At 36.4% G+C, this 72089-nt stretch overlaps 4 protein-coding genes and 1 long non-coding RNA gene across 9 annotated transcripts in view; 2 read left to right on the forward strand and 3 right to left on the reverse strand.

Annotated features, from left to right (window-relative positions):
• Positions 1-235: 235 nt before the first annotated feature.
• LOC149939304 (uncharacterized) lies at positions 236-11985 on the reverse strand. Its single transcript, XM_090177928.1, has 4 exons — positions 11362-11985; positions 8570-8755; positions 1359-1728; positions 236-513 (listed from the first exon to the last, which is right to left on the reverse strand). Exons 1-4 carry the CDS (start codon positions 11560-11562, stop codon positions 251-253), a joined length of 1020 nt encoding a protein of 339 aa, XP_090034054.1. The 5' UTR covers positions 11563-11985; the 3' UTR covers positions 236-250.
• A 6075-nt stretch (positions 11986-18060) lies between these two features.
• LOC149939305 (vacuole membrane protein 1-like) lies at positions 18061-55870 on the reverse strand. Its single transcript, XM_090180188.1, has 14 exons — positions 55729-55870; positions 54777-54874; positions 54416-54564; positions 27331-27662; positions 23264-23354; positions 22951-23061; positions 22168-22247; positions 21436-21523; positions 21319-21370; positions 20698-20765; positions 20551-20631; positions 19778-19956; positions 19261-19363; positions 18061-19075 (listed from the first exon to the last, which is right to left on the reverse strand). Exons 3-14 carry the CDS (start codon positions 54542-54544, stop codon positions 18926-18928), a joined length of 1464 nt encoding a protein of 487 aa, XP_090036314.1. The 5' UTR covers positions 54545-54564; positions 54777-54874; positions 55729-55870; the 3' UTR covers positions 18061-18925.
• Positions 23663-24175, forward strand: LOC149939306 (uncharacterized). Its single transcript, XR_016481430.1, has 3 exons — positions 23663-23732; positions 23800-23952; positions 24012-24175. It is a non-coding gene; the product is annotated as an uncharacterized LOC149939306 (long non-coding RNA).
• Positions 24555-26561, reverse strand: LOC149939307 (uncharacterized). Of its 3 annotated transcripts, none has more exons than XM_090180189.1 (4): positions 25978-26561; positions 25787-25918; positions 24874-25713; positions 24555-24812 (listed from the first exon to the last, which is right to left on the reverse strand). In XM_090180189.1, the coding sequence occupies exons 3-4, from the start codon at positions 24989-24991 to the stop codon at positions 24733-24735; spliced, it is 198 nt and encodes a 65-aa protein (XP_090036315.1). In that variant the 5' UTR covers positions 24992-25713; positions 25787-25918; positions 25978-26561; the 3' UTR covers positions 24555-24732. The 3 variants fall into 2 exon arrangements, 2 of the variants coding, with proteins under 2 accessions (XP_090036315.1, XP_090036316.1); XM_090180190.1 differs by lacking the exon at positions 25787-25918 and having other exon boundaries at positions 24874-25245; positions 26092-26106.
• An 11559-nt stretch (positions 55871-67429) lies between the features above and the next one.
• The window catches only part of LOC149939308 (uncharacterized), a 13259-nt gene continuing 8599 nt past the window's right edge, over positions 67430-72089 (forward strand). For all 3 annotated transcript variants that reach the window (XM_090177867.1, XM_090177868.1, XM_090177869.1), the window contains exons 1-3: positions 67430-67633; positions 68870-69022; positions 69095-69355. In XM_090177867.1, the coding sequence (XP_090033993.1) occupies positions 67447-67633; positions 68870-69022; positions 69095-69355 (601 nt within the window). In that variant the 5' untranslated portion in view covers positions 67430-67446. The remainder of the gene's footprint in view (positions 67634-68869; positions 69023-69094; positions 69356-72089) is intronic.

Here is a 72089-nt window from a genome sequence, read left to right on the forward strand (position 1 = left end):
ACCTGTTTAAAGGCATTATAAGTCGCTAGATGACTTGGGCCTAAGGTGGTGCCTTGAGTATTAGCATAGCTGATTATTTATTTATTCTCTTAAACTCACGTTTTCCGGCGTGGGTGACATTTTTCCTTCCCCCACGGATCGCCTCAACAGTATCAATTTATCCAAATTACATGCTTGGTAAGAATGTGGTTGAAGTGCCGCATCATAAAGCAAAAATGGGTTTATTCTAAAGAAAGACGACAGTGTTGTTTTAATTATTATTTTTATTTTGCTGTCTGTTGAGGTAGTTGAATGCCATTGAGACTAGATTTTGCAAAGAGGTGGCTTTGGCCTGTTCGGCGATGACCAGGTCCCGGTAAGTGGCCGCTTTGGACTCTTCGGCGTCGGCGATGCGGTGCAGGGCGTTGCTGATGGCGTCCAGGGCGTTCACCTTGTCCCGCTCCAAACAGCTCTCTTCCTGGTACTCGCCACCGTTCTCGCCTTCTTGGTACACTGCTTCGGCTCGTCTCCTTTCTACAACCAGAATAATCCAACAGTCAAATAAACTTCGTTTAATCACTTACCATTTCAAACGTAATAACAATACAGACTATACAACTTTTCAAGGCCAATTAGTTTGGCCCTGGAATTTGTACAACTAATTGGCTGCGAATTAAGCAGAGGGAGAAGCCTACGTTGGTACACTTTTTGGGGGAGCAGCACGCAACGTTTTCGGGTAGGGAACCGATTTTGGCTCACAATTTATTTAAGACCTTCAACTATTTGAAATTCAACCCCGAAATTAAGCTATTCCTTAACGTCACGCGGGAGCTGTGAAACCTTTGACCCGTCGTCTGCTTCCTATATAATATTCCTATTATCCTTTTGAAACGCTAAAGCTAATTCCTAAATTTCATACAAGAAACGGTATAGCAGACGATAGTAAAAAATACTAATAATCCCATTGGAGGAACCCAAATCGTTAGTCCGGCTCCAGAGTCCCCCCTGGCATATTATCGTTGTTGCTCGTAGCATATTTCACCTTGGTCCCCTTTAGACACTAGGGGCTCTGTAATGAACTACACCTTGATTGGGCAATAGCTCTGAAAATCCGTTCAGTAGAGACAATTCTAACTTTTTAGCCAATCCCCCTCGAGCTCTAAAGGTCCTTAATCCAAAAAAATCAAATGAGCTAAGTATCACATGGGTTCCAAAAGATTAAGTCTTCCGACGCGATTGAAGCGCATGCCAGTGACAATTTTTCTCCCCCCCCCCAATCCTTGAGCTGGGCGAAACTGTGACCATGATTCCCACTGATCACCTCAACAAACTCATTCTGGATCTCAGTTTGTTATACTAAAGAAAATGAAAACTATTACTATTGGAGTCATTCGTCGTGTGGTTCGTCCTTGTGTCCGAGTGTTGCGTCCTTAGGTCCGTGTGTTGCGGGACGTAATCCTGCTGGACGTACGTCGCCACCCTCCTAATTTGCTTGGCCTTGCTGTCGGAAGAGTTGGCCCTTTTAACACCCTTCAGAGAATAGGCGGGACCCAGGCTCAGCGGCCTCGAGTACAAGATCGCTTCGCAAGTGGCGCCATCTTCCTGGGAGTTGCTCATTCCGCTGGCCGAGGCGGCGCTGTCCTCGACTTCGATGTTGGCGTCATCCTCCAGAACGACGTATTCCTCCGTCGAGGTCTTCAGAATTAGTTCTCGGTTGTCGTTGTTCGCTTCACTCTGATATTGCGTGTTCTAGAATTAAAGAAATAGTTTAACACCATTCAATAGGCAGCGTGAGTTTATAATTATATTTCGCATAGGTGTGCCATTTCCCTGGCCTGGTAAATATTTACTGAGAGCCATATCTACAAGAACACACATTCTGCCTTTGGCGTTTTACTTAATTACTTCAGCCAATCAAGAGACAGCTGTTTGTCGTTGTTCCGATTTTAATCGGTGAAGGAAATTACTAACTAGAAGATTATTATCATAAAAAATGATGGGCACCGCTCATCTCATTTTAGAGGTTTTTCTAACTTTGAGCGAAATTAAGCGGTTAAATATATTTTCAGCTCTCAAAATTGAGCGGAAACCCGCCTATTCCGGCTCCCAAAATTTTGAGAGCATGAGCGGTTAACACGTGAGAGATCACGAGCTATCGTGCCCATCACTGCTCTTGGCCCGTCAAACAATTTTTGAGTGGCGGAGCGTGACCAACGTCATAATAAAGAAGCCATCCAATCCCCACGGTCGATAGCATGCTAGAAATGAATAAATTGTTGATAACACGTTTGCATAGTTTTTGTTTCGCGCCAAATGTAGGAGCCACCATTTTGTACAGGCTATGGCTAGTATGGTTGTTTATATTTATGCAGTGGCTGCGGTTTCTTACTGAACGATTTTTTTAGTTTACGTTGCTCAAAGAAGTCGTCAGCTGGAAGAGCTAATTTTTTCGTTGCTCAACGGTATAGTTACGAAGAATGGCGCGCACATTAAATTAATGTCCGTTAATCTTAAATGGATTTATTGATAAATCTTTTATCTTACGTATAAAAATACAAAATAATTACGAAAAAATATTTTATCTAAAACATTTGCATGCGTGGGAACTTCAGATAAGCCTTTGTACAATCGCGGTAACCCCGGGTAGGCGGCATTTCCCAAAATCGGTAATGGCTAAAAACAGTGTTCAACACGATTCAACGTGACGTTGAGCAACGTCTCAACGAAAATATCCTTTCAGAAGACGATTTTTTTCTCCGTTGAATAAAATTTATTTGCTTCTACTTAGGGCTAGGAAAGAACCATTTAATTTGGGCATTTTCTAAATGGCGAGGTAGAAGGTCGATTTCTTGTATGTAATAGAGTATGAATTGAAATATATAAATTTTATAAATGCGATATTAACTAGAATCCTTTTTAAAATATGGCCAATGGGGATCTCGATCTTCAAAACGGTCATCTTAACCTTGAAAATGTGAGAAGGCACAGTGATAGGCCACCGGCCGGTTTGTGAATCGGTGGTGAACTGCCAAAGCTACGCAGCCAGGCGGTGAACTGTCAAGGTTACAGCGCTGGGTGGTGAATTTAAAAACCTGTTCAAGGCAACAGTCTTTCTCTGTATTCATGATAGAAAGTCAGCTCTTTACCCAGCTGCAGAAAAGAAGGGTTATGATCCTGATTGATAGTCCCCGCTTTTACCACCACCCAAATGAAGCGCGTACTTTTATCCGATACTATTGTACGAAGACCGTGTTAATTATGAATTAAGAAATAAACAACATTTTAATATGTAAATTAGATTTACATTTGAACCACTGATTTCCCCGGTATTATTAAAGTGGCGAATGGGGTGGTGAATGTTACAGCGGTGGTGCAAAAACCCTGCGTTTACCCTGTTTATACGTACAATACAATGACGCAATAACTGAGTACATAAAGTATAGAGCTTTGGGAAACAGATAAATTAACCGCCAAGATTTCAATTAATCATAAAAAATCGATTAATTGTTTATTTAGGGATACTATTCACGACTATTATACGACCTAATATGCAACCAATAAGTTTCGGATATGGATATAAAAGAAATGAACGGAATATTTCCTATCCGAACGCCGAGCCCTGAATAAAGTCGATCGATTAGTGGATGACCATTCCAATTCGAAGAAGTTTCAAGTCAAGAAGAATAACCCGACCGAGGGGCTAACCACTCTTAGAAAATCTGTACACCGGATTACGGTTTGATTACTGCTGCCAAAGGCAGGGACTTCAAAGATTACGCGTAATCCCATTAGTACAGTGAAAGGTACGGCTCTGTACACCGATTACGCGGAGTGATCAGCCCCTCGAACCCGACTAGAACTATGTAAGTAAAAACTGTATGTATATATTTAACTTTAGAACTACAGGTATAAGAAATCGATAGTCGTTGATTTGGAATTTTTTGACGGGCGGACCAAAGATGAGAGACCGGAGAAAATAGTCAAGGAAGTGGCAGCCTGTTCAGCCGAGGGTTTCTACGCCACCGTACTCCCGAGTCGATATACCCTCCCGCACTCAACGTCAGAACACCCGCGTTGAGAAACACGTATCGCTGGGTGCTATGGATTTACGCCATACTACCAACTGAAAGCATGCCTACGAAAGAGTTTTATGCGAGGGGTAAGACACTCAAGAACTCAGGTGTACATTTGCTATTGGAACTCTCGAGAACTCTCCCGAACTCTCGAGAACTCTCCCGAACTCTCGAGAACTCTCCCGAACTCACCAATGAACTCTCTGGAACTCACCAATGAACTCTCTGGAACTCACCAATGAACTCTTTGGAACTCACCAATGAACTCTCCCGAACTCTCGAGAACTCACCAATGAACTCTCCCGAACTCTCGAGAACTCACCAATGAACTCTCCCGAACTCTCTGGAACTCACCAATGAACTCTCTGGAACTCACCAATGAACTCTCTGGAACTCACCAATGAACTCTCTGGAACTCACCAATGAACTCTCTGGAACTCACCAATGAACTCTCTGGAACTCACCAATGAACTCTCTGGAACTCACCAATGAACTCTCTGGAACTCACCAATGAACTCTCTGGAACTCACCAATGAACTCTCTGGAACTCACCAATGAACTCTCTGGAACAAACCCTTGAACTCTCTGGAACAAACCCTTGAACTCTCTGGAACAAACCCTTGAACTCTCTGGAACAAACCCTTGAACTCTCTGGAACAAACCCTTGAACTATCAAGAACTCTCACGAACTCTCCCGAACTCTCGAGAACTCTCCCGAACTCTCCCGAACTCTCGTGAACTCTTCCGAACTCTCGTGAACTCTTCCGAACTCTCGTGAACTCTTCCGAACTCTCGTGAACTCTTCCGAACTCTCGTGAACTCTTCCGAACTCTCGTGAACTCACCAATGAACTCTCGTGAACTCACCAATGAACTCTCGTGAACTCACCAATGAACTCTCTGGAACTCACCAATGAACTCTCTGGAACTCACCAATGAACTCTCTGGAACTCACCAATGAACTCTCTGGAACTCACCAATGAACTCTCTGGAACTCACCAATGAACTCTCAAGAACTCTCGAGAACTCTCGAGAACTCACCAATGAACTCTCTGGAACTCAGGCTACGGAGAGGGTCCAGGCAAACTGGCCGCCTCGGCGGATTGGGCAGCCTGCTGTGGGGCGGCGGGTCTCCGTATGAGTCGCAGTGGTCCCGGTTCCCGGCCTTTTGGAGTCCACCGGGATCTCCGGTGCCAGCTGTGCCGGGTTATGCGAACCGCTGTGTGCCCGTCGTTCCCCTTTAGGCACTCTTTCTGAAGGGTATGACGCTCTACCTACGTAGGTAGGGTGTCGGCTGGAGTTGCTATAGCATCCGCTCTTAATCCCACTGTTGTGTGCGAAGTGGGAATAGTTGATTTTATAAAATAAAAAGTGGTCTTGCCCAACTTGTTGAAATGTTGCTCTTACGTCACAAGACACAGCTTAATTAGTATATTTTGCACACGAGCGATTTGCACACGCGCTAAAAAAACCTATATTCCTCGCGACTGTAGCTCGCGCTAGTACGCTTGTGAAAGTAAGAGACTGTGACGTAAGAGCTACATTTCAACAATAAGGCCACGTTAGTTTATAAAAAGAACTATTGGTACACCCATTGCTGCATCTTCTGCTGGGTTGAGTGTCTTGCGTCAAAGGTGGGAATAACAGTAGTAGGGTACTACTACCCATGCTGGATTTGTCACCTGTCCGGGCTATGGACGCTGGCGTTGGGCACTATGATGATAGGCCTCCAGTGGTGTGGTTTTAATCTTACCGGTACACCGGGCTATAAATTCTGACTTAACGAAAATAGGTAAGAATATTAAATATAAATTCCTTTATGATAATCAAGTAATTTTGTTAAAGTACAGGTATTTTTCTAAGAATCACGAGTCCTTTTCTTTGGCGGTTAAATCGCGCAATCCCGGAAACATGTTGCGGATCGATTCAACGACAAATGCCTGTATCCTGATTGGCTCAAATGATGACGTAAAACGCGGAGACGAACCGCCCATCTTAGCCCCAGATGGTAGAAAAGGTAATGACATAGTTCGATATTCATGGTTGAAATGAGCACATTCATGATATAAATTCACAGTCTGATAATGAATGATAATAACATTAATTACTTTTAACATATTTAATATAATGTCAATTAAGAAAAATTATCACCGAACTGATTTTCAGAGCTAATGCGCAATCAAGGTTTAGTGCTCAACACAGAGCCCCCTAGAGTCTAAATATGCCCAAGCCGAAATACACTATTAACAAGGACGCTAATACGCCACTCAGTTCGGTGGCGAGTCCAAGTCAGACCTTGGAAAAAAAAAGGGCTAGGGGTTCGGATAGCCGGATAGGAAATTTTCCGTTCATTTCTTTTATGTCCATATCCGATTATCCGAATAAAAACTTATTTGTTGCATATTAAATCGTATAATAGTCGCGAATAATATCATGGTAACGGAGTTGTCCTGGAGAGAAGAAAATTAACGTATGAGGATAGGGCAAAATTTCTACATCTAAAATATTATCTTACTTGGTAGAGCAGCCACGCTCGGGTTGATAAATGCCACACAAAACGCTTCTAAACCTCAAATTTGAAAAATAAATACCTTCAGTGACACAACTCTTATTTCTAATAGACAGTTTTAGGTTCTAATGAAACATTTTGCAAAGATAAGTGTTAATTTCAAGTTTTGAAGCGATAAAATTGCGCATAAGCCTTGGCTACGGTGCTACGGGTTCGCGGCGGAGATTTATCTCGCGTGGTTATCAGTTTAAAAACGTTCGCGCACGGCTTGCGCGCATTCATCATGCATTTCGCGAAATTTATTTCAGAAATGCATAGTTGAGAACGTAGCCACTAGGAGGGGCAGATTTTGAATACCTACCTCTTAATAACGGGTATGTGATCGTCAAAAATTTGCCTAAGCCTTTGCTTATGTGGACCTTACGATAATACCCATAAATAAACAGTTAATCGAATTTTTTATGATTAATTGAAATTTTGGCAGTTAATTTATCCCCGAGCTCTAGTTGGCATTAAAACAATAGGAAGTGTCATACTTATGGTTAATACGTTACTTTGTTATTAAAAATAATGAATTGATAAAAGATGAAGGCAACTAAACAGCAGCATACAGAGATCGGCGGGCTCTGGGCACTAAAGAGTCCGAGAGCTATTTTTGGGCGCGAGCTCGACTCTTCGGGAAAAAGAGAAGAGCGCGAGCGCGAGCGCGAGCTCAGCCGCTAATAATAAAAGAGAAGAGCGCGAGCGCGAAATCAGCCTCTGAAAAAAAAGAGAAGACCACGAGCTTCAGCTTCTGAGATAAAAGAGAAGAGCTCGAGCGCGAGCTTCAGCGCCGCCCTTGAGAGGAGAACGAAATTTAAAACAATTGATTCCCGCCTTTCTTCACGAATCACATCACGTGGTGCTTTTTCTGAATGTGAATTTCCCAGAATCTATTGGCCTCTGAGAGAGGGCGCTTCTCATTACGAGCAGACCGCGAGCTCTAGCTCTTCCTCTTAAAAGAGCGCGAGCGCGGGCTACCCCTCTTGTACTAAAAGAGAAGAGCGCGAGCGTGGGCTCGAACTACTCACTGCGAAAGAGAAGAGCGCGAGCTCGGAAATTTGGTTTTTGCCTATCTCTGGCTAGTGTTCGTACGGGGACCCCGACCCCGACCCCGACTGTCGCAAATCAAGTCGGGGTTTTCCATTTTTCGGGGTTATGTTTTCGTAGTGTAATTTTAAATTTTCGCGCCGACCCACCCCGCTAAAATCCTAAAAATAGATAGGTTCCTTTTCTACCTTTTTTCGTGGGCGACAATAGAATGATCCGAATGACCTTCGGCTGATGCCGCTGACGTAGCTCTCGCTTGACGCTTGATTCCGACTTGAATCGCTTTTTTAAGTTTTAGTTTCATATCTGCCGTTGTTTCGGACTCTCTCAATCTCAGCTAAGGAGTGTGGAGTTACAACGTTTGGAAATAACTTGTGAATTTATAAAACAACTTATTTAAACAATTACAATGCCTAAGCTATAGACCTCTATTTTAAAATCTACCTATCTTATCTATTTATAGTCCTAGTCGATAATTCAAAATAACAGTCAAAAATGCCGCCGATCAGTTTTGTAAAATATTTTCGGCGCTGTAATCGTCGGCCATTTTCGGTATGGAGCGCAGCCTCCGTTATTAATAACGGAGGCTACGTATGGAGATACAGGCCGGAAGGCAGGCAAGGCTGCCAGATTTCGATAGATTGAAAACGGTCAACTCTCTCAAATGTTTTCGTTTTCAAAACGAAAATTTTGCGGCGTAGCTATCGACTAAGACTATTACTAATAGGTTGGCTTACACAAGATACATTATCTAATCTTAACCAGTAAAATTGGGGTATTTTTCTAATTTTTCTATTCTTAATAAATACAAAGAATTTTCCATCCCCGACCCCAACTTTATTTTGACCCCGTACGAACACTATCTCTGGCAGCATATGCGAAAAAACAGACTGGGCGGACATTGCATCGGCGGTACGTACTTCATCGGAGAGGGACACCACGGTCAGTTCAGAGTCCAGCGGAGTCGGGTTGAGCCAATCGACCACGCTCAGGAGCCTTTCTTCGAGGACTGACAACGCTTCTTTGGGGATTATGCTCTCGACCAGAGAATTGCGTTGAATTCTCGCTGCTTTTGCTTTTACTAAACATTTCCAGTCTGTCCAAGTCTGGCAAAATAAAAATTAAATGGTTAAGACCCTGTTTATATCATAAGTAACGTACGTTTAATAGTCATAAGTATGGCGCGTTGTATTCTCTGTTTCGCCAATGACCAAATAAATTGTAAAGACAAACCACTGTAAGATGGCCTGTACACCGATTACGCGTACTCAACTCTGATAAAGGTACAGACACTAATCTCATTAGTACAGTCAAAGGTACAGGCTTGTACACTATGGCTGTGCGAGTACTCGAACATCATCAAGTACTTGGCCTTTTTTGAGGTCCAGTACTCGAACTCTACCTCGAATAAATCATTGGAGAATACTCGTCGATTACCAAGTACCAAAAAATTGCATATTCGGGTACCCGATAACTCGAATAAGCTGCTCTCTAAACTCATCGAGTATTTGTTTTTTCTACCCTCGTTCATTCAAAGAGGGTTTTTACCACTTTTTGGGGGGCAATAAACGGTACCTACAAAGTTGTGGAAACTGTGGTTCATTTAAATTTAAGGAATATTTTTCAGCATCGAAAGTTACTTTTTACTCCCTTTAAATTTCAATTCATAATTATACTTGAATAAAACCAGCTCCTAATCAAGTACTCGATAACCCGACCCGTTAATAATATTACTCGAGGTTTTTTTTAGTTACTCGACTCGAATAAGAGAGTTTTTCCTTAATCAACTACTCGATTACTCGACTCGAATACTAGTATAAAAAAAATTGATACTCGATAACCGGCTCGATTTCCTAAAACCACTTATCGCACAGCCCTATTGTACACCGATTACGCGTAGTGTCAAGCCCCTCGAGGCAAACAGAGGATGCGCTATTATTTTTCCGAAATAAGAAAAAAAAAGGTTTTAATTCCATGATCAGTGGCGTAGCTAGCATGGGTGACACTCGGGGCTGTTATCATGGTCTGCTACTAACTAGTCTCTAGTTTGTGTAAGTTTTACTTTTATCACGGTCGGGTGTGACCCCCAAATCATGCCCAAACGGGTGGCACTCGGGGCGGGCCACCCCCCTAGCTACGCCACTTTCCATGATTAGCCTAATATTATTCGCAAATTTAAGTTTAAAAACCCTTAAAAAGTAATATATTCCCAAAAATTAACAACTCTATTTTAAGACTTTCAGCTAACGATTCCCAAGAAATACTTATTTACGGAGCAGCAAAGATCCATTGCAAATTGAACATTATTTAAAAAAATTAAAATAAAGCTATAGCTTTGCCGAAACAATTAATCATCGAACACGCACGTAAAACTGATTGAACAGAAGTTAGTTTTGCCATGAGAAGAGAACGGTTTTTTTTTTATAAACTTATCAAAATATAAGAAAAAGATACAAAAAATATATTAAAATGCAAGTATCATTATTTATAAAGTCATATTTACAAATAACGATGAGCAAAAACTAATAGCGTCTGCATTAGCTCAAGGGGTCGGACATTTGGTCAAATCCCGTACCAAATTTTTAATAAAAATCCACAAATCCAAAATTCAAGAATTTGGCTCCCATAGACTTTGTATGACAAATCCACAAAAAAATCCTGGATTTTTCAAAAATTCAAAATCCCATACACAAAAGAGGCAAATGTCGGACCCCTCGCTTTAGCCGCTACCTATCTAGGTTTCAATGTCGAACCAAAGGGGGCGTAGCGATAGTTTTCGGTCGCGAATAGGATCAAGTATACCCAAGGTGACTAGAGAAATTAACTATGATGTATACCAACATCTGGCTCGTTAATTCGAAACCAGTGTCACTTGAAATCTTGACTAATGAGGTAATAGTACCGTAAGAAATTTCAAATTAATAAAGTGATCCAAGCAAATAGTTGACTGGTCTTTCAGCAGCAAGTCGAATTTTCGCAAAAGACGCTAAAGGGCTAAGGACGTCACCGGTCTCTGTTCAATCGCTGGCGAAACTTTCATTTCAAACTTCAAATTATTTACCAGCAGAGCAAAAATTAACCAACTGTCATTCGGAATCGATTTATTTCAGAGATACGCCAATACGCCGTATAATCAGTACAAATTCGATAATCTCACATTCAGTCAATAAAATCAAAGGTACAGAAAAGTGCCCATGTAAATCAAAAGCCTGTACCATCGCAGGCTCGATAAAGTTATCACGGCTGATAACTTTTTCGTTTATTACTCGGCTTAGTGCTTACCAACTTAAAGGGACTTTCAAGGGAGAGCTGTGTGGGGGTTGAAGTCCATTTAAAATTCGTCATTCGGTCGCCGTTCGTCACATTTACAAAGTTCCACACTGATGACGTTTCAGTGACTTTTTTGGATCAATTTCCGACCCCTCACACCTATTTGAAAGTCTCTTTAAGATGTCATAATAGCAGTCTAAAAATATTAACCTCATTATAAACACAATTTTTCCGATGAAATGGTTTTATAAAAATTAACTTGAGCCTGCGAAGGTCCATGTTTCAAGCGAATATTATCGGAAAAATGAATAGCTCGCTCTCATATACTTCTGATAAAATGTAATTATTTATGGCATCAGTAACATTATTTTCATACTAAAATAGCGATACATAAATTTCGTAGCTGTGTAGTATTATATACGTGGGTTCGAATGTGTCTCACCTTTTTCCATTTCTCAACGTCTTTAGCTGGACCAAATCCACACGAGTTTAACTTTTTTGTCAGTTCCTTCCATAAATTTTCGCTCATAGTTTTTGTAAAATGAGAATTGAATTTACCCTGCACAAAATCTGGACGCTCACTCATAAAGTCTAAAAATATTTCGTGTTGTTTATCGGTAACTCGGCCCTGTCTCTTTTTCATGATTCGCGCCGTTAAATGTTTTACGAAATTCCTCTTGTTTGGTTATATCGACACTATCACTAACTTTGACGTGATAAAATAAATAAGCCTTTGAAATTATCAGTCACCTAACGCGTACCTCGTTAGCTCGGCGGCACGCGAATTGAACGGCCTGGGGAAAGCGTAACGACTACGACGAAAAATGGCCGCCTCTCTCGAGTAGTGGCGGCCAAGGTCCTTATATGAAACGTACGCTTAGTTGCCGGGCGGCAGCGTGAGTGCGTGACGAGGAAAGGGAACCGCGTATCGCTAAATTCGCATTCCTCTTTCCCTTTATTGTGCACTTTACTCGCTATGCTATCGATTCGAGGCGAGCGTTCGGGACCGAGGGAGACTGGGAGAGTTGCTGCTCGTGATTACTATCTCTATAGAGTCCAGTTCTGTTCAGTTCAATAGTCGCTATTACATTTTAATACAGGGAGGATCATATCTTTGAAATGTGGGAGAATATAACGAACATGTGGAAAATGTTTTTAATATACATCTATAATAATAATAATAATAATCTAATAACGGAAAATGGTTATATTTTGAGAAGATTATTCAAGAAAAAACGTTCTTATGACTTTTTATTAGGCTAGATCATACGCGCAGGCTCCCGCTGATTTTTAGAAAAACGTTTCGAGATGATTATTCAAGAAAAAACGTTCTTATGACTTTTTATTTGTCGAAATCATAGGCGCAGGCTCCCGCTGATTTTTAGAAAAACGTTTTGAACGAAAAAAGGAGGCAGAGTGAAATACATCATATACATCGAGGAAATGTGATTTTCATAAATAAATACACATGAAGTAACTTGTGATGCGTTGTTTACATTTCGACGGGAAATTCGCGCTCAATGTATTCTACCTCGAGTGATGTTTCATTTTAATGGCCTAGATCAGCGGTTCTCAATTTTGTTTTGCTATGGAACCCTAAATTATCCACCTAATTCTGGTGGAAACCCAACTAATTTTTGTTAATTATCTTAAAAGACTCTTGACAGAAACAAAGATGGATGGCCGCGCTGTGAATTCTCGGAACCCCTGTGACCATAGATAAAATAACTTCGTATATAGATAGGAAACTTCATGTTGTAGAAGTGACGCCAGAATTTTGGCCGACATCTCGTGGCGGCACCCGAATAATATTATTTGGTGAAGTTCGCACTACTCGAAGTCCGTACTAGAACCTTGGTGTAACGCAATCCCAATTGCAAAGGCTTAAGGGAGCTAGATGTATTAAAAGTACTTTTTCTTGAACTGAGAGCAAATTTTAAAAAATTGCACTAAAGAAATAGCATTCAGTAAAGATTTCAAGTTTGTTTTAAACGCTATTTCTGGTATATTTGAAGACATTTACCTTGCAAAATACGTTTATTCCCAAAACTCCGACCTCAAATTCCTCAATACGTTCTACGCTCTTGAGAACACAGCCAACTGGCGTAGTCACTAGATGTCAGGGCAATCTCGTGAGAGTCAGTTTGCCCCATTGGTTTCCTATCTATATACGAAGTTATTTTATCTATGCCTGTGACCCTTCCACAGAACCTCTGGCCTAGATCGTTACTTAACTTCTGACTTTATACAAATAAAAAACCATGAACCATTTAGGCAATAAGTCAACCTAATTTCTTCCCAAAGTCACTTATCTCGTCTTGCTAAGCTATTGCTCTTAGGCAGCGAAGAATCGATTTCTCTGATTGGTCGCGTCTACTAGCGGCAAAAAAATTTTAAATTCTTCCCATAGTAAGCTCCGCGATAGCGACCTAATTGAATCTCCCCTTAAGGCCGTTCACAAATTGCGTTACGCGCAAAGGGGGCTGTCAGACCAGCGTTACTAAATGGGTTAGTGGGAATGTCTCAAGGTGGGAATGTCTAAGGAAGATAAGGATGATTATCATAGAAATAGCAGAGATTTTCGCTCGTGACGGCGGCCAGCCAATGATTTTGAAAATACGTGCGTCACGGATTTAAGCCTCACCATAAGTCTTCAGTATTGTTCCATGGGTGCGTCTCTTTTGGAAATATTTTACTGAGTGGCGTTATCAAGTGAAGGAAATAGCCCCTATTGAGACGCGAGAACAAGAGGTCGCAAAAGAAAAGAAACCCGCTGTAGAGTCTGAGTTGTGGAAAGCTTTTGTTAAATATGTCGTTTGTGAAGAAATGGAAGGATTATATACTTATGGTCTCCTCTACTGAAAATGAGCAATCAACAAAGAAGATTTCGATATTAACCATGCATGGATCTTATAGTTGCCCATCAAGTGGTTGTCTTTTCGCGACCGAATCGAGTCTAGGTGGCGTAACGGCGCTAGCTTCTACGAGGTAGCGCATAAAATCTAGCGTCTGTTACAGACAAATTAAAAAGTCAGAAGAACGTTTTTTTTTTAAATAAACTTATCAAAATATATGCAAACGATACAAAAATTATATTAAAATGCAAGTATCATTTTTTATAAAGTCATATTTACAAATAACGATGAGGAAAACCCATATTATACGCAGTTTTACGAACCTTGAGGAAAACCTAATAGCGTCTGCTTTATCTCGAGGGGTCGGACATTCGGCCAAATCCCGTACCAAATTTTGAGAAATCTACAAAAAAATCGTGGAGTTTTAAAAAATCCAAAATCCATACACAAAAGAGGCAAATGTCCGACCTCTCGCTTTAGCCGCTACCTATATTATTATTATTTATAAAGTCAAATTTAGGAATAACGATGAAGAAAAACTAATAGCGTCGGGTTTAGCCACTACCTATCTAGCTTTCAATGGCGAACCAAAGGGGTCGCAGCTATAGTTTTCGGTTGCGAATAGCCAAAGCTGATCGTTTACTCTCTCAGCATAAACACGATCACGCACAAAACCCAACTTAAAGGGACTTTCAAGGGAGAGCTGTGTGGGCCTGGGGGTTGAAGTCCATTTAAAATACGTCATTCGGTCACCGTTCGTCGCATTTACAAAATTACACCCACACACCTCCCTTCAAAGTCCCTTTCAGTCAGTTTGAATTGCCAGTTTTCACCAATAAAATTGAGATAAACTTATCCGGATTTCCAGTGATAGTATAACCCGGCTTCATAATCGATTTTATTTCGGAAATAGGGTTTAAGAAAGGCCAAATTACAATTAGTCGGATCTGCGAGTCCTGATATACGGAAGGAGAGGAGCTATCTTAAATCCGGGCTGAATTTTTCAAAAGTTTCCGTGGCCCTTTAAAATTCTACCGACAGCCTGCTCCCTGATTGCCATGGAAATCTAACTAAAAGTCATGTTAGAAATAAACTGCTATTAAAGCAGTAGGCTTAATCAGGGCAGTGTCACCCGGTGCGTAGCTCGAGAAGCACCTCCTGGAGCATAAAACAACATTAATAAAACAACAGAGAAGTAATAAAATTAATTTATAACGCGAGTAACACGTACCCCTTCAGGAAGGGACACCCGATATGGTCTGCACACACAGCAGCCCCTACTAACGCTACTGTCTATACCACATGCAGTGGCGTAGGGCAAGGGGCTCCGGTGCAAAAAAACAAATGGGCCCCCTAGCCAATATTTTTCGAAAACAAATTGATAATGAAAAATATTTTATTTTTCTATTTAAAATTTTTTAAATGAAAACTTACAATCTTTTGCGCGCTTTAATGTTTGAAAAATTATCAATAACTTCGTTCAAATTTAATTTTGATGCAGCCTTGTTCTCGATTGCTATCAATGATAAATGGCAAAGCCGATTTTGTCCCAGACTATTCCGCAAATATCTTTTAATTATTTTTAGTTTGCTGAAAGATCTTTCAGCGGTTGCAGAAGTTACAGGTATAGTGTGAAATAATAAAATTGCAGTAAACACTTCTGTATCGTCACATTCAAGAACTCCGAATTTCCTTATAATTGTTGAACAGTCCACGGTTCGGTTAATTCAGGTAGAAGCAAATGGTAAACATTGAGAAATTGAAGCGAAAAATTTGGTCCTATTATATCAGAATATTTTAACTGAAATTGATCACATTTTTGTAATAAAACTGTTTCGTCGATATCTACTAAATCTTTTCGCGTTATAAAATCAAACGTGTAATATATTTCTCTCATACCAGTAAAAGTAAACGCCGCTCTACTAATTGAGATATCAAAATGTCTAACACATTATGGAAAATGGTCACTTTAAAAATATCTTCCATTTTTTCGAATCGGTGGTCAGAAGCTAATTCGTCAAAATGTTTTTTAAATCTTCTCTACCGTTTTACTTGAAATTGGGGATCAATATCATATTTTGCTGCAGTTTAAGTTAGCGGCGTGACGATGCGTCGAAGTATTCACTTTACATAAATACGTGCATTTCCCTAATTTTTCCACAGTATAGCCTAGGCTTAGGGGCCCCCTGCGCTATGGGGCCCCGGTGCACCGCACCGCCCAGCCCTATGATAGCTACGCCACTGACCACACGCTTCTACAGTCAAGTTTATAACTTCATGTATAAATTGATTTCTTCCATTGGCCCCCGTAGTGTAAAGAGTAATGATGCAATTCAGATATTCAAGGTAGAATCAGTTATTTGTAATGATGTACATGTCCATAGTTACCTCAAAAAGAGATTTTATGTTAGTAAAGAAATAAAGATAAGCCAGACAGTCCAATACAGAAAGCGTAGAACAATGTTGTGACGTTTAAATTAGCTATACGACAAAGCTTTTCAGTCAAAAGGCTGGTGGCGGTGATTTACCGCGCACTGTTACTTTACAGTTAGCCAAATTACTATTTGTTTTAGTCTTCTTCTTCCTAGATCAGACTATAAATCAAAAATAGCGTTGGAAGAATCGTAAGTGTCATTTTTATAAACACAGAACATCTACCCCAAAAAGGACCTGCATCCACGGGTCGTGCATCCACCTCGAAAAAAAGGTGCCTCAAAAGTAATTCGGCCTTTTTTTTTTTACAGAAAACAGAAAAAAACGCGTGAAAATTCTTTATTTTACTATATTAAAAAAAGTCTTGCGCAAGCCAGCTTTTACGATAGATTTTTTATTATCGCACGTGCTCGTTTTTGTAAATTCAAAACTGCTGTAACTAACAAAGTGTATTGCATGTTGGCGAAACAGTGGCGCATACAGAAATAAACTCAAGACATCTTGAGCTATGGGTGTAATAACAAATCATCAAGTCACAACTGTCACATGCAAAGCTTTAACGTCCGTGGGGGGGGGGGGGGGGCGCATGTATCCGCCACTGTGACAAAATCGATGAAAATAAAGTTAACCTGCAAGTTACTGTTTGTATAGGGCTTGTTAAATTAATGGCAACTTTTCACCTGTAACAAGTGTTCCCTTTTGTACAGGTAAAAAAAACGCTACCTGTTAAGTATTAGCAGAAGTAAATGAACCAAAGTTATTGAAATAGTGAAAATGATGAGAAAATCGATTCAAATAAAAGGTAATTTCCATCCCAGTCTTTTGAAGCGATAAATTGCACTTGATAATTATGGGTATAACTATTTATATGTTTAAAACATGGTTTCATAAAAACCAAAACGTATTTTTTCGGACTAGGAGCGCGCAAAATTTAAAATTCGAGGTGGAAATGTAACTTCATAAGAAAAACGTCTACAACATATGGGGAGTGTAGCATTCTGATAACTACTATTTATTTACTTCTGGTATTAGCAAAAGCACGACGTTCTGTTTATACGTGAAAAGTTTCCATTATTTCAACAAGTACTATACAAACACTAACTTGCAGGTTCTGGCTCTCGGAAATACTTCTGTGGCGATTTCCTTCTACCTTGAAGATGTTTTATTGAAGCTTCTATTAAATTAATAATTATTATCAAGAGTCGTCATTTCGTACTAGTTTTTCACATTTATAAATGCATGATTAGTTTTCAAGAGGTGAAAAATAGATAAACCTGGCTTAATTTTGAAAGAAATTTATCAATTTTAGAGTTTATTCATTGAGTTAGGAATATAGTACACAATTTTTATCTGCTGTGGCTGCAGTCTCATGGAACACTTTCTTGAAACCATTTATCGACGCTCAACATCTATCATTAGGTGGTGGTGTCACCTATTTTAAAAATAAAGCTAATGGTAGATAACGGTACTAGCTAAAATTATTCTTACACCATTGTCTAATGATAACTGTTTCGGTTCGTAGTGATTTCAAGAAAGTGCTCCTAGCCATCAAATACAAATTTGGGCTCTAGAAGTACTATATTCCCAACTCAATGGGTTTATTGTGCTATTATAAGTAGGAGGGTTAGAGTATTTGTCAGGTAATTTAGGGGTGGGGTCTGTCCAATTTTTACTATGCTAACAAGGGGTTGGGAGTGGTGAATAAGTAAATTTTTGGCATTACATTATTTGTAAACAGCCCCTATTTTAAAAATGTTCCAACAATAACAAATGCGTAGTCACTAGAAGTAATTAAAAATAACTCCATGAGTCTATCCAAACAAGAAAATCTTTCTATATAATCCAACATGTTACAAATTTATTAGAACTAAATGATGTACGGTACAAAAGAAAGTTGAACAATTCCTACTAATATTTGGACTGGTATGAAACTCCTTATAAATGTGTTAGAAAACATGTGGAAAAGAAGGGAGGGGATTTCTTGGAATGCAAAGGGCAGGAAAAATGGAATGTTGTTATTGTGTTAACGTAGGTTTTTAACTTGAACTATTTAAAACTTTTACAAAATCAACAGTAATTTAAAAAATCTTATTTGACATATTTTCATAGTGGAAAAGTGGTAAAATTGGCCACTAAACTTATAGATTTAAAGAATTACGGAACTCATTATTATTTAACTTCTAACTTACACAATTTATATAATACGTCTATGTTTAGCCTTGACTAGATTGGTTTTGTAGGAGCTTTAGAAATACTCCAAACAAAATTACCAAGAAAGTCTACAAATCATGATCAGATCATACAATAGGTTCCTGTTTGAAAGAATATTGTACAAAGTCTTAGCTTAATATAGTAATGTCCCACTCTGATGTTACAAATATACAAACCATATAGGCAAGGTATTGTAATGTCACTGGTAAGCTAGCTTTATTGAGATTTGCGGCAATTGCACCACGTTCACCCCAGTGGCTAGTTTTTCTGAAAGTTTTCTGAGCAAATATTTTGCACCATTATTGTTAATTTAGTTAAACAATTCACGTAATAGTCGAGTTACACACGCGAATCTTTATCGAACTCTTAAATACAAGTACAAAACTTATAAAGGCGCTAAATTAAGTTCTCAATTTTCCGGTCTAATAAACATTAAATATTAATATATTTCCTCTATCATTGTACACTTTTTCTTTCAGACACCACACACACAAGCGCGCACAAACATTAATCCTCAGCTGTTTTGTAAGAGTCACGACGTCTTTTCTTCATGCGTTTGTAGTAATTCTGGGCCATAGAGTTTACGATTGACAACACAAAATACGCAATCATTGCAATGACTACTTTCTCAAAAATCCAAGCTAACCAGCTACTCTCCTGAATTTAAAAAAAATTAATGATTAAATTAAACCATTTAAACAATAATAAGGCTATAGGTATTTTAAATTAGTTTTCTGTTAGACTATAAGAATTATTATTGTTAAAATCATAAAAATAGGGCGACTATATCTTAGGTATTTCAACATTTTAAATCTTAAATGGTACGTAAAAAATTATATTACTTGTTGCACAGAGTTTCCAGCTCGTCGATGCAGTTTAGCTTTTTGTTTGGCAAAAAATTCTTTGAATGGAACTTGAAGATATTTCCCAAAATAAGGAATATGACTGAAAAAATATAAATTAAAAAAATTGTTGAAAACATTTGTGGCACGAAATAATTTAAAAAAAAAGTTATATTTGAGTATATTTAATACCTTATAGCTCACTAGCATATAACAAAACAAGCTATAAGTAGGAAAATTTAAAACCTTAGTTGGAAAACTTTGTTTCAGAAGTAACTAGAGAAACTACAGACAAGTAGAACATAAAGCACTATCATGGATTACGGAAACGCTGTTATTCACCAGAATTTACATGACATGTAATTTGAAACAAAGTTTTGCCTACCTATGAGTCACATATGCCAGAATAGTAAATGGTATACTTGCTGACACGTTACTAGATTAGACCCTCATTCAAAAGCCAACGAATTTTATAGACTTAAAAAATTAACAACAGTAACATCATTTCATTGCTTACCCTATAATATGGACGAGATGGTTAAGGTGGTTCTCGTTAAATGCTACAATGACGAAAACCATTTGTATATGCATCTTAATGACTGCTTTACCAATCACAGTTGCACCAAAAAAGGTCCAAAAAGGAACCAAGAAATGACCACAAGTTATACCCGCTAAATCAAAAAGTGGGTTTGGAATCTAGTGGAAACGAAAAATAAGTTTCAGAATTGTTTTGAGATAAGAGTGTAAAAAACAGTAAGTCCTATTTTGCGAAAGAATTTTTTGCATACTTTTGCAAAACTAGTGCGAACTGGCCATTTAAAGACCTATTTTGCGTTATTTTGCAAAACTAGTGCGAACCGGCAATTTTAATAATAGCGCCCGATTGTGCTATAATAGTATTTTTCGCAAGGAATCTATTGCCATTAAAATTTTTTTTTGGAAATGAATACTTAAGAATTATCCAAAGACTATACATTGGCACCTGACAGCGCCGCACACTCGCTTCGCTTGATCCATCTATAACGCGACCTAGAGGACAGTACGCATCAAGTATATAATTATAAATTAACTATATCTCCTTAAGTGTTCATTTAAAATTAAAATAATTTTAAAGGCAATAGATTCCTTGCAAAAAATACTATATTATAGCACAATCAAAACAAATATATAGGAGGGGGCGCTTTTCTTGAAAATAGCCGAATTATCTACCATCGCACTAGTTTTGCAAAAGTATGCAAAATATTCTTTCCGCAAAATAGGACTTTCTTAAAAAGTTAAAAAAAAACTTACAGATGCACAGAGCAGAATTCCAAAAAACCCCACTCTTTCCACAAGGTTTTGGATCACAGCTTTGGCTTTATGAAGAAAAGGCTTTTGGGAAAATCGTACAAAATAACAGTTAGTATGTCAAGGCATTAATATTCCAGGGCAACCAACCTTCTCTTCATCTTCGTCCTCTGACTCTGAAATTACTTCTTCAACATTGTCTTGACCAGATAATCGAGCTGTTAAAAACAAGCCAATTAATTGAATTGGGTTTATCATTTAAGAAACCATAAACCAAATTACAAGTTATGTATCGCAAAATTTATTTGATGGAAATACCAAAGAATTTCTTAAAGGGAGGAGAAAATAAATTTAAAAATTGTCTGCTAGCTGATTTTTAATTACTAACAGTTATGCCTGGCAGAAAAATATCCACAAGAAATATAACTTTATACTTTAAGCAATGGACTCCATTATATAAGGAAATTAAAGCGTGAGTAATATGTTTTGGTCTTAAAGGAACAAGAAATATTAAGTAGTCCAAATGTGAGAAGTGAACGTCAAAAATTAAACAAATTAATAAAAAAAATGGGGTTAGAAAGTAGCACAAATTATTTCTGAAAGTGAATTGGAACACTATCGCATCCCAAAAAAGCAATGAAGATCATCATGGAGAGAGTGACCTAATCTCCTTTCTATGACTGCCTGAATATTCCTGACGAAGATGTGATACCTTCTCCAATTCACTTCCAGATTTACGCTATTGTATCATTCTAGGCAATAAAGACATACCAGCTCTGGCCATGAAGTATGGTGGCAGTTCCCCTAAAGCGGTTCCAACACCCTAAAAAAATAAACCACATGATTAACATAAACAATACAAACTATTCATATGAAGGAAATACTAACCCACATGAATGATTCTAGTCGCACTTTACTCATTAAACGAAAAATAGTTACGGCAGTTTTTGTTCCAACTGAGTCTGGACAAATTATTCTAGAAAATTTTAAGAAGAAATTAATGGAAAATTCCCGAAACACCTTGAAAATATTTCTGAAACTTTAAATAATATCACTATGCTGTAAAGAAAATTATTCTAGTTTTTAAACCTATTACTGAAGGATAAGTCATTTGAGTCATAGAAATAGCAGTTTAGAGTCCGAGTGCTTGAACTCGCACAAGTCAACTAGTGACTTGAGAAGACAATTACTGGTGGCCAGGTTAAAGTGCGTAGGAGGGTGGTGACAAGCCCTTCATGCCAACCTAGCCAACAGCTGCCTACACTTACTATTACCGTTAACCCCAGCAAGTTTTTACCCAAAGGGGAAACCCCTTTAACCAGTAGGGAGAGAACTTATAAACTCTACGAAGACTGAGTGGTTGCAAGTCTTCACCCAGAGCCACAAGCTGGGATAAACCTCGGCTCCTCTTACTGAGAGACAAGAGGGCTAACCACTAGAGCTGCTACCCCACCTTACATTACCATTGCACATAAATTCCTTTTGTCAATAGAAATGTTTAAAAATAAATGAAATAAAACCATTTTTGAAATTAAAAATTAACAACTCTGATAATAACACTTATTTTGTACGGATAATATATTTTGTATAATTGAACGTACACAAAGGGAATTAACTTACTCATCTGGATAGGGCGGTTCAGGAAAATTAACACTGCCACATTCATACGCTGCCAGCGTGACCGCAGCTATATGAGGACCCTAAAAATATTTAAACATAAGATTAAAAAAAGCACCTTATATAATTGAAAGTAGTGTTCGTACGGGTTCAAAATAAAGTTGGGGTCAGGGTGGGTCTAACCCCGCGAAAAACAATCGGGGTCAGGGTTGGAAAATTCTTTGTATTTATTATCAATAGAAAAATTATAAAAATATCCCAATTTCACTGGTTTAGATTAGATAGTGTATCTTGTGTCAGCCAGCCACTGAGCCTAGGAACTATTAGTAATAGTAACAATAGATAAGATAGGTAGATATTAAAATAAAGGTCTATAATGTTTTTTTTTTAATTTTTATGCTTAGGCATTGTAATTGGTTAAGTAAGTTGTTTAATAAATTAACAAGTTATTTACAAAGTTGTAACTCCACACTCCTTAGCTGAGACAGAGAACCCGAAACAATGGCAATTATGAAACTAAAACTTAAAAAAGCGACTTAAGTCGCAGTAAAGAGTCAAGCGAGAACAACTTCAGCGGCATCAGCCGAAGGTCTTTTGGATCATTCTATTGTTGCCCACGAAAAAAGGGAGAGAAGGAACCTATCTAGATATTTTATATTTTTAGTCGCCGCAAATATTTAAAATTACATTCCGAAAACATAACCCCGAAAAATGGAAAACCCCAACTTAGTTTGCGACAGTCGGGGTCGGGGTCCCCGTTCGAACACTAATTGAAAGGTAACAAACCAAGTAAAGAAGAAAAGTATGAAGTCCAGTTCCTAATCCTACTGACGAAAGGACACCCAACCCAATCCAGTAGGCGCACCAGAGAACCTTCTTTTGTAATATTTGTACAAACTAACGAAAGAAAATAAACATCAGCTTCTGTATTGTAAAATTGACAGTTGTTAATATAATTTTGATGGATGGAGTTACGTAGGGAGAAAATCATAAACAATTGTTTAAAAAATAGGAAAGGAGAAACCGAATTACAGGTAGCATCTGGAATTATAATTACACCCATCAAACTTATTCTAATTCCTCCAAACACTCATTCTACCTTTTGATGAGGTCCATCGATACGGTATGTGACAATACAACAAAGAAATGACGCTAAAAGTAATGCAGCAACACGTCTGTTTTCCCATAATCTAGAACAGGGAAGTAATTAATTTCAATGGTATTTTCAAAATTTCATTAATGTAAAAGTAAAACATTTATTAGGTTATGATTTGCCATAACTTGTTGATTTATTCGCTAACGAAAACTCCGGCAGCGCCCCCTATCCACACTGCGTGTAACTGTATAGTGGTGATCAGCATTCAGTAAATAGTGGTGTGCTACTGATGAGATGGTATTATATACGTTTTAACAGCGAATTAGTGTTTTCTTGGTAAGTAGGATTGAATGTCAAGTTTAAAGACATAATGTTTGGTTCTAATTATATACTGTCATTAATATTTGAAGTCCTTTTGGATTTACTTAAAACATTGTGAGAGTAGGCCTTGGAGCAATATTGTCTCAAAAAGGTATGCTAACATTTAATTGGTATTCTATTATATTATCATATTTTAACCTTTATTTATTCCATAATAGTGAATCTCACCATGGTTCAAATTTGGAAATACATTGGGGAAAAGCCAAGAGCCTTAGAAGAAGGAGAACGGATGTTTAGAGAAAGCCCAAAAGGATCAAAATGGGATCAAAATGGAGGAAGTTGCCCGGGCCAATTTTTCGTGGCTTAAAAAAGTACAAGTATTGGAATATGGCCTCTTAATTAACTTAAATAATCAATTTCTAGCTTTTAGTCCAGATGGATTATACATGGAAAATGTAGAGATAAAATTACTCGAGATTAAGAAGAAAATATCAATTGAAGATGCTGTCGCTCAAAACAAATTTAACTCCTTGAAAATTGGAAAAGACGGAATTTAGTTACCAACTAACGATTGTAGAGGCTACTATGCACAAATTCAGCTTGGCCTTTGTGTTACACATAAAAACATGCTCATTTTTCTTGTATTCTCCCAAGGGCTATCTTTTAATTGATATTCAAAGAGACGAAGATTATTTGAAACAAAACATAGTCAAATTGTGCAATTTCTATTTCAAATTATATTTACCATTACTAGTCAAGAGTAAGTGATTTTTAAAACAAAAAAGTTCCTATTTTGTACTGTGCCAATTAGTATTATATATGAATTTGATCAATTAATGTTATAAATGAATTTTTACTTGAAGTCTTATTTATAATAAAAGATTTATAAACTTATTTGATAAAAATTAATAAAATAATCATCATCGTCATTAAATAAGATTTAAACTTAGTCATCAAATTTATCATCTGCTAGAATTGGTTTTAGTAAATTTACTAATCCACATATGACCTTCAGAATTTCGTCACAGTAGGGAACTAAATCAAGGTCAAATTTATCATTTAAAATTTTAAATAATTTGATTCTTTGAATGGTTATCTCCACGTGAACACGAGCGGATGCAATTTTTTGATTTTTTACACTTTCTTCCTTACTAAACTGTTATTTTTCTCAAAAATGGATTGATGTGTAGAGCTATGCCATTGGCCGAACATTCATCTTCAATAAGGAAGCCTAAATTTAAGTTGAATGAGTTTTAAAATATTTTTTTAACATATTACACTTTTATGCATACCTTTGTCAACCATAATTCCATCAATAAATTGTTCACAAAGATTTATGACCCCACTCTCAATGGTGACTTCCTTGTCACTTACTTTTCCACCCCAGGGGTCGCTAACGAGCGTGATCATGCCAGAAGGTGAAATTCCAATGAGAATTTTTATTGTGTGAGTTCCTTTATAATGGCTGTAGGTTGCCACTCAGTCGTGAAATGTGTTGGGCTTCATCATAGGTACTTCTGAGCAGTCCAACACAATGCGAGTATTATTAAACTCTTTAAAACATTTAGGAAAGTTACTTCTGATATTTTCCATATCCGGCCAAAAGATAAATTTCTTCAAAACTTCAGCAAGGGCACAAAGGGTTCTTTTGAAATATGTTGAAACTGTTCGATTCGAAATGACAAATAATGAAGCCAAAGCGTCAAATGTCAAATTTGACTTAAGCTTCATTAGGGTTAACAACACCCTATCTTTTACAGGCATTAGAAAATTAGAGAGCTTGCTCTGGTTTTCAAGCCCTAAAACCTCACTTGAAAGGCTTTCAAATAGTTCTTTCCCAATGCCAGTAAGAGACACAAAATCAGCATTTTTCATTCCATTGCTTGAAATTCCAACTCTTGACCCAGCAAAATACTTTCCATGGTCCAAAGAAACTTGAACACCAATAGACGCATTCATTACTCTAGATGGTTTGTGAGATTGGTCCTTTCCTTGAGCTTCAGTTGTTACTTCAGATAGCATAGCTAAGTTTGATAATGACAAAACATTATCATCCGGAGCTGGTTCACTTGCGCTTTCAACAACTTTTGGAGCAATGGAATCTGTTATTGGTGATATTGAACATAGAACTGCTTGATTTAAAATTAAATTTGTGTTATTATTCTATTTATTATTTCACAAAAGTTTACCATAAAATAAGAATACCTTTAGAACGCTTTACGTAACGTTGAGCTCGTTCTTTTAATCTAACTTCGGTTGATTCTTTAATTGGCTTACATGGCAATTTTTAGGAGGGAATGGCGTTACATTTCAAACGTCTTCTTACAGATCTACCATCTATTGATGAGTTTTTCGATTAATTTATTTAAAAAAAATTAATATTATTTGCATCTCACCATTTCTTTCCAAGAAGTCATCATCTGTAAAATGGGCGCTACAAATCTGAGCCCACTTACTAGGCCTTTTCCCCGACTTTATCTTTGTTAACCATACATTTAAAAGTTTCTTACAACTTGGGAATTTATTAAATGATAATCCTGGCTTTGGTTCTTCACTATTTTCTTCAGTTTTACGTTTTTTAAGCGCAGTATTATTGCAAAAAGGGACCGCACAACTTCTCCCACATCTAGCATTAATGTGAACCGCCATATTTCTTGGATTTGTTTTGATTTTGATCACCACTATACGCTGGAAAACCAAGCTGCAGGGGTAGCGACGGCAGCGCCACCTATACCCGTTTCGCTAGCGAATAGGATTGGTAAAACTTGCACTAAAACATTTCTCACAGCATGGAAATAATATAATCAGCTAGGCTAATACCCTAAACACCATGAAGCGAACCCAGGAACCCCAAACAGAGTTGCCATAGATTCTTCAAATTCAAATTCCCTGACTTTCTCTGGTTTTCTGACTATTTTCAGAGATTTTACCTACATTTAATGCAAAAAATTGCCAAACTTTAACCTATATTTTAGTAAATGTTTACCCCTGACTTTTTTCAGGTTTTCCAGGTACTGTGGCAACACTGTCATATTCTCTGTTAAGCCATATAGATTCTTGGCCCAAGGCATCAAGCTACATTTAATGTCATTATTCAAGGTGGCTGGGTTATAATGCGTAGGAGGAAGCGCTGGCAAGTCCTTCATGCCATGGGAGAGAGTGCAGTATGACTGAAATTTATTTCCTATTCACTGTAATAGTGACAGCTCTAAAGAAGACACTATTAGTTTTTCATCATAGTTATTCATAAATTTGACTTTATAAATAATGATACTTGCATTTTAATATAATATTTACTTCTTTTTATGAATATATTTAAAAAAAAACGTTCTTATGACATTTAAATTTGGCTGTAGCAGACCCTAGATCATACTCGCTACCCTGGAGAAACTAGCGCTGTTAAGCCACCTAGACTTGTTTTGGTCGCGAATAGGGTTTGTGCTACAGTGACTAGACTTAAAACCAGTTTTTCATTATACTGCATAAGCGGTGGTCAAAGTTCTGGCAGCTAGGAGCAACAAACACAGCACCCCACACCAGGAGAACGCAACCCGTCAAAAGTCGTGCATTTTCTTGTCTACAGTTTTCATTGGTTAGACGCTTTAGCGCTTGCTGTCATCAGAAGGGGAAAATTCTGAAATTGACTTTTGACGGTTGCGTTCTCCTTGTGTGGGGTGCTGTGTTTGTTGCTCCTAGATGGGAAAGAAGTATTAGAGTTAAATTGAAAGAGTTGAGAAGAGAAGACTCACTTGGAGGCGCCGCTGGATATGTCTAGCACCAGCTCTCGTATAAAGTAGTCGATGGTCGTGATGGGCCTCTTCCAGAGCACCAGGCTCTCCTTCTCGAGGCGCTCATCGAGTTTGAACTTGAGGGACAGGGTAGCGTGGTCGCCGCCAGGGGTCGCCTTCTCCTTGTGGGCGCTCATGGCAGACGCGCTTCCGGCGGCGTGCGAATTGTTGGATCCGCTGGAATTAAGGCCTCCATTTTCGGTGGTTTCCGTCGTTTTGCGATGTCGAGAGACTGGAGAGTTGCCTTTGCCATCAGACATTTTTTGTTTGTCCCACTTTTCCAGTCTCTTCACCTATATCGACGAACAAAGGAAAGCTTTAGAAAGAAATTCACGAAACCACTGATATAGAACACTAATTTATTTATTTACACTAAGGCAGAATGAATATCTTTGAGGAAAGATCTACTACTGGAGAGGTTATTAGGATACCCACAACAGGGTTGCCACAAAATTCTCAGATTCAAACTCCCTGTTTTCCCTTACCATTTTAAGTTATTTTCTCTGACTTTTTAACTTTTACATTTATCAGAAGCAGGAATCCATACCTCTACTAGGAATGTTTATCGCGGCAGATTTTCGTCTCGATGTGGCTGACGATTTTTTTGACGTAACTATGTTAACGTGAGAGGGGAGCGTGCAGCAGAGTCCGACACCGCCGCCGTTTACGCCGCCACGTCGACGTTTCTTCGGCACGACGCCGTACTATTTTCTAAAAAAATCCAAGGGCTCTTACTCTAGTCATTATAATTATTGATCAATGAATGATTTATAGCAGAAATTCTATGAAAGAGTATAAAGAAATATGTTTTAGTTTCTGGTCACTCTTGGTGTATTTACTGTATTATATTTTTTAAATTGTTTGTGGGCCTTTCTAATGATTTCGCTGCAGTGGTGGATACAGAAAAACTCAAAGGGGCGCTAAATAACATTTTTAGATATGAGTGTAATAATATAAAAATGACTGATCATTTTTACATCGGCGTCGGAGAGGGTATTTTTTCTCTCGTAGGTGGGGCCAAAGCCGTCAGAGTGATCTTACCATACGCGATACGGCAGGATCAGCATTCCAAGTAGAGGTATGGATTCCTGTCAGAAGTTAATAGGCTAAATTTAATCAACTTATATTTCAGTACAAAAGTTATTTCAACGTTAAAAAACCTTTCAAGGATCTAAATAATAATAACAGAATTGGCCATAGATCTAAAGTAAAATTACCTTAAAAAGTGTCAAGATAAAACTAAATTCCCTGACTATTGACAAATACCCTGACCTTTCCCGACTTTTTTAGGCCCATTTTTAAATACCCTTACTTTTCCCTGACGTGTGGCAACCCTGTACAACAAAGACCATTGGCTAATAAGTGTCGCGGGATATGTCACCAGGGCCGCGCTGTGTTCAGGCTGGTTCCTAGCGCCCTCTAGCCAAGCTTCTAGCTTCTTTTCAAATCGAGAGACCAGACTTACAAATAGTGGTCCTCCTCGTGTCTATTTTTCACGAGGGTCACTGACTCGTAGGGGAGTGAAATGTGGGAGTGAAAACTGAAAAAATATACACAGAAACTACAGGAAAAGCAAATAGTTTATGATATATTGTGAAATTTTTTAAAAGTATTTAATTTAAATTGGGGTCCTGGACGGTGACCCTCGACCCCTCTATAAATGATTTATTTCGAGGGTCAATTACCACCAGACTGCCCCTAATTGCGAGTCTACGAGAGACACTAGGCTTGCGCTAAAACGGTTCACAGTGTTTTCATACGGTTTGGTTAACGATATCTATTTCCATTACCATCGCCGAAACCTGATATTGTAACTATCCACGGGAATCTCTCCGGATCAAGTTTGCGCGCTTGGTTCTAGTGGAACAGCTCAGATCGTTGCGCCACTGGAGATATTTACACCAAAATATTGAACACGCGCACGAACCACGTTAGGCTTAATATCTTCAGCTCGGCATCTAACGGTTTTAGGAACGTGCAAGGAATTTCGGTGGAAACTGGAATGGCTTCTCGATTCTGTTTTTAGGAATTGATGATTCCTAATCTATACGCACATTTTATACTACCAAATTCCCCTAAACTACAACATTCATTGTCATTTTTGGCTCCGTAATGGGTTGGTCGTTTTATGAAGTAGAATTATTTTAAATATTTTTAAAATTCTGAGAATTAGTATATGTTCCCTGATTTGGCCTTTAGCGGGGGGGACAATGTTTTTGCCAAAAAAAAGGTGACAAGTTAACTGGTTTTTAGAGATAACGCAATTTAGTCACGATATCCTTTTCATATACTCAAAATTAAAACAATAATTCGTGTACTACGGTATCCATAACGACACTGAAACGAATTCCAGATTCAAATGCCCTGACTTTCAAACGATTTTCCTGACCAAATATTAACAACTTTTTAAAAACGAAATTGGGCAAATTGCAACCTACAGTTTAGTAAAATAGTTCTTAAAATTCACAGATTTTTCCGGATTCCATGTACTTTGGTAACCCTGTTTACTATGCCTACGACGAGGACTCGGGGCAAACATTTCGTCAATTGATTTGGCTAATAAGAAAGTTTCGGTAAAATGAGGTCGAATTTACGATTGACGAACTACGAGAAACTTACACCCCGAATCAATAGCGGAATCAAGTAAACACTTACCTCATTGTAAAAATATAATCTGTAAGCCATATTTTAAAATTTCGACTAACGCAATTACAGGGAACCGTTTCTAAACGCGTTTAGGGCTTCTCTAAATCGTGTTTCGCTGGAACAAGGACTTCTCGAAGGTCTTAAGAGATGCGCCAACTTCTTGAACCGGGAAGAAGTTACTCGCGAATGAATCTATAATTAAACATCTCGACAGACAGTTCTCGGAGGAGACTCGCGGTGACACTAGATCAGGAATCTTACGAGCCAAATAACACTTTGGCTGCTGCGATTCAAAGTTTTCGACGAAGAAGCGCAATTGAGGGGACCAAAAAAATCTTGGATGAGAATCAAGAAACGATATTTCATTTTACAGCAATTAGGCATAGCCAGAATGACTCGAAAGAATGGGATTCAAATACTCCTGAATAATGGAATGGATTAAATAGACGGTACGTGTCTAGATTTCTAAGGGTTGATACTCTGTGGATAAGAAAAATGCGAATAAATAGCATACAGGGTGGCCACAGTTTTTTCACACTCAAATTCCCCGACTTTTCCAGGGTTTTCCCTGACTATCTCCGGAGATTTTTCCTGAATTTTAGTTTGCAACCGAAATTAAATTCCCTGAAATTTCCCCGATTTTTAGACAAATTCCCTGAAATTTCCCTGATTTTTAAAACCAATTCTAATTCCCTGACTTTTCCAGGAATTCCAGGTTTTCCAGGTACCGTGGCAACCCTGGCATAGATCCAAATGGATCGATTTCACATCCGCGTGGAGTTTGTAAGTTATCTTTCCGGCTGGTTAGAGGAGTTTTCCCCTTACTATTATAACTTGTAGGGGTTATCGGTAATAGTAAGTGTAAGGACCTTCCAGCGCAAATTAACCCAGCCACCGGGAATTGGCTTCGACAACCAACAGTTGACTTAGGCCTGGGTGGTTCCTTGGGTCAAATTTGAATTGGTTGGATCGGGTATCACGAGCTACGGAAAGGGCGGAGCTACGGAAAATCGGGCAGAACATCATAATTGATTTTGTGGCCCTTTAAGCAGAGTGCTCTTAGAAGTTTCAACGACAATCTTGGAAGAATAACATTAATGTACTTATTTTTGCTAACAAGGAGACGAGCCGAGGTGATTTTCATCGATTTTGTTTAAATTCGGTGGATAGGTAGACCTTTATGTTAGTTACTTGAAATTTCCCAAAAGGAAACGTTTCGACGTGCTTTTGCTTTTTCATGGCAACCAAATATGTTTTTGATTACTTAAAATCTACCTATGGAAATTAGCATGGAGAAATCGCAGATTTTATTGGTCTCCCCCCCCCCTTGAAAAATTTAGCCAATTTAATGTAACCTAGGAGCAACAAACACAACACCCCACACAAGGAGACCGCAACCCGTCAAAAGTCGTGGATTTTCTTGTGTACGTTTTTCATTGGCTAGACGCTTTAGCGCCTGCTGCCGTCGGAAGGGGAAAATTCAGAAATTGTCTTCCCCCCCGCCCGTAAAACGTTCAGCGTAAAGGCTCGTGACGCTCGTCCAATGAAATTCGTACACAACCCTTCGTTAGTGTGTTTAAAGGCCTAGGTTTTCTTCTGCCTGTTTTCCTTGAAGTTTTCTTCCCGCCGCGCAAATATCCTGGTGGTAGGCCAAACGCACAACACGTTGGCCTACCACCAGGATATTTGCGCGGCGGGAAGTAAACTTACAGGAAAACAGGCAGAAGAAATCCTAGACCTTTAAAGGCTAGCTGCGTTCTCCTTGTGTTTGTTGCTCCTAGATGGAACTTACCAATTGTCCTTCCATAACCAAAATTTTGGCAATTTACTTGCATTTACCCAATTAACACATTTTACTAATATTTACCGAAATGTACACGCATATACCCAATTTGACCCATTTTAAATAATACAACCAAAATTTACTTGTATTTATCCAATGTCTGCGATTCCTGCATGTTAATTTACATAGGAAAAAATACATTTTTAAGTTATAAAAACCATTTTTGGTTACAATCGCTAAAACATGAAATCAGCCTGGTTCCTAAATTCTTGTTAATACTCAAGTCGAAGAAAAATCGGTCAAGCGTACTACACAGCGACAAAATGAGTGCGTGAACAATATTAAAACCTTGGAGTTCCCTGAGAATACGATTTCGCCTTAATTACTGAAGGCTTTGGATTCCTAACTCAAACAATCTAGTCACTTATTTCACGATCGACCTTTCTACTAAATCGGTTAATATATAAGAGAAGTAATTAAGTTCATTCCTTAATAAGAAAACCTTCGGGATGTAAATTTGTACTCTTTAGAGTAAACTAATTTAATTAAGTAATGGAAAAGATGGTTTGAAACTACAGTTTTTAAGATGATTTGAATTCCTTAACTTTCAACTACAAATTCTTAAAAATTCATTGTCCTTTACCGGACCTCTAAAGGGAGTATGACCCTCCTTGTTTGGTAGGGTGCGCCATAGCTTCTCTCTTTTCTTACTCATGGCGCTAGTCTAGAACGATAGTAGAAACACCCAATTCTTTTATTAGATGAAGCGTGCCCGGACTGCTCGCCCTGAAGAGGTTTTCTCACTTGAAACCTTTGTTTTATTTTCCGAATTAGTGTTTTTCTTTAAATGAACCCTTAATTAACATATAAACAATAATATCCGAGCTATAAATTAATTATTTTCATCATAATTTGGATATTTATTAAAATGTAATTTCTTAATAATGAGGTACGTGGTTTTAGATTCACGAAAGACGTTCTGGTAGATATGAGAAATTAAAGCACTACGAAAGCGGTGATACTTTTAGTGGGATAATTCCCCAAAAACCATTGTATTTCACACTACGTATAAGAATGTACACGTGGTTAGAAAAATGAGGGGAGTGAATTATGTATTGCCCCAAATTCCTGAAAAGTTATACTCCCTTTAATGCCTACTATCGAATTCCCTGACTCGTGATAGCATCCGAGGCACGCGGAGTCAGTTGAAAGACCTTCAATCGATAAAATGCCTTTAAACGGCGATAAGAGAGCCTCGTCGTCCGCTATCATCAAGTGATCCGGATTACGTGTCAGGGTCAGTTACTCCCAAAGGGGACGGGAAACACTTCGGAGTCGGCTTCTCTCGGTTCCCGAAGAACAATAAACAACGCTGGAGATGGATTGCCCTTTACAAGTACTCTGTTCTAATAGTTAGAACCATCAAACAATAAAACCGAGAACTTATTCGGGTACCTAAGCACGGTTGCCACCAAAATTTCCGTTTCAAATTCCCCGACCACTTTTAAAAATTATCCCGCAGCCTTTTGAAACTTTAAATTTTACTTTTACAGGGTTCGTACAAAATTTCCGGAATTAAATTCCCTGACATTTCCAGGTTTTCCCTGGCCATTTTTATAGAATTAATGAATCGTTTGAGGTTAAAGTCTTGAAAAATATTTTTATATGTTTAATACATCTTTCAAAAATTTAATTGCCTGATTGTTTTGGGGTAATTTTATTATTGAAAATTCCTTTGCTTTTGGACCATTTCTGGGCTCCCAGTGATTTTTTAAAAAATATTTTAGGAAATATAGGAAATTTAATAGAAAATATAGGAATTTATAGGAACATTTTTAGCCAAAAAATAGGAATTTATAGGAACATTTTTAGCCAAAAAATAGGAATTTATAGAAACATTTTTAGCCAAAAACTAGGAATTTATATGAACATTTTTAGCCAAAATATAGGAATTTATAGGAACATTTTTAGCCAAAAAATAGGAATTTATAGGAACATTTTTAGCCAAAAAATAGGAATTTATAGGAACATTTTTAGCCAAAAAATAGGAATTTATAGGAACATTTTTAGCCAAAATATAGGAATTTATAGGAACATTTTTAGCCAAAAAATAGGAATTTATAGGAACATTTTTAGCCAAAATATAGGAATTTATAGGAACATTTTTAGCCAAAATATAGGAATTTATAGGAACATTTTTAGCCAAAAAATAGGAATTTATAGGAACATTTTAGCTAAAAATAGGAATTTATAGGAAAATTTTAGCCAAAAAATAGGAATTTATAGGAACATTTTTAGCCAAAAAATAGGAATTTATAGGAACATTTTTAGCCAAAATATAGGAATTTATAGGAACATTTTTAGCCAAAAAATAGGAATTTATAGGAACATTTTTAGCCAAAAAATAGGAATTTATAGGAACATTTTTAGCCAAAAATAGGAATTTATAGGAACATTTTTAGCCAAAAATAGGAATTTATAGGAACATTTTAGCTAAAAATAGGAATTTATAGGAACATTTTTAGCCAAAAATAGGAATTTATAGGAACATTTTTAGCCAAAAATAGGAATTTATAGGAACATTTTTAGCCAAAATATAGGAATTTATAGGAACATTTTAGCTAAAAATAGGAATTTATAGGAACATTTTTAGCCAAAATATAGGAATTTATAGGAACATTTTAGCTAAAAATAGGAATTTATACGAACAATTTTGAAAAAATAGGAAATTATAGGAGTATATTGAAATTATAGGAATTTATAGGAACTCTGGGAGCCCAACCGTTGAGGGTTTCGGGAACACCGGACCTAAGCCAGAGCTAAGCTCTATTTAGAAGGCAAATTTTCACAAACGTTAAGGCGGTTTTCTAACACATTATTTTTAAAAATATAGGAATTACTGGATATAGCTATAGAAAAACTAGATAATTTCGAAAAAATAGGAATTTATAGGAACAATTTTGAGAAAATGGGAAATTATAGGAGCATATTGAAATTATAGGAATTTATAGGAATTATAGGAACTCTGGAAGCCCTGCCATTTTCAAATTCCCTTACTTTTTGGGGCCATTTTCAAATTCCTTGACTTTTCCCTGACCTTTTAGTTTACATTCCCTGATTTTTCTAAAATTCTTAAAATTCCCTGACATGTGCGTGACTTTTTGTAGGCCTACTTTCAAATTCCCTGATCTGTGGCCACCCTGCTAAGATAATGGCAGTTTAGCGTTAACCTCTGGTACTTCGCAGTGTTAAATTTCTCGGATTTTTAATAGAAAAAAGCTAACAGATGGCGATAGTATTTGCGAAAGAGTACACGAAAAATAAAAAATATACGCCATCGCATAATCTGAATGCATTTTTCATAAAATATACAAGGCATGAGACGCTACAAGGGCAAGGTTAAGTTGTACCTGAGCAAATACAGTGGATCAAGCCACATGTTTCCCGCTAGGAGCGTTGTTGCTTGCTCCCTTTTGGGAAAGCGATGTTGATTTTTTGAATTTCTAAAATTTAATTAAATTAAAACAAAATTTTATGATTGATTTTTTTAACTTATAGACCTATTTTGGCAAATTGATTAACAAAGCGGTAGTGTAAAATAAAATTGAATTATAATTAAATTCAATTACTATTTAAATTTAATTTAGTATGCTTTGAATTCGCATTGCTAGAGAACCTACTTGTGAAATATAATACGTTATCTTTATAATAAATGAATAATATAGTAATTTATATTCCATAAATAATAAATGAATTAATATAGTAATTTATATTCCATAAATAATAAATGAATTAATATAGTAATTTATATTCCATAAATAATAAATGAATTAATATAGTAATTTATATTCCATAAATAATAAATGAATTAATATAGTAATTTATATTCCATAAATAATAAATGAATTAATATAGTAATTTATATTCCATAAATAATAAATGAATTAATATAGTAATTTATAATTCATAAATAATAAATGTAGTAATTTATATTCCATAAATAATGAATATAGTAATTTATATTCCATAAATAATGAATATAGTAATTTATATTCCATAAATAATGAATATAGTAATTCATTTTTATAAATAGTTACAAATTAAAAATATTTATTGATGGTGTGTAAATATTTTAAAATTTTATTAGTTAGAAATATAAGATAAAAAATATAATTAAAGGATTTTATAGCAGGGTTATCTTATTTAAATCATATGTTTTTAAAAAAATCAATGATTTAAATAACAAAATTTATTTCAATGGAGGAATAAATAATGGAAAACATGAGTTCTTATAAAATTAAAATACGTAGAAAATTGGAGCAAGCTTATATTATAAATAGTAATTAAATTTAATTGAGATAACTAATAAAAGTAAAATAACCGTTAATTTTATCGAAAAAGAGCCATTAATTGCATAAAATCAATAAATTCAATAAAAAAATCCGATTTATATAAAAAAACGATTGATTAATTTTTAATTAAATAAGTAAGTGCCAATCCTGTTTTATAGGAAAATATAGGATCGCTGGGAGCCCAGCAATAGGACTCAGCCGATATTGCTGCTGGAAGCTTAACTTTCGATTTCTAATGGAGCTAGGCGTCAAAACCAGTTGCGTTACCCAAATACGCGGAAATCGCTTCGAGGAAAAACTACTTTCTTTCTACGTGCCGCGTTCAAAGAAAAGATTCTAAATTTAAAAATATAATTTTAAAATCGTTTCTAGAATGAGGACAGCGTACGGGTACGATCAATTTATATACCACCGATGGAGAATTTAGATAACGTTTGATATTAGTGTGGCGTAAATCTTTTCAAGAAAATTTTACATCTTTCGTGCAACTTCGAGGGGCCGGCTATAAGAAAAATTTAAAATTCGGTACGCCTACAACATTTAAAATCTTATGAAATCTGAGTTGAAATGGATTTAATTAGAACAAAAAATCAAATCGATCTAAATCGAAGAATTCAAATTGATCTAAATCGAAGAATTCAAATTGATCTAAATCGAAGAATTCAAATTGATCTAAATCGAAGAATTCAAATTGATTTAAATCGAAGAATTCAAATTGATTTAAATCGAAGAATTCAAATTGATTTAAATCGAAGAATTCAAATTGATTTAAATCGAAGAATTCAAATTGATTTAAATCGAAGAATTCAAATTGATTTAAATCGAAGAATTCAAATTGATTTAAATCGAAGAATTCAAATTGATTTAAATCGAAAAATCAAATTGATTTAAATCGAAGAATTCAAATTGATTTAAATCGAAGAATTCAAATTGATTTAAATCGAAGAATTCAAATTGATTTAAATCGAAGAATTCAAATTGATTTAAATCGAAGAATTCAAATTGATTTAAATCGAAGAATTCAAATTGATTTAAATCGAAGAATTCAAATTGATTTAAATCGAAGAATTCAAATTGATTTAAATCGAAGAATTCAAATTGATTTAAATCGAAGAATTCAAATTGATTTAAATCGAAGAATTCAAATTGATTTAAATCGAAGAATTCAAATTGATTTAAATCGAAGAATTCAAATTGATTTAAATCGAAGAATTCAAATTGATTTAAATCGAAGAATTCAAATTGATTTAAATCGAAGAATTCAAATTGATTTAAATCGAAGAATTCAAATTGATTTAAATCGAAGAATTCAAATTGATTTAAATCGAAGAATTCAAATTGATTTAAATCGAAGAATTCAAATTGATTTAAATCGAAGAATTCAAATTGATTTAAATCGAAGAATTCAAATTGATTTAAATCGAAGAATTCAAATTGATTTAAATCGAAGAATTCAAATTGATTTAAATCGAAGAATTCAAATTGATTTAAATCGAAGAATTCAAATTGATTTAAATCGAAAAATCAAATATAATTCCTGTACTATATGACACGCCAAACCGAACAAAATGCACCTTTGGTAACTAGCCGATTCAAATGTTAATTTGTTTGCTATCATACATCGTAGCCTCTCTAGCTGTCTCAGACTTCGAACACAACTTAATATAACCTCTACATGTAACTTATATCATTAAATACCTGGCTTACGTCCTAAAATTGTGCCATAATAAACTCGGGATAATCTTTGGAGTCTGAACACCAAATTTGATTATATAGGGTAATATAGGACTCGCATTTTTCAAATTTAGGGCAAATTTCAGCTTCAAAACATCTAATTTTAAAAGTAAATAGCTTAATATTTTTTGATCAATTTTTATTTATCACTAGAGGCAACAAGTTTAACGGACAGCGAATTACGCCGCTAAATAAATAAGTATATAAAGGACATTTCAATATATTACAGGAGAAAATAGGATAAATCCTAAAATACAGGATTATATTATTCAATTCAATTATTTCGTTTCGTAATTTTTTTAGCGAAATTTGACTCCCATATTCGGATTCTGCACTAAATTTATACTTAATTTGCATATTTTCTTTGGTATATGACTATTAGATACCAAAATATTCGAGAAAAACTCATTTTAAAGTTTTAAAATCGAAAATAATCTTAAATTAAAAAAAAACTTTGCAAATAATTTAATTAAAAGTCTAAAACTTTGGGAAACTAGTTTTCTTAAGCTAATATACTCGTAGAAAAAATATTTAAAATTACAAATTAGGCAAATTTTCCGCTAGTCGAATTGACATGGAATGACCTTATTACAGGATTCGGATTGGATTTTCAGGTTTTCCCGGGTCAATTTGCCGAAATTTCCCTTTAACGTTTTTGAGGTAAATCTTGCAAAATATTTCTTATGCATTTTTTTAATACATCTATCATAAATTTATTTGCCTGATGTTTTGAAGTAATTCCCTAACTTTTTGGAACCATATGGAAATTCGCTGCTTTTTGGAACCATTTGGAAATTCGCTGACTTTTTGGAACCATTTGGAAATTCGCTGACTATTTGGAACCATTTGAAAATTCGCTGCTTTTTGGAACCATTTGGAAATTCGCTGCTTTTTGGAACCATTTGGAAATTCGCTGCTTTTTGGAACCATTTGAAAATTCGCTGCTTTTTGGAACCTATGGAAATTCGCTGACTTTTTGGAACCATTTGGAAATTCGCTGCTTTTTGGAACCTATGGAAATTCGCTGCTTTTTGGAACCTATGGAAATTCGCTGACTTTTTGGAACCATTTGGAAATTCGCTGCTTTTTGGAACCATTTGGAAATTCGCTGCTTTTTGGAACCATTTGGAAATTCGCTGACTTTTTGGAACCATTTGGAAATTCGCTGACTATTTGGAACCATTTGGAAATTCGCTGACTATTTGGAACCATTTGAAAATTCGCTGCTTTTTGGAACCTATGGAAATTCGCTGACTTTTTGGAACCATTTGGAAATTCGCTGCTTTTTGGAACCTATGGAAATTCGCTGCTTTTTGGAACCTATGGAAATTCGCTGACTTTTTGGGACCATTTGGAAATTCGCTGCTTTTTGGAACCATTTGGAAATTCGCTGACTATTTGGAACCATTTGGAAATTCGCTGACTATTTGGAACCATTTGAAAATTCGCTGCTTTTTGGAACCATTTGAAAATTCGCTGACTTTTTGGAACCATTTGGAAATTCGCTGCTTTTTGGAACCATTTGGAAATTCGCTGCTTTTTGGAACCATTTGGAAATTCGCTGACTTTTTGAAATCATTTGGAAATTCGCTGACTTTTTGAAATCATTTGGAAATTCGCTAACTTTTTGGAACCATTTGGAAATTTGCTGACTATTTGGAACCATTTGAAAATTCGCTGCTTTTTGGAACCTATGGAAATTCGCTGACTTTTTGGAACCATTTGGAAATTCGCTGCTTTTTGGAACCATTTGGAAATTCGCTGCTTTTTGGAACCATTTGGAAATTCGCTGCTTTTTGGAACCATTTGGAAATTCGCTGACTTTTTGGAACCATTTGGAAATTCGCTGACTATTTGGAACCATTTGAAAATTCGCTGCTTTTTGGAACCTATGGAAATTCGCTGACTTTTTGGAACCATTTGGAAATTCGCTGCTTTTTGGAACCTATGGAAATTCGCTGCTTTTTGGAACCTATGGAAATTCGCTGACTTTTTGGGACCATTTGGAAATTCGCTGCTTTTTGGAACCATTTGGAAATTCGCTGACTTTTTGGAACCATTTGGAAATTCGCTAACTTTTTGGAACCATTTGGAAATTCGCTGACTATTTGGAACCATTTGAAAATTCGCTGCTTTTTGGAACCTATGGAAATTCGCTGACTTTTTGGAACCATTTGGAAATTCGCTGCTTTTTGGAACCATTTGGAAATTCGCTGCTTTTTGGAACCATTTGGAAATTCGCTGCTTTTTGGAACCATTTGGAAATTCGCTGACTTTTTGGAACCATTTGGAAATTCGCTGACTATTTGGAACCATTTGAAAATTCGCTGCTTTTTGGAACCTATGGAAATTCGCTGACTTTTTGGAACCATTTGGAAATTCGCTGCTTTTTGGAACCTATGGAAATTCGCTGCTTTTTGGGACCATTTGGAAATTCGCTGCTTTTTGGAACCATTTGGAAATTCGCTGACTTTTTGGAACCATTTGGAAATTCGCTAACTTTTTGGAACCATTTGGAAATTCGCTGACTATTTGGAACCATTTGAAAATTCGCTGCTTTTTGGAACCTATGGAAATTCGCTGACTTTTTGGAACCATTTGGAAATTCGCTGCTTTTTGGAACCATTTGGAAATTCGCTGCTTTTTGGAACCATTTGGAAATTCGCTGCTTTTTGGAACCATTTGGAAATTCGCTGACTTTTTGGAACCATTTGGAAATTCGCTGACTATTTGGAACCATTTGAAAATTCGCTGCTTTTTGGAACCTATGGAAATTCGCTGACTTTTTGGAACCATTTGGAAATTCGCTGCTTTTTGGAACCTATGGAAATTCGCTGCTTTTTGGAACCTATGGAAATTCGCTGACTTTTTGGGACCATTTGGAAATTCGCTGCTTTTTGGAACCATTTGGAAATTCGCTGACTATTTGGAACCATTTGGAAATTCGCTGACTATTTGGAACCATTTGAAAATTCGCTGCTTTTTGGAACCATTTGAAAATTCGCTGACTTTTTGGAACCATTTGGAAATTCGCTGCTTTTTGGAACCATTTGGAAATTCGCTGCTTTTTGGAACCATTTGGAAATTCGCTGCTTTTTGGAACCATTTGGAAATTAGCTGACTTTTTGAAACCATTTGGAAATTCGCTGACTTTTTGAAACCATTTGGAAATTCGCTGACTTTTTGAAACCATTTGGAAATTCGCTGACTTTTTGGAACCATTTGGAAATTCGCTGACTATTTGGAACCATTTGAAAATTCGCTGCTTTTTGGAACCTATGGAAATTCGCTGACTTTTTGGAACCATTTGGAAATTCGCTGACTTTTTGGAACTATTTGAAAATTCGCTGCTTTTTGGAACCTATGGAAATTCGCTGCTTTTTGGAACCATTTGGAAATTCGCTGACTTTTTGGAACCATTTGGAAATTCGCTAACTTTTTGGAACCATTTGGAAATTCGCTGACTTTTTGAAATCATTTGGAAATTCGCTGACTTTTTGAAATCATTTGGAAATTCGCTAACTTTTTGGAACCATTTGGAAATTTGCTGACTATTTGGAACCATTTGAAAATTCGCTGCTTTTTGGAACCTATGGAAATTCGCTGACTTTTTGGAACCATTTGGAAATTCGCTGCTTTTTGGAACCATTTGGAAATTCGCTGCTTTTTGGAACCATTTGGAAATTCGCTGCTTTTTGGAACCATTTGGAAATTCGCTGACTTTTTGGAACCATTTGGAAATTCGCTGACTATTTGGAACCATTTGAAAATTCGCTGCTTTTTGGAACCTATGGAAATTCGCTGACTTTTTGGAACCATTTGGAAATTCGCTGCTTTTTGGAACCTATGGAAATTCGCTGCTTTTTGGAACCTATGGAAATTCGCTGACTTTTTGGGACCATTTGGAAATTCGCTGCTTTTTGGAACCATTTGGAAATTCGCTGACTATTTGGAACCATTTGGAAATTCGCTGACTATTTGGAACCATTTGAAAATTCGCTGCTTTTTGGAACCATTTGAAAATTCGCTGACTTTTTGGAACCATTTGGAAATTCGCTGCTTTTTGGAACCATTTGGAAATTCGCTGCTTTTTGGAACCATTTGGAAATTCGCTGCTTTTTGGAACCATTTGGAAATTAGCTGACTTTTTGAAACCATTTGGAAATTCGCTGACTTTTTGAAACCATTTGGAAATTCGCTGACTTTTTGAAACCATTTGGAAATTCGCTGACTTTTTGGAACCATTTGGAAATTCGCTGACTATTTGGAACCATTTGAAAATTCGCTGCTTTTTGGAACCTATGGAAATTCGCTGACTTTTTGGAACCATTTGGAAATTCGCTGACTTTTTGGAACTATTTGAAAATTCGCTGCTTTTTGGAACCTATGGAAATTCGCTGCTTTTTGGAACCATTTGGAAATTCGCTGACTTTTTGGAACCATTTGGAAATTCGCTAACTTTTTGGAACCATTTGGAAATTCGCTGACTTTTTGAAATCATTTGGAAATTCGCTGACTTTTTGAAATCATTTGGAAATTCGCTAACTTTTTGGAACCATTTGGAAATTTGCTGACTATTTGGAACCATTTGAAAATTCGCTGCTTTTTGGAACCTATGGAAATTCGCTGACTTTTTGGAACCATTTGGAAATTCGCTGCTTTTTGGAACCATTTGGAAATTCGCTGCTTTTTGGAACCATTTGGAAATTCGCTGACTTTTTGGAACCATTTGGAAATTCGCTGACTATTTGGAACCATTTGAAAATTCGCTGCTTTTTGGAACCTATGGAAATTCGCTGACTTTTTGGAACCATTTGGAAATTCGCTGCTTTTTGGAACCTATGGAAATTCGCTGCTTTTTGGAACCTATGGAAATTCGCTGACTTTTTGGGACCATTTGGAAATTCGCTGCTTTTTGGAACCATTTGGAAATTCGCTGACTTTTTGGAACCATTTGGAAATTCGCTAACTTTTTGGAACCATTTGGAAATTCGCTGACTATTTGGAACCATTTGAAAATTCGCTGCTTTTTGGAACCTATGGAAATTCGCTGACTTTTTGGAACCATTTGGAAATTCGCTGCTTTTTGGAACCATTTGGAAATTCGCTGCTTTTTGGAACCATTTGGAAATTCGCTGCTTTTTGGAACCATTTGGAAATTCGCTGACTTTTTGGAACCATTTGGAAATTCGCTGACTATTTGGAACCATTTGAAAATTCGCTGCTTTTTGGAACCTATGGAAATTCGCTGACTTTTTGGAACCATTTGGAAATTCGCTGCTTTTTGGAACCTATGGAAATTCGCTGCTTTTTGGGACCATTTGGAAATTCGCTGCTTTTTGGAACCATTTGGAAATTCGCTGACTTTTTGGAACCATTTGGAAATTCGCTAACTTTTTGGAACCATTTGGAAATTCGCTGACTATTTGGAACCATTTGAAAATTCGCTGCTTTTTGGAACCTATGGAAATTCGCTGACTTTTTGGAACCATTTGGAAATTCGCTGCTTTTTGGAACCATTTGGAAATTCGCTGCTTTTTGGAACCATTTGGAAATTCGCTGACTATTTGGAACCATTTGAAAATTCGCTGCTTTTTGGAACCTATGGAAATTCGCTGACTTTTTGGAACCATTTGGAAATTCGCTGCTTTTTGGAACCTATGGAAATTCGCTGCTTTTTGGAACCTATGGAAATTCGCTGACTTTTTGGGACCATTTCGAAATTCGCTGCTTTTTGGAACCATTTGGAAATTCGCTGACTTTTTGGAACCATTTGGAAATTCGCTGACTTTTTGGAACCATTTGGAAATTCACTGACTTTTTGGAACCATTTGGAAATTCACTGACTTTTTGGAACCATTTGGAAATTCGCTGACTTTTTGAAACCATTTGGAAATTCGCTGACTTTTTGGAACCATTTGGAAATTCGCTGACTATTTGGAACCATTTGGAAATTCGCTGACTATTTGGAACCATTTGAAAATTCGCTGCTTTTTGGAACCTATGGAAATTCGCTGACTTTTTGGAACCATTTGGAAATTCGCTGCTTTTTGGAACCATTTGGAAATTCGCTGCTTTTTGGAACCATTTGGAAATTCGCTGACTTTTTGGAACCATTTGGAAATTCACTGACTTTTTGGAACCATTTGGAAATTCACTGACTTTTTGGAACCATTTGGAAATTCGCTGACTTTTTGAAACCATTTGGAAATTCGCTGACTTTTTGGAACCATTTGGAAATTCACTGACTTTTTGGAACCATTTGGAAATTCGCTGACTTTTTGAAACCATTTGGAAATTCGCTGACTTTTTGAAACCATTTGGAAATTCGCTGACTTTTTGAAACCATTTGGAAATTCGCTGACTTTTTGGAACCATTTGGAAATTCGCTGACTTTTTGAAACCATTTGGAAATTCGCTGACTTTTTGGAACCATTTGGAAATTCGCTGACTATTTGGAACCATTTGAAAATTCGCTGCTTTTTGGAACCTATGGAAATTCGCTGACTTTTTGGAACCATTTGGAAATTCGCTGCTTTTTGGAACCATTTGGAAATTCGCTGACTTTTTGGAACCATTTGGAAATTCGCTGACTTTTTGGAACCATTTGGAAATTCGCTGACTTTTTGGAACCATTTGGAAATTCACTGACTTTTTGGAACCATTTGGAAATTCGCTGACTTTTTGAAACCATTTGGAAATTCGCTGACTTTTTGGAACCATTTGGAAATTCGCTGACTATTTGGAACCATTTGAAAATTCGCTGCTTTTTGGAACCTATGGAAATTCGCTGACTTTTTGGAACCATTTGGAAATTCGCTGCTTTTTGGAACCATTTGGAAATTCACTGCTTTTTGGAACCATTTGGAAATTCGCTGACTTTTTGGAACCATTTGGAAATTCGCTGACTTTTTGGAACCATTTGGAAATTCGCTGACTTTTTGGAACCATTTGGAAATTCACTGACTTTTTATAACCATTTGGAAATTAGCTGACGTTTCCAGATAGTGTACGAACTCTATTAGCGTGTCTTGGCTAATCCTAATGCGGATAAAACTGTCATTAACTATAATGAAAAAAGTCCGAAAGCTGTTTATTTCCCTGAAAATCGTTCCGATCCAGGTGTTGACTGAGGTAAAATCTCTGTCCCGCCACGTTCCGCAGGATGGAATAAACATTTTCCAGAATAGCAAACGGATGCAATTAGACATTAGACACGGTTGATGGCCAACGCACACGTGCCCCAATACACACTTTCCCGAATCCTCCTCGGCCGTTCCAAATCACCCTCACCCCGTAGAAGATGCCTTTTGGAATCCTGGCTCGATAAGGATATTATTATAATAATAGACCGTTATAAAACGGAAAAAGGACCTAGAATGGCGCTTTAAGGAGCTCATCTGTGGATAACAGCTCTCTTAAGATTTAATTCAAATCTTGCTTATAAAGATACATTATGATGATTAAAATATTCGAGATAACCAAAAGAGTTCCGAGGTGGAAAAAGACAGTGGCTTTAAAAACCATTAACGGCCTGGACAATTATAACTGAAAAAAATACTTTTTATCATTGCATAAATGTAAAATAGCCAAATTTGACTATTTTGACGAACATTCCGCCTAAAGTTGCCAGAATTTGGGCTAATTTGGCGATAAAATGATTGGGATATTTTTCAATGATTTTTACGTAGTTTGGATTTGTCTACTGGTAAAGCGGAAGCTACTCCGTGAAAAGGATCATTGTTTGGAAGATAGAACCGATGGTGATTTAGAATAAACGTAACAAAAAGTTAAATACGCAGTCTCCACCAGACCAACTTTTTTGTTAATTTTGAAAATATATTTTACGTGTTTTAACTGTTTTTGTAATATTTTTACCACATATATAACCAATAAACATTTAAGTAATACTATCAAACTAGTCATTTTTAACCTTTTAAATGCAATATCTCCCATCTAGCCATTATTGGTTATTATTAGCAGGGTGACCACTGAAAAACACCAAAAAATTTATAGGAATATAGGAAATTCAACAGTCGATTTATAGGAGAATATAGTATTTTCTTAAAAAAAAAAACAGAAACATATAGGAGTATTATCTTTGATAATATAGTAACATATAGGAAAATTTGCATAAATAAAATTTAAATTTGTGTTAATATAAAAGAAACTATTTAAGCAGACTACGATATTCTTAATTCCGTTCAGTGCAGTTCTTTAGAGAAGCAGTTTACATTTTATCAAAGGGATTTACTACATGAAGCGCCATCTGTATTACAAAAAGCGAACTAGGCACGCGGGAAATTCGTAAAAACTGCGTGAAATACAAAATATCTAATTATAGGAAAATATAGGAAAAATGGTTAAATTAAAGGAAAATATAGGAAAAATGGTTAAATTATAGGAAAATAAAGGAAAGCATTGAAATATAGGAAAAATGGTTAAATTATAGGAAAATATAGGAAAAATGGTTAAATTATAGGAAAATATAGGAAAAATGTAGGGGTGTGCGAGTCCTGTTTTTTGGGTTTCGAGTCGAGTCCCGAGTCTTGTAAAATTGGACTTGCGAGTCTTCGAGTCCAATTTTTCAATACTCGTTCGAGCCTTCGAGTCCATAGGAAGTTGATTTTAATTCTTTCGAGTCCAATGCGAGTCCAAATTTTCTGAGCGAGTCCAATTCGAGCCCTAAAATTTATACTAACCATTTGAAATCAGAAGAAAATATTTTTTAAATGATTATTGTTTATGTCCTTCTCCTTCTGGTGGTAAAATTTCCTCTTGAAATGGCTTTTGTTTTTTAATTTTACTCATTTTTTGGAAATTATTTTTATTAAATAACCGAAAAAACTAATGACTAAAGTTAAAACTTTAAAGTAACTTAAATCTAAAATTAACCAATGGCCACCCCGCCTCAACTCTACTCTAGAAAATACTAAAAACTTTGAAAGTAAAAGTAAAACTAATCGGGTGGGATTTGACAACCAAACAATGAGTCAAGAATATTAAGGGAAACCACGGCCAACTACGATCGTGCGTAACTTTGATTGCGCATCGAAGTTGGCCGTGTGGAAGAAAACTATTGCCACGCCGTTTGCGTAATATTTGGAAGCAAAGCAAGCTACTAGAAATGAGGCTCGCCTTCATAGAAAAAGACTCGACGGGAAATAGAGGACTCGCCGGGTATTTATTAATATTCTCGAGTCCACCCGAGTAATTTTTGAGTCTTGGCGAAGGACTCGGGTACCCGATCGAGTACTGGAAATATGATTTTCGAGTCCCGAGTCCGAGTACCCGACTCGGACTCGAAACCGAGTACTCGCAATTTTCGAGTACTCGCACAGCCCTAGAAAAATGGTTAAATTATAGGAAAATATAGGAAAAATGGTTAAATTATAGGAAAATATAGGAAAAATGGTTAAATTATAGGAAAATATAGGAAAAATGGTTAAATTATAGGAAAATAAAGGAAAGCATTGAAATATAGGAAAAATGGTTAAATTATAGGAAAATAAAGGAAAGCATTGAAATATAGGAAAAATGGTTAAATTATAGGAAAATAAAGGAAAGCATTGAAATATAGGAAAAATTATAAAATAAAGGAAGAATGGTCACCCTGTATATAATTAGCCAATAATAACCACTGGCTAGAAGTTTTCTTAAAAATGTGGCTTTTTAGGAACACTGATTAACCAAATGAACCATTTAGTTCAACATTCAATGTCACCTAAAATCTTCAAAAGCGTCAATAATTTCAAAATTATAGACTTTTTAAATGATTATTTAAAAACAGCACATTTCCCGCCTAAGGTGACGAATGATGAAATTAAAATAATTACAACTGCCTGTTTTTTAAGGCATTAAAAGTCGCTGGATGACCCGGGCTTAGGATGGTGCCTAGCTGATTAGCTTATTATTTCATATATCCATCAATTCTTGTTATACAAATTCTTAAAATTAGCCAACATTTTGGGCGCATTCTCAAATTCCGTGGCAACCATGCTTTCCCGTTTTATTTAAAGATCAAGGTCATTTTAAAAAAAGTTCGATTTAAATTGTATTTACGTACGAACGTATTTATCTAGCAATTTCATTTTTAATTAATAATTAAATTTAATGAAAATTTCAACTATAATTTAAATTACCACTTCACTCAAATTAATCAATTTGTCCAGAAAAACAGGCATAAGACACCAAAAGAATAAAAATAAAATCCGATTTAAATCAAACAAATCAATTTTTAAAAAAATTTAAAATTTTAAAGTAGCTTAAAGTTACTTTATTATTAAAAACAAATCTTTATTTTTCAATCTCTAAACGGTTCACTGCACCCATTAGCGCCAATGACCTCCATCCCACAAATTACCCTAAATTATACTAATTAATTGGAAATTCCCAGATGTCTCTGGCTTTCAACGCGGTTTTCACTTAATTAACAGTAATCTATTCGGGTCTAGTTCAAACGCCCAATCCATCGAAATCATAAAAATCGACATTGGATGTGATTTAGTGATACGTAAAAATTTACTTATTTATAAACAGTACTATCCTCGATGTTACAGTTTGGGAAACACCAAATATTCTCGAATCAGAATAAGATTGAAATGTTTCAAAAGATTTAATAAGCTCTAAAATTATTCGTATTAAATTTATTTAATTTAAAAAACGATTGTTACTTCAACACTTTTCACTAACTAGATTCTATTATTTCGTTAGTAGCCAAAGTCTTTCGAAGATATTCAGTTTCGAGCTTAGTCAATTTGGGCAATTTCGATCTTATGCAGATTCGAGACTATTCCATTTTGGACTCTTCGTTCAGTTTCTAGACTGTTACTTTATTAACCGAATTCTTTCGAGGATATTCAGATTCGAGACAAATAATAATAATAATAATAATCAGCTAGGCTAATACCCAAGGCACCACCCTAGGCCTAAGTCATCAAGCGACTTTTGAAGCCTTCAGTTTCTAGTTTAATCAATTGGTTACCAAATCCCGAAAGTGTTTGGATTCGAGAATACTCATTTTCGAGACTATTAAGGTGATCGTTAGAGACACATATATACTTCAGACATAATTTTTTTATACTCCCCCGTTTTTTCTTATCGTTAACGCTAAGTTCTTCTGAACAAAAACAAAGTGATTTTTTACGTAAGGCTACAAGATAGCCCGACTAATAATCTTTCCTATCCTAACGGCCACTCCATAACCGAGCAAAATGGTGTCACTGTTGTCACACGATACTAAAAATTACTTTTACATTTTGAAATTTCCGTCAAACTTTAAACTCGTCACATAAATAACAACAATAAAAACTTCATTTTTAATGTAATTAAATAATGTTACGGTTTATGGTGCTTTTATAATATCAAGATGGCGTTTTTCAGTATTTATAACGTAATTAATAATAATAATAATCAGCTATGCTAATACCCAAGGCACCACTTTAGGCCTTAGTCATCAAGCGACTTTTAACGCCATTAATTCAGGTGGCCGGGGAGGAGCCTTTTTTGCGTTACATAATTTGTGAACTTAAAATCGCCATCAAACTAGACAGATACGCACAATTACATTCCAAGTACTCGAATTAGAAACAAATTTATCCACTTTTTACAGATTTGCCACAATATTTTCAGATGAAAATTGCTTGGGTTGTCCCTGAACATCTATGAAGATTTACTTGGAATTTTTTTACATTATATTTAACTTTAATCAGAATTTAATTAATTCAAATCAACTAATAGTTTAGTTCCGGCATAAGTGGCATAATTACCCTAAGTATGTCAGTAAGATAAATTTTACAATGATACCTTGTTTAACGGAAATGACTTCACTTTTTCCAGTGACGAAATTTACGTCACATTATTCGGGGACGAAATTGGCGGGAACATTACAAAGACCACATAGGGTACAAGGACGGAATTCGCGAGTCCTACGTTTCTTTGGTCCGTGTAGAACAAGCTCTCATTGATGAATTTCTATGGGAAAGGCCCTAATTGGCACACTTGGGGTAATTATGCCAGTTATGGTTCAGGTAATGTTTTAACTAAAAGAAGTTTTATTGCAACCTTTAAAAATTAGAAGAAAAATGTGCCTAAAAAGTCACGGAAAGGTCAGGGAATTATTAGAATTTGTAAAAGGTCAGGGAAATGACGGGGAATTAGATTTGCTCTTGACACTTTTTGAAGGTAATTTTACTCTAGATCTGTGACAAATTCATTGATTATCATTTATTTCCTTGAAAGTTTGGCTAATTTTTTCAACATTGCAATAACCTTTTTAATGAACTATAAGTACATTTAAATTTATTAACTTCTGATAAAAGTAAAATATAAAATAAATTTTGGCCTAAAAAAAGTCAGGGAAATTCTCTTAAAAATTGTCAGGGAAAACAGGGAATAGTCAGGGAATATCAATCTGAAAATTCCGTGGCAACCCTGGAAACTAAACAGAATTTCTCTCAAAGGTACAGTAAAATTATCATTAAAAATCCCAGATAAATTACCTTTATACAACTACGTAAAATTGGCCGACTTTTTAAGCCTATTTTAAAATGACGAAACTTTTCCTTGATTTCCCTGACATGTGACGGCTTTTATAAAGTAAGCCGCAATTGGAAACAATCGTGTTCCAGTAAATGTATTCATAATATATTCGAGAAAAACTTGAATCGAGTCCAAATAAATCACTTTTTCAAAAGACGTAGAAACAGAAAAACCCAACAGAGAGAGAGATTGAAGGATGATTACAGGAATTATGATCGCTTAGAAGTGCCACGAGGAAGTCCCGCTTAAATCACGTGACGCGACGCTGAAGCAACACCCGTACAATATCAAATTAATGATTTCACGGATATCTAGACAGTAAATAAACTCGTGGATTTGATAAAATTAGCAAAGAAAGCTATCGCTGTAGCTTTGTTTAGGTTCTTAACCTTAAAACCCTAATTTTAGCGAAACGCGAGTTCGTTGGTACCTTATCAGTTAAAGTATAGGAGAAATATGATACATGATAATCAATAGAAATGCTATTTAATTATGAAGAGTTTAAAGTTGCATAAATGGTTTCTGACGCGTGTTCGCGGACGATTATTCGATTTGAAAATATACAACCCTTAAACCAAGTTCAAACAAAACTCGAAATTCTCCGCTGTTACTAGATATCACACACTACAAAGCCCCTTCTCAAACAAGTTTAAAAATAAAACATCCCTACCTTAATAAAATTCCTTCCACTACTAAAACAATCCGTTCCTTCAATGAAAAAAGCGCTTAACGTATGCCACGATGCACAGACGACGCGTTAAGTGGGTCACCCAGTTACCTTCTAACAGCGAGTGATGGTCGGCGGCAAAACGCTAACGAATAACGAGGTCAATGCTCGTCGCGAGTCCCGCTACAGTCAACGGCGGATGAAAGCGTCCAATTCTCCCCGAAGCCGCCGATGTGAACGAAGCGGACCCTCAACTCCGCGCCAGATGACGGAAACTGATACTGCGAGAAAAAACACTCGCGTTCCAGTCTGTCAGTTTTTTCCCAGTACGAGATAGAGATAAACGGCCTATCGTTTTATCGTCACTAATATTTCGACAACTGTGTCTGTTCGGCCAACTATTTCGAGTCGGGGGAGTCTTTCGAATGAATGCGGACCGACGATTATCACGCGTTACCTCGCGATTTTTCCAACGGTACGGGCGCCGCGATTAAAGGTTGTGTTTTTTCCCTTTACGGTCTAATACAACGATGCCACGTGGCGGATTCGTCGTACTAGCTGTATTTTACCCAACAAAAAATAAACGCGAAGGTTACTGCTATATTTCACACCATTTGACGCGTTTATAGAGAATGGCAGACATGTTGAAAGTTTCGCACGATAATTGCGTAAAAGAGAGATAACAATGAACATTTTTCATATTGGTTTGGCGCCAAGAATATACTATGGAGGAATTATACGGAGAGCTATCATAGTGGCTGGAAGCACGGCTAATTCATAAAACCGTGATGGCGCTGGTAGTTTGCCGTCTGCTCATCAAATTTACGCGATAACAATGATTGCCCCCTGGATTAAGAGAAGGCCTAGAAATGCGCAGGTGTTGAATTTTTGAAACTGTCAAAATCAAAGTTTTAGTTTTATGCCTCTGTTGGCCGAAAGATGGCCCTAGATCTTTCCATTTTGACGTCATCAAGTCAGGCTGACAGCGAAAGATCGGCTGCTATTGCTTAAGGGCATTGGCTTATGCGGGAATATTTAAAATTTCCGCCTTAATCGTCTCGATATAAAGGTTTGAAATCGCGCCATCTACTGAGTGTTTCGCGAGCGTGTAAAAAATGTTTGCCGCCCCCTGTAGAAAAACAATTTCTAGGCCTTCTCTTAATCCAGGGGGCAATGGCGATTACGTTGTTTTTTGAAAATTATCTTATATCAGAAGTATATAATATACATCGTACGAGAGAATATATACATCTCCCTATAATGCTAAGGCCTTTGGCCGACACCATAAGTTGGTTCTAAAAAAAAATGCTAAGGCCAAATACGTCCTAAGAATTTACTGAACAATTATATTGTAAAGATGTATTTTACAAAAGAAAATAGGCAGGTTAAAGGGACACAGAATCGTCTGTAATATTCGGGACAAATTTTAGTTAGCTCCTCCCATCAGAGTGACTCAGGCATACATTCCTCCTTTCTGAAAACACATGATTAGTTAGTTCCTAAAAAATCAAACGATTCTGTGGCCCTTCAATACACCCCTCGAAAACGTGTAGGGGAAACATAGGGGGGAATAGTACAGGCGGTATAGTTCGCGATTATGGGGGAAATTAACCCCATTGAAAAGTGTCTCAGACTTAATTTCAATGGGGGAAATTAACCCCCATTGAAAAGTGTCTCTGACTTTCTTTCAACAATTATTTCTACTAAATATTTAAAATCGTCGTTTCAAGTTATCGATTTTTCGAATTTAATTTTTTTTAGATATCTTGTTTTGGAACTAAGGTAGCCCTATAATATAACATAATATGCGCATAAAATGTGTTTTAGGAAATAAAAGATGGTTTGAATTTTTATAACAACCCACACTTGATCATAAGAGACTCTAGGATCAGTGGCGCTTCCAGAATTTTTGTGGAGGGGGGGGGGACGATTAGTCCCAAAACATTTTGCAGTAGAGGAGCGCCGCTTTGGCAAAAAACGTTTTATGAAGGCTTTGGTCATGCTTATTTTCTTCCTTGCCTCCTGCCCCTCCCCCCCCCATATGCGCCACTGACTAGGATTAATGGTTTACTTATGAAAAAAGTACTACGTTACTTACTTTTAAAAGTAATTCTTCAGATAAACAACAGCGGTACTCTATATAACAGGCAACTACTGCGCATATTTCATGCACTGCACATGCAAAAAAATATTCAAAACATTCATTACAATGTGCAAAAATTATGACTGTGTCAAAAACAACAAATAAAATCAAACAAATCAGGGTTGTTGATTTTTGTTTAAAATGATAAAATAAATTATTTTTTTTACATCTAATTTTTTTCATTGAAATTAAAAATTTAATTTTATAGATTTAAATAGAATTTGTTTAATTTAAATTTTTTTTGCCTCTTTGTTGACAAAATTTGCTGATGGGGATAAAACTAAAATTTAAATAAACCTTAGTTAAATTTAATATTTCACGAAATTTAATTTGGCCTTGTTACAGAAATTACTTTAATACATTTAAGTATAATAGCAATTATAATGTTTTTTTTAATTTAATTTAAATCATTTTTTTTAAATCGGGCAACCCTGGTTAAAATTTTAAAATGAAAAAAAAATGTGCTTCAAATATACATCTGCGACAAAACTTGGAAGGCAATGAAAATATTACTAACGCTACCCTCTTTCATTGTATACAAATTAAATTAAAGATTTTGTAATAAGATAATAATATGCTAAAAGAACGGTTCTTTATATAAATTCAGCTACGCTTGCCGAACTTGTTTTTATGTTGCTCTTACGTCACGATGTGAAAATCCGAGGTTTCTCGCGCCCTAAGCGCGCGCTTGTAAATAGTAATTTTACCAAAGTTAAAGTTGTGACGTAGTAGCTACATTCAAACAAGAAGGCCACGTTAATTTATAAAAACCCCAATTATTAGTGTTAAAATAAAAATTGTCAATAGGAAGGATTATTTAATTCAAAATGCGTGAATCTCGATAATATCGCACATTTTTTGGTCATGTGTAATTATTCATACTGATAATAAAATCGAATCATACGGGCTTAGCAATATTTATCTGCCTTTGTCTTAGCCAATAAGATAATTCCTACTGAACCAGCGCACCTATTTATACCATGTAACCGTTGAAGTTATTCAAATAAATTTCTTTTAAGATCTATTATGTGATAATAGAAAAGCAAATTGTCTCCCAACATTTATGATTTTAGAAGTACGGTTCATAATTAACAGAATTTTGGGCATCATACCCAAAATAATATTGCGTATGTCAAGGAACCTGTATTTTGACAAATTACTATTACAAAGTTTATGCTCACCAAATCAACTTTTTTTCCACTTGTCTTCACACCACGGTTTCGTAGTTCTTGACGTAAATCGTCTTTAGACAAAGTTTTATAATCCTTATGTCCAGCATTTTGTTTACTCTTATTTGTCTTCACACCCATATCGGTTACCTCTCATTAATCTGCCAAAATGAGAAATTGATCAAACCTGAGTTGTAACAATGCACTTAAGACCAAAGCTTAACAAACAATATTGCCAATTTTCATTCTTTGACTTAATGTATTTGATTTTTAATTTCAATTTATTTTATATTTCAATTTTAAATGCCTCTCTCATTGATTTCTAGGACTCGAACAAGTATTATTAAAGGTTTACCAAAGTTCCGGAACTTACCATTTTAATTAGCTAAGCATTTCTTCCATAATACAAATCGTCAGCAATATAGGTTCAAATACATCTGGAATACAAGTAACAGCTTCTAGATCAGTACCCTAAAATGAAATAAAAAGGTAATCCTAAATAACAATTTCACTAATACACATTAACAACACATATATGCTGAGTGTTACAATAAGATATATTAGCTTTAAACCAAATACCACGAAATTAAATTATTGTTTAACAGTATTTAAAACGATGTTTATTGGTATTGTTTTAAAACATTTTTGGGAGAATCCGATTCAATCAGTCAAAACACCTCATATTCGCATTACCAAGTACATAGCAACTAAAAATTACAAACTAGAACAATTTCCAAATTTATAGGAAGCTTTGTAATAGCATCTTATTTCTTAAGATCAGTAACATCCAAGGTGTTCTAGAATGGTGCAACTTTTATTTTTGGGGTACTAAACGAAATTCTAATTTTTTTTGTCAAGAAAATAAGAAATAATTTTGCTATCTCCATTAGAATCAACTTGGTCCATTTCAGTGGAAATTTTTATATTAGAAACTATCTAGGGACCTAAAATTGAAAAATATAGCATCAGTTTACAATTATTCAAGAGATTTACAGGGTTGGGAAGGGTTGACTACGGGACACAACTAAAAATACATCATCAAACCCATGTAACGTCTGTTTATAATCGCAAAAGAACATATTGGAGGCTTGTCCTTAACTGTTTACACATTTACACCCAAACTACAAGTGTAAGACCTCCCTTGAGGCTCAAACATAACAACAACACTATAGCCAGGCATTGGATGTAGAAACTATTAATTGATAGAAAATAGAACAAAGGCTTATCACATGAAAACCAAGCTAAATTGGCAACTTTAAATCGAATGAATATAACAATTAAAAACAGAAGAAAGGCAAAAATAAAAATGAACGTTTCATTATTACCTTTCAATGTAAAATCCCTATCAAAGTTGAAATAGAATCAAAACTCAATCACGGAAATTCAGCAACGATTAGTACATATCTCCAAAGCCAAGGCCCCTTGAAATCGGCTTCGCCTCTCACTCCAACTGTCAACAAGCGCTGCCGAGCTAAGTTGGCCGTACGCCGAGTCAGCGGCACTCAGCAGCCTTGGAAATAAGGTTTTTTTTAAAACTGGTCCTTATGACCAGTGACCCCCTAGCATATGAATTATTAAACTGGTCCCTATGACCAGTGACCCCCTAGCCTATGAATTATTAAACTGGTCTTATATAAAATGTTCTAATGTCATTTATAAGCCTAAAAAAACCTATACTACATGTTAAGAAGTTAAATTATGTTGGTAACATTAACTTTACACGTATTCACAATAGTTAACTTTATTTTATGAGTACCACAAGAATAGTACAATATAGTACCAAATCACCTAAGACTACTACCTAGAAGACCCTCGTAATTTACCGTATTATCTATCTTTCTCTAGGCCCCGTAACTCCAGAGTCCCCGGTTCGTTACCGCGTAGCCAGGTAGCCTACCCTAGGAAGATTCAAGTGTACCTGGAGAAGAAATTTGTATTCCCCCCGACCAATGCCTCGCGGCTCGGCTACAGCTGTCGCCTGGTGTGTCAAATACTTGGACATAACGTTTTTAGCGCCACCTAAAAAGCTTCAGAGTAACCTAGGAGTTACCAAAACATTCGTCTGCTAGACAGTATTTCGAACTTTAACGGTTTTTAGCTTAGGCCACGTCGAAGAAATTTGCCCGAAAACTATATAATTTCAAAGAAAGTTGCAATGAATGTTAAGTTTTAAATTTAATTATGGGGAAATATTGTTGCTTTGACAACTGTCGTAGCGATTCTAGGTGCCATAAAAATATAATTTTTTTTCCAGTTCCTAAATCAAACACGTAGTCATAGTTCACATTTTCCCCACTAGATGGCTCCGTTGTAGTTTTATGTTCAAGGGTTTGAGGCTTTGAGCAGCCTCTCCCGTGGCCCCCCGGATTCTTCTCCAGGTACACTTGAATCCTCCTAGGCCTATTGTACTCGGGTTAAAGCGAGACTAGTCTAAGAGGATTGAGGGTTTGACGCCAGAGGGGGGTTAGACAGTTCGACTCGTTCGAGGGATGCGAGCGAAGGGACTCTACATAAAACCTCGACGTGCGGCCGCGGCGGTATAATAAGCGGAGTCGCTGTACATAGAAATCCAGTGAATAGGGAAATCAAAATTGATATAAACCTTAAATTCATCTCCTATTATTTGGAATTATTAAACTGGTCACCTTCTGTTTTTTTGTTATTATTTCGAATTAATAAACTGGACACGGTGACCAGTGACCCCCGAAATTTTGAATAAATAAACTGGTCTGAGCAATTAATTAATTGGTCTTTGACCACCTGACCACCGTTATTTCCAAGGCTGGCACTCAGTGCCATTGAATTGGGAATAATCATAGAAATCTCATAGGTAACTAGAATGCTGCCGTGTAACTGGCAAATGGCCCAAACGCCGTGGCAGACGAAGCCAGATCTCAGCCAATCAGAGCTCAAAGAGCGGTTCTGCCAAGAATTTAATGTCACCGGAGAGAATGACGTCACCTATCTCCCGCTATAGTAACGGAACCAAGGAGGATTATTATCCTCCTTGGCGGAACCACTCTACGGCCTCTCATTGGCTGAAGGTTCAAGGCGAACTGGCTTCAAGCTCGGCCGTAGGCGGCAGCATTCTAGTTACCTATGAGATTTTTATGGGAATAATACTACTAGAATTACAATTACGATTTCCGTTGCCATGGTTACGCGGGACCTGTTCTGATAAGACTGTACGAAATTCATCTTTATAATTAGGTGGTAGCGCCATCTATATTTTGTAAAGTTACATGGATAAAAATAAATAATTATTAGCTAATTCACCGTAACTTGAGTTAAAAAGGATCGTGTGGACAGAATAAAATTATTTTTAAACAACTTCAAAGGTTTGTTTGTTACGAGAAGTCATACATTTCAATTTCGCATCATTCGCGAAAAAAATTAATTGCAATATAGTTGCCACCACTAGAGACCGATGCCGCCACGGTAGAACGATAAAGTTGATAAAGCCTCCTTTTGAATGAAATTGGTCCCGCGCCAGCCAGATTTAGTTTTTACCTCTATTTATTCCCAACTCAATGGTCAGTGCCACAAGTAGTCTTTTGATTCTTTTTGAAGCAAAACTCGAGCAAAAAGGTCCGCAAATAAGGTTTAACGAAATAATCTTATCTAACGTAAACCTTTTCGAAATTTTTACCTGGATGCGAGATTGGGAAACTTTAAGAAATTTCATATACAATTTTTCGAATAACTTTGAAGAAATGGTAGCTGATTCCATAGAAATCTCATAGGTAACTAGAATGCTGCCGCCTACGGCTGGGCCTGTCGCCAGGTCATATTTAATCACATGGTACCTTTCAGCCAATGAGAAGCAATTTAGTGACTACGCTACACCCGACGCGTAATCTATCCTGGAATAAATTTGAAAGCTGCAGACGATGCCTTCGACAGCTAAGCTCGGGAAATTCGCCGTAGTCTAGATTATCAATAGCTGAAAACTATTCGTGAGTTCTGAACCGTTCAACCAGTCCCCATGCGCACTATTCGGCAAAAAAAATTCTAGAACTACCCAAATGCAAACTATTCGCAGACAAGAACCTCTTGTTGAACCGTTCGGAACCGTTCTAAATGGTACCTGCTCAAGAGCAAGTACTGGTCGGAACTCAAGGTTGAAATCTCTAAAATTCGTCTGCACATCGGGCTGCGTACGTCAAACCGTACGAATCACAACTATTCGTACAAAAGTTCTGAACTATCCAGAACTTTCGCGTGACGTTACAGCTCAGTCCTAGGCCGTTCTCTTAACGGTTCAGAACTCACGAATAGTTTTCAGCTTTTGAATTCGCATAGGATTATCATGGGTTTTTCTTCGATTATTTCGCTTTTGAGTTCTTAATTGCTTTACAAAAATAATGTAAATATGACGGTAAATATATCAAGTTTTTAATATTTTCTTTTAATATTTATAAATGTGGAATATTTTGAGCGATTTGGAAGTAGTTAGCTCCATTTCTTTCGTTGGTGCGCTTTGAAAACATTAAGCCTAGGTCAATCTGCTTGGAACTTCAACTTGGAAGCCACCGCGTTTAACGCGTTAATAATTGTAAATAAGGTTTTGCCAAAACTTGAACGACGTAAAGCAACTGCGTATCAATCCTTGCTAGTATTGTGTGTGATTACGCTGGGTTATTACTTAGGGCTCTGGGTTTTTTATATTGAGATCTTAAATGTATTTACTTGTTTATAAAGGTAAGAAATGTTTAATTTATTATTTGTTAAATCTTATCTAGTAAGTGAATCGGTAGAAGAAAGCATTAATTTTTAAATGCACTGTATAAATTCTTAGGCTTGTGGCTAGGCCTATAACTTGTCCAAAAACAATAATTCCTCTTTTATAATAGTGTTGTCGTCTGAAACCCTGCGACGTCACCATTGTAATTTGCCTATTGATATAAAACGGTAACTGTCATGGCAGCCACTATTAACACTACAGCTGTGACGTTACAAGTTTTCAAAATCGTATCAGACGACAACACTCTATAGTCAAATCACTTTGAAGATATCGCTGTAGTTGTTATTTTAGAACCTTTTATTGGTTCTCTGTTGGAATGACTGTCATTATTTTACCCTCTTCATTTGTAAGATTTTGATGGAAGCCCTGTAAGTGAATTATTGGTGCGTATCAAATTTGTTGCCTTGGTCTCATTCATTCTATGAACCTTTTCCCCTGATACTCTGGGAAATTATTAACAGTACACTAACTTTCATTAAAACATTAGGTTAACTTGGCGAGAAATACTTTCTAACCAACCTCTTATATCTGTAAGTCTGTATTTTCCCACCTCCAATCATAAATAGATGGCTAAAATTGTTTTTCAAAAGTCGATCCTATTTTAGAGTTAAGTGGACTAGTTTGGAGCCTTTCAAATTAGTTGAAAATCAAGGGTTTTTTTTGTCAAATTAAGTATTCAATAACCACAAAAATTGTATCTATCGGAATGTGGCATTTAACATGCATGCAGAATTTCGTAAAAATACAAAAAATTTTACTACAAATGAAAATATAGTAATCATAAATTTTACCAAATGTTTTAATAACAAAGGATTGAAATGATAAGAATGTTACTAAAAAAAAATTTTAAATCAATTTATTTGTTAAGATGCTAGACCAAAATCGTTTTTTAATAGCATTTAAGGAGTTCCTTGTATTTCAAGAATTAACTTTAATAGTGAAATTAGACCTGATCTATTAAAAAAGTAGGGAGAACCTGTGAAAGTACAGATGTCACTTTTATGCGCGCTAAATAATAATGCCCAACATCTAATATTTTTACAAATGAATTCTCAGTTTGTCATGATACTTTTATCTGGAAAATAGTCAATATCTGTTTCATAGTTTTTAAACACAAATGTAATGTAAATTTTAGTAAAAGAAGTAATAAAGAAAAATATGCAAATTTTTTATTGTTACTGTTTTTGTAATTTTTGGTTAAATATGAGATTGGGAAAAAGTGGTCTTTAACCATGTAAGTTACTGCATAAATACCACTACTGGCTTAAATCAATATTGCAACTTAATCATAAAAGCCTTTTAACCAATGACTGGGTTATAATGTATAGGAGGAATGTGGCCAGCTCTTCAATCAAACTAATCTACAGCTCCTTTCCCCTTCTAGTATACTGTTAACATCAAGTCTTTATGCTACTGTAGTATTGTTTGAAGACATGTGGATTTAATATAATTCATATATATAAATCAGGTTTGAATTATAATTAAGTTAAAAATGCCTGACAATTTTTTTTGGTTTTACCTCTTTCTCAAGTAATTCAAAAACTGAAAGGGCCCCCAAAATCTTTAAGACGCCCCTGATGATATCACCTTCACCTCAGTAGCGGCCCCATGATTTTTTACGGGTAAGCACCAGGCTTAAATTTCTATCCTATAAATAAACCAAATAAAATGTGAATAGATTAATTTGAAATTTTTAAACCAATTACAAAAATATAGGCTTTTTTTTATTAAAATTAGGAGGCCCTAGTTTACAATTTCAAGGCCCCTATCAAAATGTTAGATAGGTCTGGGCCTACCCCAGCTTATTGCTGGCGCCTCTACCAAATTGACTGCCTTTAAACTGGCTGGTTACCACCATCATTTGCTTGTTTTGAACTTATAGAAATGGAATTGGAATATGTATGCCGTAATAATTAGTGGAACACAACACAATTTCACAAAGAAAAAAAGTAATAATTTTAAATTTGTTAAAAATAAAATTTAACACGTATGAAATTAAAGTGTCAAAACAATGCTTTGATAGAAAAAACAAAACAAAAACCAACAGTAATATCTATTATCAGAAGGATTATTATCTTTTAGTCGAACTGTGTGTACACAGTTTCACTAAAAGATAAATGAGAAAAAGGGTTCTGCTTATAGTAACCATGCTCTGATGACATTTTGGATTTTAGAATCAATGTGTAGGCCTACAGATGGTATATACATTTATAATTAGTTGAAAACAACATTACAATAAAATGGTTTGTAATAATTTTGCTTTTAATAATTTATATAAGTACAATTTCTCCAACTATTAAACCAAACAAGTTGAGAAAAAATGAATTAAGAAAGTAGAAAAGTTCGAAAAAAAGGAAAAAATAATACCTATTATAATTAAAGAATGTAACTTTAACGATTTGAATATTCTTTGAGAATTTTGGCCCATTCGTAGTTATTTAAACTAAGGTTGAGGAAAAGAAGGGAGCGATTTACAAGAACGTGTTGCGATTTCAATCGAATATGCAGTTATACTTAGTAGAATACAACACAACATCACAATAAAACAGGTAAGAAATAATATTGTTTTTAACAGTTGCTTAATTTTTTTCTTAATATCAAATCCAAATTTTCCACAAATGAATTTAAAGTTCCAAAATAATAAATAGAATGAAAGTCAATTTACAGTTGTATCTAACCACAAATTTCTTATGCCACAAAAACAATCTTCATTATAATCGGCGCTACAGTCCTGTTTATGAGACAATTTTTGGCTGCGTTTCCAATTATAGCCACACTATGTTTTATATATTGTTGGAAGGTTATAATAATGTATTTATGGTGTAACAATTACCATCTGCTTGCCAGAGAAACCGCCATACATTTCTTTACAATCATATTCCCAAGACAGTTATAGAATTCATTCCAGTTTGGTTTACTGAGTCTTCTCTCCAAAGCAACAATTATAAGGTTAATTTCCCTTTCATCGATACCCGCATCGGCCATATATTTTGTAAATAATTTTTTTTTAATTGTTCTGCGTCATACTCGGTTTAAATAGCTCCATTAGTTCGCTGCTTTGATAACCCGAAAAAAAAACACATTCGCGGCCGCCGAATATTTTTTTTACATGACGGTATTAAACACTGCGGTGCCATTTTGATAAATACTTTTTAGTTATAATAATTATAATAAAAAAATTTCTAGGAGTACATGAATATACAAATACTATATTTTAGAAAATATGATCCGCGATCACCCGCAATATTTAAAAACTTGATTTTAAAATAAAAAATAAAAAGGCATCGGCCAATCAATTGCTGGTACTATAGTGACGTAATGTATATAGTAATTTTTTATTGTTGACTACACAAACTAGATGTCGTACGTTACCGGCCGTAGTCACTCTTTGAGTTCTGATTTGTCGGTATTCGGTGATCGTCTGCCACGGCTGTTTGGCTATTTTCCAGTTACGCGGCAGCATTCTACCCTATGGGATTTCTATGGCTGATTCTGGGTGATTTTTTTTGTTGATAACCACAAATCGGTGTTGACCCAAGGCCTTAGACACCAACACACAATAACTGATTAATCAGGGTGAGATAAATATAAACGCCACGCCAACGGGGGGATACGTGGGGACATGGGGTGGGGACACCCGTGGCGGAAGTATTCCGACCACCCGTTGGGAGATTGGTAGTCGTCCTCACACGGCCATTCACAAACTCAGACGCTTGGGATTACAGGAGTACGCCACTATTCCCATAGAAATCTTATACTCCTACCTAGAATGCTACAGTCTACGGGAGAACTTGACGCCAAGTCATTTTGTAGCAACGACTAATGATTATATAGTCTTTGCTTAAGCTTTAGCCAATCAGCGGCCATTCATTGACTACGGCAAGCCGCTAGCGCCATAACATGGCGGTTAAAAATAGTAGAAGCTCAGACGATTTTTAAAGGATCCATCGGATCCAAGCTCGCAGAATTCCCATAGGTTTTTGCTGAAAATTTTCACATGAACCACTTCAACGTTTTTGGATTTTTATTTAATAATAGTGTTAAGATTTTTTGAACTTTTAGTTTTGTTTTCATATTTACTTATTATAAGGAATATTTAAATGCCATTGTGAGGAAGATAAATATGATTTCGTATAGGTTCGCTTTGAAAATATTTAAACCTAGGCCTGACATAGGCCGAACTTTTAAAATATCAGGCAATGTCAATGGCAGTTTTGGGAGAAGCAGTGACTGAAGGTCCTTAGTATTAACCTTTGTATTTAAAGGTTATTTCACATTTAAAGTAAGTAATATTATATTTATTATTATGTTTGTAGAAACTTAGATAAACAAAAACCTTATGAAAGAGTAATTATATCCCACTAAAAATACATTACACTAAAGAATGACACTTATGACGAATTGACGACAGTCATTGAATTAAACAGCAACAATGTTACTGATAATTGTCTTATTTTTCAAAACTTTACCTTCTATTTAATAATATGCTTTTTCTCTTAGAAGCTTAGCCAAGATAAATGTCTCGCACTCTGCTTAAATTCAACATTCCACTGTTAAACAACATAAGAGATAGTACTCAACGAAGACCGATATTTACAATGTTAAATAAAGTGTTTTTAAAAAAAACGGATATTGCAGTAATTATAGTCCTGAGTTGTTGTTCCACTAGCCTCACTGAACTTCCTGAAGTAACTTTTACCAAATCATCAATTTGAAAGCCCGCCGTTTGTTAACATTTCAAATAGCCCCGAGGCTTATGGAAACCCAAACTTTTACCTGTACAATGACACATTACCGTGGAGATGAAATATCGAGGAGCCATAACAACAAACAACGCAATAGTTATTCAAAACGTTTGCATATAAGAGAAAAATCTTTAGAGTAAAAAAACAGTCTACGGGTTCTTAAGGTGACGTAATCTAAAATCGAATTATTATTTTCAGTAACTCAAACTAGATGGCAACGAGTCGTTGCCGTAGTCACTCTTTGAATCGTGATTGGCTGATAATGACGAAACCTCCGAAAATGTAATTGGCCCATTTTGTATTTATACGGAATCATTCTATGTTATAAGATTTCTATGACTATTCCCGGCGATTCTGGGTGATGCCGATTTCCAGGTTCAAGAAAACAGTTTGAAGTTGTTGCAAAAATAAGCGAAAGATGTGAATTTCAAAAATATAAATAATTTCTCAGATAATGAAACTGGACTCGTGATTCATGTTTTTTTGGGGAAAGTTCAAACAGACGTATATCTTTTTAATGTAAATAATTTACAACATTTTATATAGACGCCCACATCGTCTTTCTAAAAATCTTTCGAATACAATCGAATCGGTACTCCATTATTTTAAAAACTTGTGTCAGTGCCAAAATAACATAGATCAACGCAAGTTGTATATGTAGCAATGAAACCTCGCGTGAATTAACTTCTGGTCTGGGTACGAGATATGTAAGATTAGAGTACCTACTACCGCAACGTCACAACCGGAAATACAAGGCCACTCATTTATGCAAACTGATGGAGAGTCGAGATTTTATAAAACACTTGCGCCTCCTAGTAAAAGGGGTCAAGAAAAAAAAGCATTTTGGGTGCCTGCTAATAGCGTCGTTATAGATAAGTCCCGCCTGCCTTGAAGCGGCTCCCATGACGTCGTCGTTTCACAGATCACGAGTTAAAATATCACCATGGATGCCCTTATGTCATGGCCGACCTAAAAGCGTTACCACACAGGTTATAGCCAGGAGCAAGTTACGAATTGAGGATTGCTTTTGATGTTTTTCCCCGTTTTGCGGATTTATCACAGACATATACCACAAATGTTAATATAGCGCTGAGTGTTGCGTTCATATACAAGAAGACCCAAATACTGCGTGCTGTTCACACTGGTTAAATGGCAGTTCTTTTCTGAAAGGGTTTCTCCAGTACCAAAAGAAGACAAACTGATGCTTCCTGTCGGATTAGAGGGGAATTGAGGAATACACGATAAATTTACAGGGATAAGCTGGAATTTGTTCGTTTTCCACCTAATTTGGCAGAACTTAACCAAAGTGCATCGTGACACTTTTGCTTTGTATGGTAGCGCCATAGGTGATCTGCCCTTGAACTAAATTATGGCAAAGTTTTGCTTTGCGGTGTCACAGATTCTGACACGTAGTTCTCCACACGCCACTTTTATTGCAATTTAATGTTATCCCACTAAAGAAAAACAATGGCTCTCGTTGTTGTTGCTTTAGATAAATTTACCGGGTCTGCAGTGTCATTCATTGTTAGTGGGAGATATCTGAACTACTCGTTAAATCTAAAATTGACTGAAGCAGGACGCATGTCTCTACCCTGATGTGGCTTTAAATGGCCTCAGCAACATTGAAATTTTAGGTGCTCCTCCCAGTTGACGTAACAATAAACCTACTCCTCATGCGTGTACCAGAAATTTATTATATTAATTATAATGTAAAATTAGTAATTAATTATCACATTCGACCCTTATATGTTTTTGGAGAAGCTACAGCAAAGCAAAGTGATAACATATTTAGCTTAATTTACTTAAAATTATCCAAGCATGTTGACAATAACTGTCAGCTTTGTCATTGTATAGAAAAAATATATACTGTTCATTGACAGTATGACAACCCAATAATTTGACTTTCATTGGAATAGGAACAAAATTTTCCAAACCGCTGTGAGTCCCTTTAAAAACCTTTAGGAATAGGCTTATTGTATTAACTAATAAATATAGTTCTCAGTGGCGTAGCAAGAAATTCGTCAAGGGGGGGTCGAAGTATGTGAATGTTAAGAGGGGGTCGATAGGGGTGGAAATTTAGTATAGTCAAAGGTAAGCCTAAGGGGGGTCTGGACCCGGAAACCCCCCCCTGGTCTACACCACTGATAGTTCTTATAGCTTTTTCCACAATACAGATCCAGAATTATGACCCTTCCTTTACTTCATATGCAAACATTTACCGCGACAAGTATCTAGCTGTAATACAAGATAAAAAAAATCCACAGGAGAGATTCCACTTATTGTATAAAGATTAATTTTTTATGCATTACGAAGTTTCACATTTCTTCCGCCAGTGTTTACAGAAGCCAAGGGTAACGGACGCAAGTTACCTGTCATTAGACGCATTCCTAAGAAGAATCAAACATAATATAGAACTCCGTACCCTAGATTCAAATTCTGAAAGCTTTCTGATTGACGATTTTGTAACGAAACGTTTCCCATATTCCGGCACGTGACCTCCGAAAAATTGGCCACCATGGGTCGTTGCCATATAGGAGCAACAAACACTTAGAAGAACGCAGCTAGCCTTTAAACACGCTAACGCAGTGTTGTATACAAACTTCATTGGACGAGCCTTCTCGCGGAACGTTTTACGGGCATTGGGGAAGACAATTTCCGAATTTCCCTTTCCGACGGTGCTAAAGCGTCTAACCAAAGAAAACTGTACACAAGAAAATGCACGACTTTAACGGGTGGCGTTCTCCTCATATGGGGTGCTGTGTTTGTTGCTCCTAGCTGCCATAGTCCTATCATGGCCAACTATGATGACGCGTTGTTCGGAAAAGCGCGTCTCCAAACGAATATTCGTGGCCACTGTTAGTTGGCCAATGGTTAGTGATTAAAGCTTACAACAGGCACCACATACTGACTGACACAAAAATAAACTATAGTCTTACAAAGTACTTTTAAAATATTATTTTAATACAAAGGTTTCTTAATTTTCCAATTAAAGGAAAACAGCGACGGAACCATCTCGACCTTTGTCATTTCTAAAAACATCTGCTTCTACGTTACAAAGAAAATGGAAGCCATGTTTTTTATAGAGTTCATAAACAAAGCAGTGGCGGCAACAGGGGTAGGCCTATTTTAATGTTACTTGGGGATCAACAAATCATATTTAATGGGGTCCGAAATAGGTTGTATGTTAGGCTTTTTAATCTCCTCTAAAGTTTTTAGTTCTGAGCGTACCAAATTCGTATTTTCTGAGATCGAAGTAGCGGTAGTATAGTGCCCAAAAAACAGCGGTAGACTACTAGTACCATCTACTGACCAGTAAATAAAGTTCAGCGGATGTTGATTAATGCCAATAGTCGACCAGTTTAGTAATCGCAGGTAACATGATTTTTGAGTAAAACCGAAGCGAAAGGTCCAAGAAACTGGGAAACGTTAGAATCAAAGCGCGTTTGGTGACTAAGGTCTCTCGCTGACACCATTTCTTTTATTTAAAAAAATAGACCGAAACGCGACCCTTGCCAGCGGCGCTCTATGATCCCACTCCGACAATTTAACCGTCAATGGCAGTCATACTGAAGAAATTGGATATTTGTTTTGCATTCCAAATGAGTTCAATCGTAGCCTCAAACCATTTCTGCCGATTGTTTTTCTTTAGCGTGCTACTTACTGGATGTTTCAGTTTCTCGCAAAATGTTTCAACATCCGTATTGAATGACCTGATTTCAACTTCTCAAAGATCTCCGAAATGTGAGTCCGTATCATTAGGAAACTATATATGTCCACGCATCGAATGTCTAAGGAAAACTCTGATGGCCCTGCTAATTCTCATAGAAACGGGCGTGGTTTAGTACGGATATTTTTGCTCGCGACTTGTTAAGCTAAACTTACTACTCCGCGCGTAGTCGAAATTAAGCCTTGTCCCGAAAGAATTTCGCTCACCTCTTTTGCCCTTTGTTAAGCATCTAATTTTTAAATTGTAATTAACCAAGACAGTAGCTTGAGAAGGGGTCTCGAACCCCCGAAAGCTTGCAGATTTTTATTTACAAATAAATATCTTATGAACCATGTTTGTCGTTTTTTTAAATTCATATTATGATTTTAACCATGGTCAATAAATTTTACGTATATGATCTAAATACGTGATTTTACATTCCAAGCACCACCCGTTTCTCGAGCCGCTTTTGGAGTACGGTGGCCATGAATCCTTGGACATTCCTAGACAGTATAGTTTCACTTACTAAAGTATCACTAGTAATATTTTTCTTGTTTATTTTGCAAGTTAGTAGTTTTTTAATGCGTAACGCGATTTGAAAAATAATCTAGTGTCAAATGTTAATGAACTAATAGAAGTATGTTAAGTTTAATAATGTAGTCAATGTTTTTTTTTCTATCTACAAATCATACTAAAAAACGGGAATTCTGGTTCTACGGTCCCAAAGCCTATGGGATTAATTTTTTTAATTAAAATCCACGTGATTAGGGTGGTCCAGTAATATCTGGCAAAATTAGGCTGAAATTTTCTTAGATTGTTTTAACCAGGACATGGAACCTGTTGTTTTTATTGAAATCCTGTGCCGTCTTGTAAAATGAAGCTTTGAATTATGTGCTTTAACGATCTTTAAGAAATAAATGGCGCAGTCAGTGGCGTAGCCAAGGGGCACATGCCCCACCCCCGAAATGTTTTTATTTTTTTACTTTTTTTTTCAATGGTTTCCCCCCCCCCCCCCCCCCCCCGAAACAAAATCCTGGCTAGGCAGTATTTATTAGATTTTGCTAAAATTGCCGGCGTTGTTTGTGACTTTGGTCACACGCGCCTGATGGACAAGTCTGTTTTTTTTATTTGATATCGAACGCCATCATGGTAATTTGTTATAATGAACCCCCATCAGAAATAGGGGAACCTCTGTACTATTAGTTAATGAGTGTGTTTTCTAGATATTTAACGAATTAGTCGATGAAATGAATGGCTCAAGTACTTTATAGGGATCCCCATCGTCAGTTACGTTCGGTTTCAGAACTCGGAATGCGTGGCGGATGACTTACGGAATGGAACCTGCTACAATTTCCACGAATGCAAAAAGTTGATGGGCACTCCCGTTGGGAAATGTGCTTCCAACCTCGGAACGTGTTGCGTCTGTAAGTTAAGCCTTTTTGGTGACCAACAAATGGGAATTATTTCTAATGTACTTGAATTTCTTTTCCCGGCAGTTCAATCGACTTGCGGTGGAAAGGTTACAGCCGACAACGGCCATTTCGTCAATCCCAGTTACCCATCGAAGGACGCCAAACTGCCGGACCCCTGCACGGTTTTGATCATGATTCCGACCGGTTCTTGCCAAGTACTCCTTAGAATGCTGGAATTCAACATTAGCCAACCTGACCACGACACGGTTTGCAAAACGGACAAGATGTGGTTCAGTCAGCAGCCGCAAATACCCACAATCTGCGGATCCAATTACGAACAACATAGTAATTTTACTCTTAGAAGGGCCTACTAATCTTTTCAAAATTCGTGGTAGTAATTGTCAGGACCGTAATTTCATTTGAAATCTCAAATGTGCACTCCGGTATATTACGATAGTCGTTTTACCCTTGGGTAAACAGTGATTTGCTTAGCAGAATCGTCTTCGAACGAAATCTTCTTGGCCACTAAACTATTATCGAGAAATGTCCGCGGGAAAGGCACGCGCCAGAGGCGGACTTGTGACATTAGTCAGATGGGCATTGTACCGTCGCGACCACACTTTGCGCCAACTCGAGCCGAGGGGGAAGTTGCAGCGCAACATCACTGAACTCCAAAAAAAATTATATTTTCGACTGCACCCCTACCCCTATAGATTCCCCCCCTGTGTTTCAAAACCATCTTAAGTTGAAGCCTAGAGGACCCTGGGTTGGCAAAAAATAGTTTTTTTTTATTTAAAAATCCATTATAGCTAAAACCAGTTGTAACCGGTGGTTTAATCTGGTTAAATCCTTTAATGTTTTTGCGAGTGACAGCACCTTTACATTGTGAGGTATAGCAGACTTATTTACCTCCTTTTATACCCTAACATGGCGTATTTTCTCGCGCAAAATGAATTTTAAGATTCCCTAATTGCTTATATCTAGCTCTCATTACTTAACTATCCACCAATGCCGCTACCCTTAGTAAAGAAAATTTTTGTCGTGGTGCCGTAGTATTTCCCCATTTGCCCACGTGGTAAGTCCGGTTTTTGCATAGAATAGTCTTCTACTGTCCTGCAGCATTTTGACCATTAAAAGTCAACCAACAGCGCTGCTAGCTCTTATGTTCCAAACACTCTATACACCCTTAAATTCTGTCGAAATTTTCTCTAAAAAGTGTCATAAGACAATCAGGCTTATGTTGGTAAACACAATAAGGAATTATCTGGGTTTGCTTATAAAAATAACAACGGTCAAAGACGACAATGAAACTAGCGAAGAACAAATAAACGCTAGTTAAAAGCAAGTCAATACGTCATTTTAAGAAATCATATTGACTTTTGAAATACTTTTTCCTAATTTTAACTCCAGTGGCGTGACTAGGTCGTCTCTCCCAAAGCTTTGTTGAAATTGGATCCTACCATTTGCAAAATTCTTCCGCAAACCACCAAAAATTTAATCGTTAATTTTTTTACAGTAGAAGTATTCGAAAATGTGCAATTTGCGATGATTTATATAGTACGAATGTCGTATAAATTGTTCTAGGTCTACACAGGGTGTTTAAAAAATGGAGGTCGGACCGAATTTTTCCTAGACTTAAAAGTTATTAGGAATCAACATTTTCAGAGTTACGAAACTAATCATGTACGAATGGACCAAGAATGTAAGTTGACTCACTGTTTAGGCTCTAAAAAGCACGCGGTAATAGTGTGTATTCTTATTACGTATTAGTCTAAGCCACGCTTTATACGAATGACGTTTGATGACGATGAAAGACAGAATTGTGAGTTGTGCCAGTGGCCATTTTGTTTAACACAATTTTGGAAGCTTAGCTGTGTTTCTAAGCCTTGGCAGATAACTGGTGAAAATGTCTAAATGTGTAATACAAGATTGTGGTAATAGAAATATTTTTCGCATATACCTAATTTTATCACTCCCAGAAATGTCTTCGGCATATCCAGCGCAAAATTTACCTTCTCGTTATTTAAATTAATTTTAACATTAAGAGCACCACGATTAGCGACTAGGAGATATCACAGACAATATGGCACCCGACGTTTTTTAAAACCGTTCCGATCCGAGATGGCGGTGTGGTCTTTACGCGGGAAATTCGAAATTGGGACTAAGCCCCGCCTCGTGAATACACACTATACTGAGAAAAGGAAAATCACGGTTAATTTTAGTTCAGTGTGGACAAACTTGGCGTCGCTGAAATCTATTTCCGGCGTAGTTTCGTAGAGAAGCTGGAGCGTTCACGTTCAATTTTGACAAAATGGTGCCGTTGATTAGGCTTAGTAACTTTTAGACCTTTTATTTTGGAAATTGGTTGTTTAAAAGTTTAAGAAATGGTATTTAACCATTGTGTTAAGTAAACATTATCAGTAAGCCGCGTATGGCTGAGGTTTTTTAAACAAATTCACTGGAAAACATTTCATTGCTAAACCTAAAGAATTTTATGAACTAAGCCCAACCAAACTTTCCCGCCTAAGCCTCAACTAAGATTTTCCTAGTGATAGTTGAACCGTATTCTTGAGGCGCTTCAAAGCGGCTGATGTACCTCAGTAAGCCTTCCGATTTAGGCCACGCCTACCCTGTCAAAATATCGGGAACAGTGGGTCCCCTTAGATTCTTGGTCCATGGAATGCCCAAAAACTTCATGGAGATAACGTTTCAGTCATTGACAACATCTCGCGACAATAAATTTCTTTATTGAAGCGTGCTCGCGCGTTTTGGTTACAGCAGATGCGATTTTATTTTACTAGGCTTAATAAAGCTGGTATTTTGAATTAATAAGAACCACCTGTGGACTATAATGTGCGAAAAGGTAGAAACGTCCATAATAAAAAGGGGGCAAACAAGCTAAACCCGTAACAAATTGAAAGTAATGATAAAACTTACAAAATACTCGGACCAATAGGTTTTCGAGGTTGAAATTAAACGCGAAACTCGAACCAAATAGATCTTCGCGTCCAAAACAATTAAAATGGAATTAAAATAGCCAGAATTTCCAGCGGACGTACGGTTTCGCCCTAGTTGGAGC

Source organism: Leiobunum rupestre, chromosome 6 (genome assembly GCF_980474605.1).
Source record: "Leiobunum rupestre chromosome 6, qqLeiRupe1.1.hap1, whole genome shotgun sequence".
NCBI lineage: Eukaryota > Metazoa > Arthropoda > Arachnida > Opiliones > Sclerosomatidae > Leiobunum > Leiobunum rupestre.

Coding starts and splice junctions, on each gene's coding strand:
- LOC149939304 (XM_090177928.1), bottom strand. CDS start 11,562: ATGAAAAAGAGACAGGGCCGAGTTACCGATAAACAACACGAAATATTT. Junction 1,729..8,569: donor TGGTGTCCCTCTCCGATGAA/GTACGTACCGCC, acceptor CTTTAATTCTAG/AACACGCAATATCAGAGTGA. Junction 514..1,358: donor CACGACGAATGACTCCAATA/GTAATAGTTTTC, acceptor TTCTGGTTGTAG/AAAGGAGACGAGCCGAAGCA.
- LOC149939307 (XM_090180189.1), bottom strand. CDS start 24,991: ATGATCACGCTCGTTAGCGACCCCTGGGGTGGAAAAGTAAGTGACAAG. Junction 24,813..24,873: donor TGGAATTATGGTTGACAAAG/GTATGCATAAAA, acceptor ACTTAAATTTAG/GCTTCCTTATTGAAGATGAA.
- LOC149939305 (XM_090180188.1), bottom strand. CDS start 54,544: ATGGGTGTGAAGACAAATAAGAGTAAACAAAATGCTGGACATAAGGAT. Junction 23,355..27,330: donor ATATCCAGCGGCGCCTCCAA/GTGAGTCTTCTC, acceptor TCCCTGTTCTAG/ATTATGGGAAAACAGACGTG. Junction 19,957..20,550: donor GAATTCTGCTCTGTGCATCT/GTAAGTTTTTTT, acceptor CGTTTCCACTAG/ATTCCAAACCCACTTTTTGA.